This window comes from Cololabis saira, chromosome 11 (assembly GCF_033807715.1).
Source record: "Cololabis saira isolate AMF1-May2022 chromosome 11, fColSai1.1, whole genome shotgun sequence".
Taxonomy (NCBI): Eukaryota; Metazoa; Chordata; class Actinopteri; order Beloniformes; family Belonidae; genus Cololabis; species Cololabis saira.
Window position 1 is genome coordinate 42,401,877 of NC_084597.1, and position 61,372 is coordinate 42,463,248.

General features: G+C 43.7%; 1 protein-coding gene and 1 pseudogene across 1 annotated transcript; both read left to right on the forward strand.

Annotated features, from left to right (window-relative positions):
* The first annotated feature begins 14,964 nt into the window (after positions 1-14,964).
* LOC133454782 (uncharacterized) lies at positions 14,965-16,763 on the forward strand (annotated as a pseudogene).
* A 9,584-nt stretch (positions 16,764-26,347) lies between these two features.
* Positions 26,348-60,283, forward strand: mfhas1 (multifunctional ROCO family signaling regulator 1). Its single transcript, XM_061734558.1, has 3 exons — positions 26,348-29,694; positions 57,742-57,961; positions 59,246-60,283. The coding sequence occupies exons 1-2, from the start codon at positions 26,715-26,717 to the stop codon at positions 57,864-57,866; spliced, it is 3,105 nt and encodes a 1,034-aa protein (XP_061590542.1). The 5' UTR covers positions 26,348-26,714; the 3' UTR covers positions 57,867-57,961; positions 59,246-60,283.
* The last annotated feature ends 1,089 nt before the right edge of the window (positions 60,284-61,372 follow it).

Below are 61,372 nucleotides of genomic sequence, written 5' to 3' on the forward strand. Positions count from 1 at the left end.
GGTCATCACTCTGACATGTACACATTGCTGTGCATAACAGCCCCGATTTTCGGCATTTGGCTATAGGTGGCTGTAGGTGGTTGCAGGTTGCTATAGGTGGTTGCAGGTGGCTATAGGTGGCTGCAGGTGGCTATAGGTGGTTGCAGGTGACTATAGGTGGCTGCAGGTGGCTATAGGTGGTTGCAGGTGACTATAGGTGGCTATAGGTGGCTGCAGGTGGCTATAGGTGGTTGCAGGTGGCTATAGGTGACTATAGGTGGCTGCAGGTGGCTATAGGTGACTATAGGTGGCTGCAGGTGGCTATAGGTGGTTGCAGGTGACTATAGGTGGCTGCAGGTGGCTATAGGTGGTTGCAGGTGACTATAGGTGGCTGCAGGTGGCTATAGGTGGCTGCAGGTGGCTATAGGTGGTTGCAGGTGGCTATAGGTGACTATAGGTGGCTGCAGGTGGCTATAGGTGACTATAGGTGGCTGCAGGTGGCTATAGGTGGCTGCAGGTGGTTGCAGGTGGCTATAGGTGGCTGCAGGTGGCTATAGGTGGCTGCAGGTGCCAATAGGTACCAAAGCGTGTGAAACTATTACGATCCTCTTTGCTGTTAATTCACCTCAGGCAAAGGGTCCTCAGCGATGGGACTGACCATGCTATGTATTGATCTAAATATTCAACTTGGTACGTTTCATGGTGGTCTCTTTTTGAATATTTTTCCCTATTTACCTGGGTTTTTTATTTTTATTTTAGAGAATTTAGAGAACAAATGCTTAATTTGCAAAAAAAAAAAAAAAACATGAAATCCCAGACAACTTGCAATGGATTTTTTTCTTTGTTATCATATAATATGGTGTACATCATATGTCATATCAACAGGGAAAATTTCAGAGTAACTTTTATTTAATATTTATGTCGGCCTTAAAAAATGACATAAATAATGCTTAATTTCACCTTAAAAGTTGGTATTTTGCATATATATACATAAAAAAGGCACTGAGCCTCCACTATATCCTTGTTTGACCCTTGACTATCGATCTAGAAACTTAATTTCCTCATCTTGATTGCCTACTTACAAAAAAAAATAGTAGGAAATGGTCCAATAACTGTGCAAGATGGGCAATTTGGCGGCCATTTTAATATGCAAATTAGAAGGTCAAAATCTCAAAATTTCACTCGGGTACCGATTTTTTTGGACTCAGCACCCTTGAAATATGTAAGGTAGGCCGGTTCCCGACTTGTACCCATAAATGCTCCTTACTTCTTATAAAAGGCCTTTTTTCTGAAATCCGTCTAGACTTTAAGCAGAGACTGGTGGAGGGGACAAAAACGAATAGTGTGGTGGGAAAAATGAAAAGAGTGATGAATTATATATTTGAATATATATCAGTAGAAAAAGACTGTAATAACTGTAATAAACCTGATAGAAAACAAAACAATAAGTGCGAATTCGAGCAGAATTCAAGCAGACAAAAACATCTTTAAGGTTAGTGTTAATCTTTTTGTGTCAGCACATATAAATATCTGGGAACTGTCATCGACAACAAACTGAACTTTGAGGCAAACTGTCAACCTGTGCACAAAAAGGGACGCCAGCCTGTTTTGTCTGAGAAAACTGTCCAATTTTAACATTGCCAGGACCATGCTGATCTTGTTTCATCGTGCTTTTATAGAATCAGTTTTATCTTTCTGTCTTGCTTCATGGTTTGGAAATGTGTCCCTTAAAAACAAAAATTGTGAAACCAAATCGTGAAATGGTCGAGCAAGCTGATTGGTGATTCTCAGCTTCAGCCAGAATTCCTGTATTCTAAACAGTTACAGAGGAGAGCTAACTCCCATCCTCTTAATGGGGACCTATTATGAAAAACAAATTTTTTCTTGTTTTAACATATATAAAGTGGTCTCCCCTCACCCTGCCAACACAGAAAAGATGATACCCCATGAAAATCTGCAAGGTCTGCTCCCTGCCACCTTACAGAGTCCCCCAGTGTCATGTGGTTTCTGTGAGCCGTTTGGATTTGTGCATTTTCTTTACGTCACCAAAATACAAACCACGCCCTCGGTCTCCTCCGCTGCTGAAACCACGCCCACCACCAGCTCAGCCGGCCGCTCGAGCTTCAGCCATTGTTCAGCAGCGGAGGCTGTTTGAACGGCGAGGGAGAGTAGAAATGAGGTTTTGCATCGACATTTACCCTCATAAAAGGATCAGATCCAACAGCACGGACCCGGTAACTGCACACGAGTCAGCGGTAAGTTCCTTTTTTTAATGTAATTTATATTTGTATGATCTTTGCATGGGCTAAGTATTTAGCTGAGCTCCGGAGCACCGGCCCCGCATACGGAGCTGCCGGGGCTGCTCACGGACCGGACCGACGAGGAACTCCGGGTTCGGAACTCCGAACCCGGAGGCTCCGAGCCCGGAGATCCGAACCCGCCGGCTCTGGCGGGCCGGCTCCCCCGGGCTCGGGGCTCTATTAGTACCGTAATACATTTTTCTTCTGTGGTTTCAGATCTTTCAAGCACCTGGAGCTGTTCACATTCAGAAGACGCGCGGTCCTTCCTTGAGCCAGCAATAGTGCATACATTTTATTTATATATTTTAACAATAAAGTTGCCATTTGTGAAAATTCAGTGTTGTGATTTCTTTACAGTTAATATGATTCATTAGTCTTGTAACATAAGAAGTGAAATTATGAGGAATTGGAGAAAATAACGGTGGTGTAACTGTTTAGAATTAAATTCAATCCTCTGTGTGAATTAGTGTGAAGACGAGGTGACTAAAGGCTGATTTATGGTTCTGCGTTACACCAACGCAGAGCCTACGGCGTAGGGTACGTGTCGATTTAACGCAGAACCGTGGACACGCTTTGCTACGCAGCCGCTGCTCTTCTCCCCGGAGCGACGCTTTGTCTCCTCCCCTGCTACACGTCATTCAAGCAGCCAATCAGCGCAGAGCCTCATTATCATAGCCCCCCCCGCCCTTAGAATGGAGCACAGAAAAGGGGGTTAGAAGCAGTAAAACTATAGCCTCGGCCCACAGGCTGAATTTCTGATTTATGTAGAAAAAACAAGCTTTAGATTGTTTTTAAGACATTCAAGGCCTGTTTAAAATATACATTAAATGCCATAATATGTCCCCTTTAAAGGTGAGTTTCAGCTGCTCCATCAGGTCGGAGGTTCAGGGTACCTGCTTGTAAACCTAAACGTTACAAAAATAGCTTTGTACCAGCAGCCATCAGTGCCATTAATAAGTGAGGGAACTGCAACATAACTTTGTATTTATGTTTTGTATTGTTTCCTTTATCTTGTTTTTATGAAAAGGCACATTTTTTATCCTTTGGCTTGGTTTGAATATTTTAGTGTTTTTTATCTACTGATGTTTTAACTTATCTTGATTCTTATCTTGGGGCCGTCCTTTTTGTTCTTTGTTCTTTTAGCCAAAGCTGTCATCACTTTATCTTATCCTGTATTGTTGAGTGTATGGTTTTGGATTGTATGAGGAAGCACTCACTGTAAACTAAATTTACCCAAGGGTACAATAAATCTACCTACCTGCCTGCCTGTCCGTCCGCCCGCCGGCCCCGCCGCCCGCCCGCCCGTTCAATTGAGAAAGCGTGGGGACCCCTCAGAGGTAAATTCTGTCACATTTTCAAGATCCAGAGCTACATCATCCAGACGATGAGCGAAGTTAACCGTACCAGGGAACGAGACTCCCAAGGAATTTCACCCCCATGGAAATACGATGAGTGGCTAGAAAGGTCACGCTTAGAAACTTGAGCGCTGCAATAAAAATGTGGATAATTAGTGTAGAGCTAGATGACACATACCACACCATCTCAGAGGCAAACCCTGGTAAGCATGGCTGCCGACAACCCAAACGTGACGTTGTAAACAACCAAATCCATCTGAAGTGGGAAACCGAACCTTCGGATTATCAGTAAACCCCCCATTCCTCAACGGGGTCAACAACGCAGAGATATTCAACCATGACATGTAAATCTCCCTAGTCTCATGGAAACATGTCATTCTGTCCATATATGTGTGCACAAGTGGCATTTCTAACTAGATCACACACACTATGTCCCAACAGCTGATCCCTGGAGGAGGAGCATCGTAGGTAGAAACAGAGAGGAGCTCTGTTAATCTTGAGATTAATTGAAAACAATGGTGAAAAAACATTAGTATTTTTATACTGCTGTGGCCGGGTGGAGAGGTTGACGGGACGCGCACCTGTGTCCCATCCACCTGAGTGGCTGCCACGCCTCCACCCGGCCTGCCTTTATAAGGCAGAGCTGGACAGCAGCAAAGAGGTCGGAGGAGCTGTGTCCTGGGTGATGCTTGTGCACATGTGGGTGTTGTGAGAAATAAAAAAGGGTCTGCACAAAGCTCTGTGTCTCTCCGTCCTTCGGTCGGGCCCCCGTGGCACGCACCCTGCCACATCTGGCGCCCAACGTGGGGCTTTCGAGGGACGGACGGAGAGAGGCATGGAGCGGGCCCTGGACGCGCTCGCCCAGGCCATGGCGGGCATGACGGCCATGTTCCGCGATCAGGGCGAGCGGCAGCTGGCCGCAATGGAGGCGCTCGTGGCCGCGGGGAGACCCACCCCTGCGCCAGCAGCGCAGGAGGAGATGCCAGCGCCGCAGCTAAGCAGCCGGGAGGCAGGAGCTGCGGGCCGCCAGGCGACGGCTCCCGAGACGGCGGGACCGATGGAGCGACCCATCCCTGCACCCCGTCTGAGGTTCGCTGCGGCAGCGCTGGTGGCGCAGCTTAGGGGCCGCGAGGCAGAAGCTGCGAGCCGCCAGACGACGGCTCCGGGGATGGAGTCAGCGGCGGAGACGGAGGGGGAGGCGGAGTTGGCTGGGGAGGCGGCTGCGGAGGTGCAGCCGCCAGCGACGGCGGGTCCCGCGGAGACGGGGGCGGACCAGCAGCCCGCGCAGGGCTGCGTCGCGGAGGCGGAGTTGGCGGGGGAGGCGGGGGAGGCGGGGGAGGCGGGGGAGGCGGCTGCGGAGGCGCAGCCTCCCGCGACGGCGGGTCCCGCGGAGACGGGGTCGGACCTGCGGCCAGAGCAGAGTGTGGGGGAAGAGGCGGTCCTGGAGGCGGACCAGCAGCCGGCGCAGGGCTGCGTCACAAAGGAGTGCGTGGTCCGGGACGCACCAGCTCCAGAACGGGGCTGCGCCGTGAGGGAGCACCGTGTGGCCCGAGGCCACCATGGGCCCGGCCCCGAGAGCGTCTTCCACTGCGGGCGGGCCAACGCCGGGGGCGACCCCCCCAACCGTTGCGCTGGTCAGGCCGACGCCAGGGACGACCCCCCGACCAGGAAGCCCGGAGGGTTCCGGGCTTCCTCTCCCGCTCCGAGGGGGCGGGGGGGGGGGGGGGGGTAGGCTCGTTCCGGACGGACCCCGGCTCGAGATTGGCGTTGGGGGTGTGTGGCCGGGTGGAGAGGTTGACGGACGCGCACCTGTGTCCCATCCACCTGAGTGGCTGCCACGCCTCCACCCGGCCTGCCTTTATAAGGCAGAGCTGGACAGCAGCAAAGAGGTCGGAGGAGCTGTGTCCTGGGTGATGCTTGTGCACATGTGGGTGTTGTGAGAAATAAAAAAGGGTCTGCACGAAGCTCTGTGTCTCTCCGTCCTTCGGTCGGGCCCCCGTGGCACGCACCCTGCCACATCTGCGTAGTGACATTTTTAGCTCTAATTATAGAACCAGAGCATATTGAACACACTACACACCCTGATTGAACCAGTCACATCAGCAATTCTTTGATAAACATCAACGTCTTTTGCCCCCTGATATCCCTGAGTAGAAGCCATCAACACTCCCAGCGTTTCCACACCCGTAAGGGGCAAAGGAGTGAGGGGAGCCAAACCTTGAGAGAACTTTGGTAAAGCAGAACATACATAGCAACTATTTATCACGTCCAATTTATGAGTTGACATCACCATCGTCTGGTACCAACTATTGCTCTGGTAATCTGTGTTGCTGAGAGGAATCAAATTCCTGGGATGTCTGGACAAAATACTGGTGTCACACAACCCAGCAGCCTTAACATTAGCCTAAACACAGAAAATCATGAACACAATCAGTACTGGCATTATGGTTAACCCCCAAATGATACTCCTCAAACTGGGACCCAGACTTTTGGTCCCCTGAAGAGGCCATCTCTCCAACAGCTGGAGCCGGAGCAGGAGCAGGAGCAGGAGCAGGAGCAGGAGCAGGAGGGGCAGCGGCAGCGGGCGGTGTGTGTGTCTATATTCAGAGCAAAACAATGTTCAACACCTCCAAAGTCAGCATGAATCCTTAGGAAAGGTGGTAATCCCCTGTTGCAGCATTACTGAAGTAAGCTTTTAATTAGTTCCAAAAGTCCGGGTAGCGGACTCACATCAGGTAGTGACAAGGACAACTATTGTGCAAAAAAACAAAAACAACCCAAAAAAATAATAATCACACAAACACAAAGAAAAGAGCGCTGAAAGTTCACTACTGTTTCACGAACCAGAACCGGAAATGCGTTGCTACCAGGCAAACCAATCACAAAACCTGATCTCACAAATATCCGTGAAATGCCCACGACCTCTCACCACTATTTTCCGTGGCACCAACACGGAAATGGTATAATTCCGTGTGAGCACCACGGATATTGTACCTATGCGAAGTCAATTGGTACGAAGTCAATGTGAAATTATTATTTTTAGCAAAAACCACAAGCGTTTCCTACTTCTAACCATAAGTGATGCATTAACCTAACCAGACCTTAGCCAGAGCATTACACTTAAAAAAAGACTCATCACTGGAAAAAACAACAATTTTCACCTGTTTCAAGTACATTTTCACTTAAAATAAGTAGAAAAATCTGCCAGTGATTTTTTTGCTTGTAATAAGAAGATAAATCTTGTCCCACTGGCAGATTTTTCTACTTATTTCAAGTGAAAATTTACTTGAAACAGGTGAAAATTGTCAAATAAGTTATTTTTCTCGTGTTATTTTTCTGGTGATGACTCTAAATGTTGAAATAGCAGTAAAACCACATTCATTGATGAAATCACATAAGGGATGGAAAGGGGGGATAGCAGTTTTACAGGGGGGATGATTTGGACCGTTTTTATTTCAGGGGGGGATGATTTGGACCATTTTTAATTCAGGGGGGGATGATTTGGACCGTTTTTATTTCAGGGGGGATGATTTGGACCGTTTTTATTTCAGGGGGGGATGATTTGGACCGTTTTTATTTCAGGGGGGATGATTTGGACCGTTTTTATTTCAGGGGGGATGCCGTCCCCCCTCATCCCCCCTCAACTCCAGTACTGGTCACATGACTTCAGAGAAAAGGCTGTGCTGAATGGAAGTGAAAGGACAGAGAAAGTGCAGAGCTGTCTGTTATAAACAAACTCCAAGCTGCAGGTTGAGGTTCATGTGAAACTAAGATTGGTTTCCAGGTGATCGACTGTTTGAGGCTGCAAAAGCAAGTCCTTCTACTGCGACCTCCATGTTAAAATGTCCAACTTTATAGCAGAATTAAAAATATTTACAACCTGGTTCAATCGCGGAAAAACAGGCTTCAAAACTGGTATTCAGAAACCGACGGGTCACGTGACCTCATGCTTCGTCCATTGTTTTATAGAGTCTACAGTTATAATCGACTATTACATCCCAGACAAGTCGCAGCAGGCTCTGCCTCACAGCCAGGAGCTGTTAATCAGTAACCATTGATAAACCTTTGACAGCAGGTGTGCAGAATTCAATAAATGCAAATGTTTTTGACAGTTGACTGGTTTTTTACTGCAGACAGGATTTCCCCTCTGATATTTAACAGCTGTTGTTAGTACAAATGAACTAATGTGTTCCTCGTTATTTTAATCCCCTTTTATTAAATCCAATAATCAATATACAAAAGGAAAGACAATATAAACTGACATAAAAAAAACAACTGTTGCTGCCCGTCAATCTGGTAAAGATTACAAAAAAAAACTTTCCAAAAAGTGAGAACAACTACCAATCAGTCAATCAAGTTTTATTTATAATCCACTTTTCATACAATTTGTCCAACTCAACGGGATTTTACAATTAAAACAGAAGCAACAGAAATATTTAAAAATACATTTCACTTAAATAACTGAAAATCATTCAGGAGAATCCTTGATGAACCAAAATGATTTGTTTGGAAGAGTTTCCAGGAGAAAACCTCTTCTGTATAAAACATGGAAGACACACACACACACACACACACACACACACACACACACACACACACACACACACACACACACACACACACGCAGTGTGTTTCAGATCAGTCACGTGATTTCAGAGAACCCGCTCTGTCCGCATCAGTCGCTGATGAAACCGAAAGTTGAGTGAAAGTTCAGGTTGGTGGGTTATAAAAGAGCAGAGCAGAGAGAAGAGACGCTGACAGCACCCAGACAGCAGACAGGTAAGCATCACTTCTTTGTTCAGTTTCATTAGAATCAAAAAAACATATTTCTGCAGAGCAGATACTTTATTAGGATGTGAGTCATTCTATAATTAGGGGTACATGTCATGTCCATGGGCTGTATTTATCAATTTTACTAAATATTCACTTAAAGCAATGATCAACTTTATATCAGGGCACATTTCTCTTTCATTTAATACAAAAATGTCAACAGATTCCATCATTAATTTAAAAAACAAATGCTTATTCCATACTGGATTTTGTTGTTTTTGTGCTGTCCGATTTGCTAAATGTCAGGTTTTGCTCTTCAGATTAACACTAAAATAAATGTTTTTGTATTTAATTTCCATAATTATTTGTTCAAAATAATCATTAAAATATGAGAAAGGTGTTTTAAAAACTATTTGGTTCATGCATGTGCATTAAATCATCCACTTTGTGTGTGTCCGAGAAATCTCTGTCAACTGTGTTACCCATTGAAAAAACCCCTATAAATCAGCAATGGTTTGCTCCAAAGTCACATGTCCAAAATTATATGATGTCCCTTCCTTCAGGGAGGGAGATTTGAAGACAGTGTGGTAAATTTCTACTCCTCCTCTTCAATATTTCATCAATATTATTGTGTGCACATAGAGTGGGTTAATTGATCGTCAACTGTGTTATCAACATGTTCTTGTGAACTTGCTTTACATGTTATTTTTACAAAAATACAGAGAAACTGTATAAAAACATGAGTTGATCAAGGCCATGTAGTGACAGGTCCAAGGTCTGCAGTTAGCACAAAATGCACTAAAATGGCCGAAATGTCAACTGTGTTACCTGTCAACTGTGTTACCCACCACAGTTACCCACCACTGTAACACAGTTGACAGGGATTAACACGGTTGACAATGTTGGCAGTTTATTGTCATTTTTTATGCTTATATTGAGTGTTGTTGATAAAAAAACATTCATGAACTATTGTTATAACACAGACATTACATAGTAATTACATAGGAGTTGTCTAATTACATAGTAATTTTTGCCTGTCAACTGTGTTATGAATGGTTTTTGTGTCATATATCTTTTAAATATTGACTAAACTGTAACAAAAAAGATGGGGGGATATCTGTAGAGGGAGGTCTTACATAAGATTGGTGAATAACTCTAAATTCAGTGTAATATGCATTTATTTTGAAAAAAATATTAATCCCTCCTGATAACATCCCATAGAATGTCCATTATGAAGCTCAAAATTCATATTTTTAAATCAGTTAGACAGGCAACCTTAAAACCCCTGGTGAATAGACTCAAAACCTTTCAAACAAATGTATTATCAAATGTGTAGTACCTAGTTCTTGTTGTATATGACACAACATTTGTCCGTAACACGGTTGACAAAATAATGAGTCCAATGTTTATTTTCATTAAAATATTTAATATGTAATTAGAGTTTAAGCTTGGCAATTAATGAATTTAGCACATTTAGGGGGTATATTATGGAAACAACTAGATTATTTATCAAAAAAGAAAAGTGATTTTGTCACTTTTGGTTGATATGAAATGTACCCCTAATTATAGAATGACTCATGTACGTCCTTAAATGGAACATTCCCCCTTTTTTCTGGTCTCGGTGCGTGCATGTGAGCGCACTCTCTCCGGGAAAAAAAAGGTAAAGTAATCTATTTTTTCCACTCAGACAAAAAGTATGCAAGTACGTAAAAAAGTACAGATGATTCGTGTAAGCGGCATCCCTCCTCTCTGCAGCCGAGAGAGATGCCTGTCTGTCTGCCGCTGGTGCGCCACACCCAGGGGGACGGGAAGATGCTGAGGGAACATTTGTCCGCACCAAGGATGCGGCAGACATGAGAACATGTGTTGGTTTACGAGCAATAGGTGAAATCAGATACATTGTGGTCTGATTTGAGGAGAAACATCAGACTGAAGGACCGCACCCTTCACGTCACATTGGGATCAAATGGGAACGTGAAATGAATAAACATTTTTCTCCATCATCAGTCTCTGAGAGCTGTTCGTGTCTCTGCCTCCCCAAGACTATCAATTTAAAAGGACATGTTCATTTTAGTCAACAGTGGCTATTTTCAGAGATTTTATTGATTTTTTTTTTTTATTTGAGTTTTTCTTAATATTATATTAAAGGAGCTTGAGGCAGGATTTAAAAGAATTCATATACGTTTTAAGTTTTCTAGTAATAATGTCAGATGAAGCGTTCCAAACCCAAAAGAATGAGCCCTCTAGTGTATCTCTCCGTTGCCTTGAACAGGCTGTGTGCTGCAAAATGTGCTGCAATTCCGGGCCGGAATTTCCCGCGCTGGGCTGCGGATGTGACGTCACATGACGCTGCATGCACGTTCTCCCCGTTCTCCCGTGCCGGCTTCGCTGTTGGCTGCAGTACCCCCGACGGCCGTCGTGGTGAAGGGTGGCGCTAGAGAGTCTCATTTCTTAAAAGGAGCCTCATGCTCCTTTAAAAAAAAGTAAAAAAAAAAAAAATCAAACATTCAAACCAATTCACTCTAAATATACTCAGCTTTTATGGATAGAAAAACACAATGTTTCAGAAGTGCTGCTTGGTTTTATGTTTTGTAAGTATTTATTTATTGCTTCATTGCCACATTGTGATTAAATTAGGACCAAATATGTCAAGAAGATGACGAACACTCTTTCAGTGGCATCTGAAAAACAAATCCTAGTGTCCAACATTTTTAAAGATAAAAATCTGTGGATGTATTGAAACTTTGCTCCAACTACGTTTTTTTTTCTTTTAACATCCTGATCCATGTGATATGGAGGAATAAATAAAGAGACTGGTCTGTCACATGTGCAAGCTACACGTCTGTATTCATAGATAACATCAGAACATTCAATCTAATGAGACGAAGATGGCGTGTAATGTTTATCGTACACATGTTATCATGTATTTTTCTGTAAGGAAGCAATGGGTAAGATTGTAGGTTAAAAATATACCACAATAACTTAACAGAAAGATAGTAAGGAGAAATAAGAGCAGTCAGGTCACAAAAAATGATGACTGCTGGTATATCGACCGCATTTGCGTTCTAAATAAATGGCTCTGGTCGGTCCAGTCTCAATATACCAGATCCTGCCATGTGTGGCGGTAGCGAGCAACATAGCGGCCTCGGTACAACGTGAAGACGTGAAGAAGTTTCCCGGTTTTTGCATGGCTTATTTGCAGATAAAAACAGGACTAAAGCCCATGGTTTCCCCCCTTGGAGACAGCTCATGGACAGCAAAGAAAATAACTTGATCCAGAACTTGCAGGTTTTTTTTTACTCTAGAAATAAAAACAAAATAAAACACGTTTTTCTCTTTGTTACGCCTGAAAGTGAAGTTGCAGTAAACTATATTGTACATATTACAGGGTTTGTACTGTGATTGTCATCAATACGTAGCTGCTGTGACATGAACAACAAGAATCTGTTTTTTACAAATAAATGAGTGAATTACTAATATTTGCATCCTTTCATTTTGTAGACTAGATCTCCATCAGCTAACAGGACTAAGCATCACCATGGCAACGTGAGTAAACACTGCTGAACTGCCTGACATCTGTTTTTCACAACGCCAATGCAAATCTAATTTTCAGCGTATCTGCTCACAGTCCCGACTTCCTGACTGACCATTTAGATCAAATATGATCAGATCAGACCTGCGTGTCCCTGCTGGCTCTCTCTACTCCACATGGTTGCTACGGTGACCTGCAGACATGGAGCCTCTCAGCCAGCTAAAAACAAGATAAAACGTTTTATTGTTTTTTTGTTCCACTTCAGTCTGCATGGCTGCGTCCGAAATTCCACACTTCCACCCTAATGAGTAGCAAAAACAGTATGTGAGATTTTTTAGATCGTCCGAAACATTAGTACGTACTCAATAATATGTACTATCCATACTCAATCTGGAGAAATGTATTAGTGTGGATTGATGGATACTAGCTAAGCAGAAACTTCCCACAATGCAATGCAGCGGTGTTTGGTTGCTAAGTGATACGCATATGTCATAAGTATAATATTAAGTATAATTAAAGCTGCAAGCAGCGATGAACGGGCCCTCGCACCCTTGTGCACGTTCAGGCTGCAGTGGAAGCTTGTATGACTTGATGTAGATTCTTCAGGCCTGGACATTTAGTGGATGAAACCACCCACGACTCTCTATATCAAACCATTCAAAAGTTATGGCAGAAAGTAGGAATTATCAGATATCGACCAACCAGATGAAGGGACGGGGCTAATAAACAGCAATTGTGTTCAAGGACTCAAAACCGAGTCCGATGACACCACCCACGACTCTCTATGTCAAACCATTCAAAAGTTATGCCAGAAAGTAGGAACTATCAGATATGGACCAATCAGATGAAGGGGGGCGCGCTTTTTGGCGTCTAACATCGCCACGGTAACACTTTTGAAAGAGAAAAGTAATGCGCGTAGTCGCAGGATGGAGACGCATATTTTGATGTATAACACATCTGGGTGCACATTATGGTTCGGGCCGTATTAACTGTCGAAGGAATGGCATAAATTGCGCCAAAATTACGCGATTAATTAAAAATGTTCTAAATGACCAACATCCTGTTTGGTTTCGGCCATGGCGCCAAGAGACTTTTCTTTAAGTTCCGACATGATACAGGTGTGTACCGATTTTCGTGCATGTACGTCAAACCGTATTGTGGGGCTTGAGGCACAAAGTTTTCTAGGGGGCGCTGTTGAGCCATTTTGCCACGCCCATTAAATATCAAATTTTTCACCAGGCCTGGCTTGGTGCAAAATTTGGTGACTTTTTGGGCACATTTAGGGGGCAAAAAGGCCCTCCTTTTGTCAGAAGGAAAATAAAGAAAGAATTCCTACAGATACAATAGGGCCTTCGCACTGTAAGTGCTCGGGCCCTAATAATATTATTTATTATTAATATTATAATATTCGTATATAATAATATCATTTAATGTCATCTTGTTTGGGCCAGGATAAACGGGAAATAGCGGAGCGGAGCTGCTACTGCTGCTGTGACACGTCACTTCCTCCCAACGGCAGGAAGTGCCGTATGTCTCTGAGTTGTACGTCCGAATTAATGCACACTACTGATATTTACTCAAAAGTGTGCCGAACTTAAGTATACTTTTTAGTATACTTTTAGTCTGGCATTTCGGACGCACCACGTGTTTAGCTTCAGGCTTTTCCGGTCACAATGAATCAAAGAGATAAGGACAACTATAGTGCAAAAAACCAAAACAACCCCAAAAAAAAAAAAAAAAAATCACACACACACGAAGAAAAGAGCGCTGAAAGTTCACTACTGCTTCACAAACCGGAACCGGAAATGCGTTGCTACCAAGCAAACCAATCACAGCCCTCTCGGCCTGCGTTGGGTCTGCGTCACCTCAACGGGTAGTTTCATTTTTTGGGAGGTGCAGGTCAGGCTACGGCGTAGGCTACGGAGAGACTCCCACGTAGCTGCGTACCCTACAGCGTTGGCTCTGCGTTGATTTAACGCAGAACCATAATTCAGCCTTAATACACCTACCAGGCATGAAGGCTGCGGTGCTCACTTAGATGCCCCTCCCCCCCCCGTGTATTCATACACAGTGTGAAGATGTCTTTTTTCCCTCCTCTTTCCCAGTGTCATCCTCTCTCAGCTAATCAGTATACCCACTTCGTATGTTGTCATCGTTTTTTTTTTTTTTTTCTTGCGTTCTCTTGATGTACTGGCATGTAATTTCATTGTGTTGGGATGCTGGCTCAAACACAAATACATAAATAAATAGTTTCTTCCTTGTTGCCTTGAAAGGTATATATGACTGAAATAAACTTAAACTAACTAACTAAACTAAACTAAAACACAAATAAAAAATGCTATTTACACAGACCCAGAACATGACCCTTAGTAAATATTAAAGAAACAGTGACAAGTAAAATCTCCCCTTTAAGAGGGAAGAATCCTGGATCAGGACCTGCTACACCCTGACCTGCAGTGCCACCCCCCGACCACCTCAGTGTCTGCTGTCTACACCTGTTTATAAAGTGGTCATATGTACATATAACTCTTAGTTCTGAGGTTAACAGATAATTAATACTAATATATCATGTATTTTGTACAATTGACAATATATCTGTGTATCCCCTCTCTCTGTTCTTCATTCTCTCTTTCCTATTTAACTTTCCTTACTTTATCTAGCTGGTCTTCAGCCTATGGTCCCCCTTATGATCCAGGTTTATCAATACAGTTGAATGTTTTCCGTTAGCGGGGGTTCTGGGTAGTTTTTTGACGCCTGCCTCTTACCAGGAACAGTCCTGTTAAAGAGGCCTTCAGGAACATTCGTCGGGTGAAAAACATCCCTACTGTATGAGAGGTACTAAGATTGGCCTTGGGGAACATTAGCAGGAAGTAGGTTCAGCTCTCTGGAAATCCACTTGGAGTTTGATTTTTTTAATCTCAGTCTCCATCGCCAAAAGCAAACCAAAATGCAAGAAACATCTCTGTCCCTTCCATGTTTACTTGTTTCTTCTTCTTTTTCTTCATTTTCGTGGAGTTACTGCCATCATGTGGTGGCCCTGTAAGAGGTTCCCGTCTGCCCACGAACCCCTGCTAGTGGAAACTTACCTATTGTGATTTATTCATGTGAGCTGTTTTGTCTTGGTAATTTAATATTGTAATAAAAAGTTTATTTAGAAAAACACCACACAAATCCTAACGTTTCTGTCACCAGACTAAGAACATTTGTATTTCCTTGTTCAGGAACTCAAAGAGAGCTAAGATTTCATCTGGATATGAGGACATGATGTCACAGAGTGAACTGATCCGCTCAGGACCTCCAGCAATCTACCAGCTGAAACCAAAAACCCAACATATTGGAACCCTGAAGAGACTGACCGTTGGTGAAAGAAGCTCTATGAAGACAAACAAAACCATCTTACTAGTTGGAGAAACAGGAACAGGAAAATCTACCCTGATCAACGCTCTGGTCAACTACACCATGGGAGTGAAGTTTGAAGATGAAGTCTGGTTTCAGGTCGTTGAGGACGAGAAGAGAAGCCAAGTAGAGAGTCAGACATCAGATGTGATCGTGTACGAGATCTTTGGGTTCGAGGATAAAACTCTGCCCTTCTCTCTGACCATCGTCGATACTCCTGGGTATGGGGACACCAGAGGGATTGAGCACGATGCCGTCGTCAGTCAGAGATTGTTCGACTTGTTTCGATCCGAGGATGGAGTTCATGAAATGAACGCGGTTTGTCTGGTGTTGAAGGCAACGGTGAATCGAGTAAGCGACCGCATGACGTACATCTTCGATTCAGTGATGTCTCTGTTTGGAAAAGACCTGGAAAAAAACATCATAGCTCTCATGACGCACTCAGATGGGATGCCACCTAAAAATGCCCTTCAAGCTCTTGAAGCAGCAAACATTAAATGTGCCAAAAACGAGAAGAATCGCCCGGTTCACTTCCTGTTCAATAACTGTCAGGAGGAGCTAAGAGACGAGGACACTGAGGTGGCTTTAGAGAACGCATGGAGACAGACGGCGAAGGGAATGGAGCGGTTTTCGGAGTTCCTGAAGAACGTTAGACCTCAGAAGCTGAAAACAACAGTGGCGGTTCTGAAGTCCCAAATCCGACTGACAGCATCAATCCACAACCTGCAAGAAAGAATCAAGTCAACTGAGAAGATGAAGGACGAGATTGAGAAGACACAAATGCAGCTGAGGATGCACGAGACCGACCTGAAAAATGACAAGAACTTCACCATTGAGGTGGAGGAGCGGTACGTAGAACTGGAGAAATATGGTGGTGGATGGTCATGGTTTGAATTTGATGGAGTCACTCGCTGCACAAGTTGTAAAGAAAACTGTCATTACCCAGGATGCACTGTGGCTTGGAGTCCCTCACTTTGTGAGATCATGAGTAATGGCCGTTGCACCGTGTGAACAGGGAAATGTTCTGATGGCAAACACGTGAAAGACACCAAGAGGTACGTCACCAAGACCAGGAAGGTCAAGAAGACGGTGGAGGAGCTGAAGAAAGCATACGAAACAAACGTGAAGGACACATCTGGTCTTCTGAATGTGCTAGAAGTGAAGAAGAAGAAGCTGGAGATAGAGGGGAAGCAGTGGCTGGAGGAAGCGTTCAGGTTTGTGCTGAAGCTGCGAGATACTGCTTTGACCGTGAAAACCATGTCTACCCAGGCATATCTAGGTGTCCTCATCCAGAAGATGCGGGACCTCGGGGAAACAGACAAGGTCCGGACTCTGGAGGAGATGGCCGGTCGGGTGGACGAGGGAAGCAAATCGGTGCTGGAGAAGACTTTTGGTTAACCTTATAACCAAGAATCCACCAGATGTGATCCAAGCATCTTTAACGACTCTGGCGACTCTGTCTGGTGTGAAACAAGGAGTTAAATATCTTGAAACATCTTGTCATCTTATGGTTGCAGCAGACCAAGAAGGTTTATTAAAATCTTAACAGGTTTAAAGTGTTCAAGAAGGTTTTGTGAGAAGTAACATTAGCTCATCTTGTATAATCCAAACTGTGTTTATGTTTTTATATTTTGAATATATTGCAAATATATAATGTTGCCCAAAATGTTGAAATTATTTGTTTTTCAGAAACATTCCTCTTTGTATTCCTTAATTATAAATGATTTTTGTCACCCTCATGGGCAACAGTGTGGATGCATTAATGAGTATTGATCCTTGTAATGATTGATGACAGACTCCAAGTGGTCTGGAATAATACTACTCATCCCACCATCCCATTTAACACTTTAATTTGTTGTGTTCTTCATAACGTTGAGGTTTGGACCCGTGAGGGGAGCTCGTCCTCTCCTGGTCATGTGATCATATGTGTACAAACACCCTCTTTCTAATATTAGATGTTCTATAAGCATGTATCAGGTGTATTGATTCAGTACTGATAATAAAACATTTTATGTCTCACATCTGTGTTATCCCCTCCTTGAACCTCCACCTTACTGTGGTGGAGGGGTTTGTGTGCCCGAGTGATCCTAGGAGCTATGTTGTCGGGGGCACTTACGCCCCTGGTAGGGTCTCCCATGGCAAACAGGTCCTGGGTGACGGGCCAGACTAAGAGCGGTTCACAAAGCCTGTCATGAAGAGGAGACATCAGAGGACCGCTACGTCGCCCGGATCGGCGTTACCGGGGCCCCGCCCTGGAGCCAGGCCTGGGGTTGGGGCTCGCAGGCGAGCGCCTGGTGGCCGGGTCTTTGCCCGTGGGACCCGGCCGGGCTCAGCCCGAAACGGCGATGCGGGTCCGCCGTCCCGTAGGCCCACCACCCGCAGGAAGGACCATGGCAGGCCGGTGCCTTGTGATCTGGGTAGCAGTCGATGCGGGGTGCCTCAACGACCCAATCCCTGGACCAAAACCCTCACAGTGGGGACATGGAATGTCACCTCGCTGGGGGGGAAGGAGCCGGAGCTTGTGCGTGAGGTTAAGAGATACCGGCTAGAGATAGTCGGGCTCACCTCCACACATAGCTTGGGCTCTGGAACCCAGCTCCTTGAAGGGGGCTGGACCCTCCACTACTCTGGAGTTGCCCAGGGTGAGAGGCGGCGGGCTGGTGTGGGCTTGGTTATAGCCCCTAAGCTCAGTCGCCATGTGTTGGAGTTCACCCCGGTGAACGAGAGGGTCGCTTCCCTGCGCCTTCGGGTCGGGGAAAGGTCTCTCACTGTTGTTTGTGCCTACGGGCCGAACAGCAGTGCGGAGTACACTGCCTTCTTGGGGTCCCTGGGAGGAGTACTGGATAGTGCTCCAACTGGGGACTCCATTGTTCTACTGGGGGACTTCAACGCTCACGTGGGCAATGACAGTGATACCTGGAGAGGCGTGATTGGGAGGAACGGCCTCCCCGATCTGAACCCGAGCGGTGTTTTGTTGTTGGACTTCTGTGCTAGTCACAGTTTGTCCATAACAAACACCATGTTCAAGCATAAGGGTGTCCATCAGTGCACGTGGCACCGGGACACCCTAGGCCGGAGGTCAATGATCGACTTTGTTGTTGTTTCATCTGACCTTCGACCACATGTCTTGGACACTCGGGTGAAGAGAGGGGCTGAGCTGTCAACTGATCACCACCTGGTGGTGAGTTGGATGCGCTGGCGGAGGAGGAGGTTGGACAGACCGGGCAGACCCAAACGGATTGTGAGGGTCTGTTGGGAACGTCTGGCCGAGACCGCTGTCAGGGACATCTTCAACTCCCACCTCCGGGAGAACTCAGATCCTGGGGGAGGCGTGGGACATCGAGTCCGAGTGGACCATGTTCCCTGCCTCCATTGTCAACGCGGCGGCTCGAAGTTGTGGACGCAAGGTCTCCGGTACCTGTCGTGGCGGCAATCCTAGAACCCAGTGGTGGACAACGGAAGTACAGGATGCCGTCAGACTGAAGAAGGAGTCCTACCGGGCTATGTTGGCCGGTGGGACTCCTGACGCAGTAGATAGGTACCGGCAGGCCAAGCGAGCCGCGGCTCGGGTGGTCCTGGAGGCAAAAACCCGGGTCTGAGAGGAGTTCGGGGAGGCCATGGAGGAAGACTTTCGGTCGGCCTCGAAGAAATTCTGGAGGACCGTTCGGCGCCTCAGAAGGGGGAAGCAGTACTCTGCCGGCACCGTTTATGGTGCGGGTGGGGAGCTGTTGACCTCGACTGAGGACATTGTCGGACGGTGGAAGGAATACTTCGAGGATCTCCTCAACCCGACTGACATGCCTTCCACTGAGGAAGCAGAGAGTGGGGACTCTGGGGCGTGCTCATCCATCACCCAAGCCGAGGTCACTGAGCTGGTCTGTAAGCTCCTCAGTGGCACCGGGGGTGGATGAGAATCGCCCTGAATACCTCAAGTCTCTGGATGTCGTAGGGCTGTCTTGGTTGACACGCCTCTGCGACATTGCATGGAGGAAGGGGACAGTACCGCTGGGGTGGCAAACCGGGGTGGTGGTCCCTCTGTTTAAAAAGGGGGACCGGAGAGTGTGTTCCAACTACAGGGGGATCACACTTCTCAGCCTCCCGGGGAAAGTCTACTCCAGGGTACTGGAGAGGAGATTACGGCCGATAGTTGAATCCTCGGATTCAGGAGGAGCAATGCGGTTTTCGTCCCGGTCGTGGAACACTGGACCAGCTCTACACCCTCCGCAGGGTGCTCGAGGGTTCATGAGAATTTGCCCAACCAGTCTAGATGTGTTTTGTGGATCTGGAGAAGGCATTTGACCGTGTCCCTCGTGCCATTCTGGGGGGGGTCAGTGAGTATGGAGTCCGGGGCCCTCTGTTAAGGGCTGTCCGGTCTCTGTATGATCGAAGCAGGAGTCTGGTTCGCATTGCCGGCAGTAAGTCAGACTTGTTCCCGGTGCATGTCGGACTCCGGCAGGGCTGCCCTTTGTCACCGGTCCTGTTCATAATTTTTATGGACAGGATTTCTAGGCGCAGCCAGGGGCCGGAGGGGTTCCGGTTTGGGAACCTCAGGATTTTATCTCTGCTTTTTGCAGATGATGTTGTCCTGTTGGGTTCATCGGACCGGGACCTCCAGCATGTGCTGGGGCGGTTTGCGGCCGAGTGCGACGCAGCAGGGATGAGAATCAGCACCTCCAAGACCGAGGCCATGGTTCTCCATCGGGAAAGGGTGGCATGCCTTCTCCGGGTGAGTGGGGAAGTCCTGCCTCAGGTGGAGGAGTTCAAGTATCTCGGGTTCTTGTTCACGAGTGAGGGAACGATGGAGCGGGAGATTGACAGACGGATCGGTGCAGCCCCTTCCTGGGGTGAAGGAAGTCTGGGCATCTCTGCTTAGGCTGCTGCCCCCGCGACCCGGAAACGGATAAAGCGGCGGACGATGGATGGATGGATGGACATCTGTGTTATCACTTTCAGTAGTTAAGAGCAACCTGCAAGTCCCCGAAAGATGAACGCTGAAAAAACCCAGAAATTATTATTGTGACTGGGAAGAGCTTATTTTTGAGAGGACGGTTCAGTCCATCCATCAATACCATCCATCCATCCATCCATCCATCCATCCATCCATCCATCCATCCATCCATCCATCCATCCATCCATCCATCCATCCATCCATCCATCCATCCATCCATCAATACCATGCATCCTTCAATACCATCCATCCTTCAATACCATCCATCCATCCATCCATCAATACCATCCATCCATCAATACCAAGCATCCTTCAATACCATCCATCCTTCAATACCATCCATCCATCCATCCATCCATCCATCAATACCATGCATCCTTCAATACCATCCATCCTTCAATACCATCCATCCATCCATCCATCCATCAATACCATCCTTCCATCAATACCATCCATTCATCATCAGTATCATCCATTTATCTATCCAATCATCCATCCATACATCAATACATCTATCCATAATCAGTACTATCCATCCATCCATCAAAACCATCCACCCATAATCAGTATCATCCATCCATTATCAGTATCATCCATCGATCCATCAATATGGTTTGATTATCTTCTTCAGGTTATCTTCCATCGGCATCACCCACACTCCTCTGGACTGGTTCACATCATACGTCTCTGGCAGCACTCAGTTCATTCAACTCAAGTCTCTGAAATCCATCCCCTCCTCCGTCACTTCTGGTGTGCCCCAGGGCTCTGTCCTGGGGCCCCTACTCTTCATCATCTACCTCCTTCCACTCGGCAATATCCTCCGCAAATTCTGGTCTGTAGAGGACTTGCAGGTCTGGATCTGGACCCTAGTGGTCTGTAGAGGACCTGCAGGTCTGGATCTGGACCCTAGTGGTCTGTAGAGGACCTGCAGGTCTGGATCTGGACCCTAGTGGTCTGTAGAGGACCTGCAGGTCTGGATCTGGACCCTAGTGGTCTGTAGAGGACCTGCAGGTCTGGATCCAGACCCTAGTGGTCTGTAGAGGACCTGCAGGTCTGAATCTGGACCCTAGTGGTCTGTAGAGGAACTGCAGGTCTGGATCTGGACCCTAGTGGTCAGTAGTTTCCTCCTCCCTCCTCCTCATCTTTGTTCTCTTTTCTCAGCTGTTCATCATCCATCTTCTTTCCCTCTGGAGTTTCTTCTTTTCTAATTCTTTGAATCGTTTCTGAGTTAGTATTCTGACTTTAAACCCATGAATTCTGAGTACAAATGAGAGATGCCATGGGATCAGGCCAACTATAAAAGAAACAGTCAAAAAGGCACCACCTAGTGTTGTTAGAAGTGGCAAATGCCTAAAAAATTTAAGACTTTTATTTACTGGAGTCAAGATGAGCAGCAAAGGAGGCACTTCTCTCCAAGAAAATATCCAGGACAGACTAAAATTATGCATAAAATAACCCAGTCCCAATCCCCCCCTAGTCCTACTTTTCAGCACTACCCCTAAATTTTGCACGTTCCCAGGGTAGTGGTGTCCCAATTCCTCTTTTCACCTAGGACGAGTGGGGATATCGAGGGCTAGGGGGCATTAATCTAGCCCTACAGAGCGAGGGTTTTCCGATGCTGACTAGTTTGATCTAGGGCAAGAAAAAATTCCCAGAATGCTTTTCGTCGTCATTTGCGGACTGAATCAAAAAAAAAACATGGTGGGCATTTCTTATTTTTTAGTGAATAAAATCAATATTTTGAGTTAGTTTCTGCATAAAAATCAGTTTTGATTACATTTCTAGTGAGAAATATATATTTTACTTTTATAATATTCAGTCAGTGAATGTACATAATCACTAGTTTGCCCGTTATTGCAAAGTCTTTTTCAAACCTCGCCAGAATAAAGGCTGGATGGTTCCGCGTTACACCAACGCAGAGCCTACGGCGTAGGTTACGCGGCGACGCACACCGTACACCGTAGGCCGTACCCTACGCCGTAGGTTCTGCATTGATTTAACGCGGACCCATAAATCAGCTCCGGAGCCGGCAGGCAGAAATCCCGAAATTTTCTGAGCAAATTTCTTATTAGGCGTAGCTACAACTGTTAGATTTCATCTATTAAACCAACATTTATAACATACAGCATACATACAACATACAGAGTTCCTCTGGCCAAAGGCGCCTTCAGAAAATCTTTTATTCCCAATGCAATCAGTTTTCTTAACTCTTAAAAGTGACCAATCCACAGACTCTGATGAACTGTATCATTTCTACTTTTTATTTCTATTTTTATTCTTATTTATCTTTTTACTTATATGTTAATTGTACCTCTGTTGTTCTTATGTAATCATGTATGTATGTTGTTGTCCTAGAGCTGTCTGTTTTTTAGAGATGTTTGTTTTTGGTGAGCCAAAGACAATTTTCCACCTCTGGTGGACAATAAAGATGTATTCTATTCTATTCTATTCTATCTTCCTAAATGATTTATTTCAGCCAGCGGTAATTCTCCACAGAGCTGCCAGTTTCTCCCCGGGACGACGGCGCAGGTTGACCTGGGGATCACGTCTGTACTCCGGCTGCTGCTGCTGCTGCTGCTGCTCCGAGCCGGCGGCTCTTCTCATCCCCGAAAACATCAGATCAAATTTCTTAACAGGCGTTATTTGGATAAACTGAGCCCATGTTGGGGATCTTAATGGTTACTTTTACGCCTGTAAAAAAATATTAAAACTTAATAAAGTGTCATATTAACAGCGCTACAGCTGAAATTAAAACAGCTTTTGGCTCTCAGCTTCCTGATTTTAGGGGTGGTGCTGAAAGTAGGAGTAGTGGGAGTATTGGGACAGACCCCTGGGAAGATTTCAAGTGCCCTAGAATCTGCGGCTTAATTTTTAGGGGTAGTGGTAGTGAGGGAGGGCTAGTGGTAGAAAGTAGGGGTTGTATTGGGATTGGCCCCAAGACTGGTGCTTTTCATGAAGCCCCTTTCCCGTTGTTTGGGAAGAAAAGGTAAACACTTCTATGAGTCCTGTATCATGTCAACAATGCAACCTCGTGTTTTGGGTTGTTTCTCATCTGAGTTTGTCAGTTCACATACAAATTCAAATTCAAAAATACTTTATTAATCCGTGAAGGGAGATTAATTAAAATACAAGTATAAGTCTAGCCCCCAACACTGACACAAATAAAGAATGGGATCAAAACTTCCCTACAATCGAGAAGAAGGCGATTATCTTCAGATTTTTTCCAGTGTCAGGTCGGAATGGTGAAGTGATAACTGTATTTGAAACTTTTAATCTGTGCAGGGAGATCCCCAGGTCCTTGCAGAAATAATAGTCATTCCTCACAAACCTGATGGACCAGCTGAACATGAGAAAGTGTGATCAGTCCAAGGCACTAAAACAGCAAGAATCAATCAGGTTTTCCCCAGAAATTAATATCTAGCCTGCTTTGCATTTTGGTGATTATGGCTCACAGTTTATGAAAACTCAAAAAAAGAAAAATCTCAAAATATTTGAATATATTATGAAATCAATAAACAATTCAATCATCAAAATTATAACAAATAAAGGCTTAACATATCTTGCTTTGCCTGTAATGAGACTATGTAATTTACATGTTTTAGTTTCACCTTTTAAGTTGAATTATTGAAATAAATTAACTTTTACACCATATTCTAGTTGAATTATTGAAATAAATTAACTTTTACACCATATTCTTCACCTGTAGCTTTATTTTACATCTTGGGTGATGGACATACATAGCATAAGAGGTTATTTCAGTAGCGTTTTGTTTTTTCATATAAAATAAACACATTTCTATGCATTTTAGAAGTTTTGGGGATGTCCCTTTTTTTGGCGCCTGCAAATGAGAACTGAACTGGGTAAAAAGGCGTTCAGGTTTTCTGCCCCCTCAACTTGGAATGATGCGCAGAAGGACTTGAAATTGGTTGAGCTTGTATCCTTGAGTAAATTTAAATCCATTTTAAAAGACAAAGAAATTAGCTCTCTCGATTCTTGCAACTGCCCCGTTGTGTAAATTTTACCATTGTTTTTATTGTTTCCCCGGAATGTGTGACTGACTGTGTTTGTATGTATTGTTTTATTCTTTTTATGCTGCCATTTTGGCCAGGTCACTCTTGAAAAAGAGGTTTTAATCTCAATGAGTCTTTCACCTGGTTAAATAAAGGATATATATAGAAATGTTACAATAGTCAGCAACTGCTTGAACTGGTTTCTTTTGTCAGAAAAAGTCAAAAAAAGTCAAAAAAAAAAGTTTTACGGTCTGGCGCCCTTTTCCCACTCGTTTGGACGTACAGTAGCTACAGCTCGGTTCGAAAAAGCTCTCTACCACTACCAAAAGTTTTCTACCACTTTTAAACACACGAGCTATGTCCAAATTCTGGGAGATTTCTTTCTACTTTTTTCCCTTTTTATTGATGTCCCGATAGGCCTGCAGTCTCATCCCACAGCTCCTCACATGCTCACAGCCACGTCTCTGATCTACAAGCTGCAACTTTTATTTTCTCCCTCCAGCACCTTCTCTCCTATTGGACACCGCCGTGACAGGGCGCACAGTGAAATTTAAAAATGTTCAACTCGGCCAGGCAGGCGCGGCGCAAGTGGTACAAATTGTACCACTGGTAAATCTTTAGACCACAATTCCAGCTGTTTCCGGACGCACTTACACATCGCAGCCACCGGGTGGCAGCAGAGTCTGCTCACCAGATTCTGATAAAAACCAGTATGTAGGAATAAAATCAGTTTATTACTAATACCACATTGTAGCAGTAACACAACAACAGCGCTCTGCTCAAGTGACTCCTTTAAAAGGTTTTTGTAATAATATGTCCTTATAGAGGAAGTTTTCTGTTTTTTGTTTGTTTGTTTGTTTTTATCTTCTATTCCACCAGCATCATAACTTCACTTATATAGTATTGATTTTCCTCTTAGAATTCTGCTCCTCACCGGTGGAACAAACTTCCTGTAGACCTGAGGTCTGCTGCAAATGTAGATCCTTTAAATCAGGATAAAAACATTACTGTTTAATTAAATACTGACCTGCTGCACTCTACTGCCCTTACTGCCTAACAACTTGTGCTTTTTATTATTTTACCTCTTTTCTTATCATTTTATTTCATTTATTTGGTATTTAAGCGTACTCTTAAATTAAATTCTCTCTGAAAATCGCGATTGAGATGTGTACCTGCTGGACTCTACTGCCCTTAGTTTTCAGCAACTTGTGCTTTTTATTATTTTGCTTTCTTTTCTCATAATTTTATCTCATTTTATTTGTTATTTACTGTCTAATTATGTCTTGCCGCTTTTAATGTTGATGTAAAGCACTTTGAATTACTTTGTGTTGAATTGTGCTATATAAATAAACCTGCCTTGCCTATATATGTCCTTGTAGAGAAAGTTTTCTGTTTTTTTGTTTGTTTGTTTTTATCTTCTAGGTTGGAAGCAGCTTGTGGATGGATTGATAGACAAAAAGACAAATCTGAAAAGCATTTACAGCAGAAATAGGAAGAATACTTAGGCATTGGAACGATGGGGTGGATCTAGTAAGTCTATTGGAAAATGTAATCATTTTGATAAAACGTTTTTGCAGGATAAGATAAGATAAGATAAGATAAGAGGATAAGAAATCCTTTAATAATCCCACAGAGGGGACATTTCCAGATTACAGCAGCAAAGGGGATAGTGCAAAACACAAGAGGCATCAATATCACACAGTAATAATAAAAAAAACACTATAAACAGTATATACAATAAGAAGAAGAAGAAGAAGAAGAAGGAGAATAAAAATAGTAATACAAAATACTAGTATATAAAAAGAATAAAAAGAATAACAGATGGATATTTACAGATGTTATTTACATAAGTGCACGTTGCAGAGAATATAAGATATAGCTTAGTATTGATTTTCCTCTTAGAAGTGAAACTGTTTTTTGCCGTGAGGAGGATCACTTTCCTCCCTCCTCACCTCTCGTCTGCTCGGTGGGAGGAGAGGAGGGATTGGGAGGAGAGGAGGTGGGAGGAGAGGAGGGATTGGGAGGAGCCGCGGAGGTGGATCTCCCAGATCTGACGCAGTGCGCGCTGAGCTGCCGCCTCGCTTTCACTCTCCCCGGCGGCTCAGAAGGCGCTCGGAACCGCCCGGATCGGTCCGGACAGAGACCACGGGAGAAGGGCGGCTTGTGGAGGCGATGAGGCCGGCCGTGAGGAGCTCTGGGCGGGCGCTGCCCCGCAGCTCGGTCCCGGGGGCAGAACCACCGCGGCTGTGATCGCGCTCTCTCGGCTTTCATTGTGCGCCCGAGCCGCGCAGGAGACGAGGATGATTCCTCCGCGGCCGCAGGCTCGCCCTCCGTTCCCGTCCCAACACCCGAGCATTCCCCAAGCGTCTCCCGTGTCGTCTCTGACGGACGCTTTTCTGCTCTCTGAGGGAACTCTCAGGATCCATGAGGACTCTCAATGAAAACAAGGAGGAAGAGGAGGAGGAGGAGGGGGAGGCGGAGGAGGGGTCCGGCTGCAGCGCCATGGAGGACAAGGAAAACAATCTGAAAACAGCCAGGTTGTGGAGGGATGCCGCCCTGCGCTCCAGGAAGCTGCGGACCAACCTGCGCCAGCTCACCCTCTGCTCCAAGAACAACCAGATCATCCTGCCCGAGGACATATCCGAGGTGGAGGCTCTCAACCTGGGCAACAACGCCCTGCAGGAGCTGCCGGACGGGCTGCAGGCCAGCCTCAACCACCTGCGCGTCCTGGTCCTCCGCAGGAACAAGTTCAGCAACGTTCCCCGGGTGGTGTTCGAGCTGGGCCAGCTGGTGGAGCTGGACATGAGCCACAACTGTCTGAGGAGCCTGTCTGAAGGCGTGGGCCAGCTGAAAGCCCTGAAGAAGCTCTGCATCAGTCACAACAAAGTCCAGAACCTGCCGGCTCAGATTGGAGCGCTCCAGAGTCTGGAGGAACTGGACATCAGCTTCAATGACCTGCACGACTTCCCCTCGTCTCTGTCCAGCCTCTCCAAGCTGCGGACGCTGGATGCAGATCACAACAAGCTGAACCGTTTCCCCGCTGAGATCTTGGCTCTGGACGAGCTGGAGGAGCTGGATCTTTCCGGGAACAAGTTTGAGGTGTTGCCGCAGAACATTACGAGGCTGAACTCCACCAAGATCCTGTGGCTCAGCAGTCTGCACATGTCTGTTTTACCTGACACCATATGTTACCTGCACAACCTGGAGAGTCTGATGCTGGATGGGAACCACCTGACGGCCCTGCCACAGTCCTTCCGTCACCTGCAAAGACTCAAAATGATCAACTTGTCTTCTAACCAGTTTGAGGGCTTCCCAGAAGTTATTTTAACCATCACGGGATTAGAAGAGCTTTACCTGAGCAGGAACAAATTGACTCATGTTCCAGAGGAGATCGGTCAGCTGGGGAATCTGGTGAACCTCTGGTTGGACAACAACAACATCACACATCTGCCCGACAATATAGTGGAGCTGGAGAAGTTGGAGGAACTGGTTTTACAGGGTAATCAAATAGCCATTCTTCCAGATAACTTTGGGAAACTGTCCAAAGTGAATATCTGGAAGGTGAAAGACAACCCTCTGATCCAGCCCCCGTACGAGGTGTGCATGAAGGGCATCCCTTACATCGCTGTCTACCAGAAGGAGCTGGCGCAGTCACAGCTGGCCGTCAAGCCGCGGCTGAAACTGGTCCTGATGGGAATGAAGAATGCTGGGAAAACCCAGCTGAAGCAGAGTTTGGTGAGAACGAAGCAGGACGCCAGAGCGACCCAGGGAAGCAGAGGAATCGAAGTGACGGACTGGGTGGCAGACGCAGATCGCCATCTCACCTTTCTTGTGTATGACTTGTCAGGGACCCAAAACTATGACCTTATCAAACCCTTCTTTCTGTCCCCTGGCGCTCTCTATGTCCTCGTCATCAATCTGAAAACGTACTCGTCCAAGAATTTTTACGCTCATGTCGGGTATTTCCTCCACCTGCTCTGTGCCAAAGTCCCCCATGCGGTGGTGTGTCTGGTGGGCACTCACGCTGACCTGTGTGGGGAGCTGGAGCTGGAAGAGAAGACTCTGGACATCCACAGACAGATCGGCCTGCAAGAGAAGTGGGAACTCCAGCGTCTGAGGGGCCTGGCGCAACAGGTGGACCATGCTCTGGAGCAGGGCTACAGCGTCCGCACTTCCAGCCCTCATGTCCTCTTCTATGGCGTCTCCGACCGGAACCTGCGGCGCCGGAAGAACCAGCTGCAGTTCATGTTGAACCACCGTCTCCAGATCCTGTCCCCTGTCCTGAGTGTCAGCTGTACGGCTGCCCATGAGAATGTCCACAGGAAGGTCCACAGGCTGCGAGAGAAGCTCATGTCTGTCGCGGACCACAGGGAGATCTTCCCAAACCTCCACCGGGTCCTGCCGAAGTCCTGGCAGATGCTGGAGGAGTTGCACTTTAAGTCCAAAGACTTGTGGTTGTCCTGGTGGAGCGCGGCCCGTTTGGGCCTCCAGGCAGGACTGACGGAGGACCGGCTGCAGAGCGCCTTGTCCTACCTCCATGAGAGTGGCAAGCTACTCTACTTCGAGGACAGCCCCACCCTGAAGGAGTATGTTTTCCACAACCTTCCTCGATTCATTGCAATTCTCAATGTTTTCTTCCAGAGAGATGAGTCTTCGCTGCTGGACCGGCTGCTCTCTGAGGGGGAGAAGGGGGACAAGGGGAGGGTGAGTCTGGTCATAGAGGACGAGAAGGGGGAGAACCTCAGGGTGACCCACCTGCAGCACCACGTGGAGGGCTTCCTCCAGCATGGCCTTCTTCCCTCTAACGTCATCCGCCTGCTGCTCAGACCGCTCATCCAGACCCAGCAGGACCTCCATCTCATCATGGAGCTCCTGGAGAAGATGGGAATCTGCTACTGCATCAACAAACCCCGCAGCAAACCTCTGAATGGTGCCACGGTGTGGTACAAGTTCCCCAGCTACGTTAGCAGTGATGAGGCCAGGGTGGAGTCCTCGGCCGGCGGGAGCGCTCTTCCTGCCAGCCCCCTGTTCTCTCTGGAGCAGCTTCATGTCCAGTACAGCTTCCCCTTCCTGTTTCCTCCTGGACTGTTCGCCCGCTTCAGCGTGCAGATTAACAGCCACGTGGTCCAGCGGTCAGATGGCCGCCATCAGATCTTCGCCTACAGGGGAAAGGTGCCAGTGGTGATCACGCACCGGCCGTCCAGGGGAAAGTTGCAGCCGGAGACTTTGTCCATCGCCAGCCACGCCTCACTGCCCAACATGTGGACGGCCTGGCAGGCCATCACGCCGCTGGTGGAGGAGCTGAACACGCTGCTGCAGGAGTGGCCCGGCCTACTCTTCAACGTTCACATCCTCTGCTCCAAGTGCCTGAAGAGGGGGTCTTCCAGCCCACACGCCTTCCCAGGTGAGACGTCCTCAAAATCTGCAGCAGAGCCACGCCTCCCGTCATCTGTCACGTGACCCTCAGATCATCAGCAGGGCTATAGGAGCTGTCCAAAGCAAACTGAAAAGGCTGTTGCAGGCACAAATCCTGCATAATAAGAGTTGAATGTAATCTGAGAAAGTAAAAGTACTCAGAGGAAGGCCGTGTCATCAGTCCTTTTCATCGTGATATACACTCCAGCAGGTCCCTGCGACCCTGAAATGGGAAAAACAGGCATAGATAATGGATGGATGGATGTAACGTGTACTTATTATTAAGTTAATAACATGTATGCTCCATCTGTTATTTTTAAACTGCCTCTTATACTAAGGAAAGGAGAAGAGGAAATCAGTTGCCCTGATTTCTAAAAAATCTGCATCAAACATTAAAAAACTCATATTAGTCGACCTTCACGGTTGCGATGTTGGATTTAAGTGTTCTTCAGAAGTATCAATCAGTTGATTATAACTGATTTAGATCTGAGATGAGCAGAAATTGACGGATGGGTACTTAGGAAAGTGAAACTTGATAGCTTTGCAGCTGTGCACGAAACTCTTCTCTGTTCAATGGATACGCAGACCCTCTATGAGCCAGATGTTGCCAGGGTTTCACAATTTGGTTTTCATGTGGGACACAGTGAGTGTTGTGAGGTCCCGGTGTGGCCCGAAGACCCAGAGTAATTTAAGAAAAGTGCAGTTTGCTAGCACTTTCTCTAATTACTACATTTTGAGACAACCTCATTTTGAGTTATCTCCGCATCACACAATGTAGACAGCCAGCTCGTGTGATCCCCCTGAGTGTTTGTGGTCTCTTGGACCGGTACCTGCTGATTGATCTGAAGGACAGCCAGCTGAAGTTGTCAGGCAGGTCCGATGGATTTGTTCCCTTATTCAGTTATTCAGCCCCCAGTAATGAGATTCAGCCACACCCTGGTTCAGAGCGAGGCCCTGTCACAGATGCCACCGTTGCACTGGTGGTGGAGGAGGGGGTGGAGGTGGAACAAAGCGGCTGCTTCTCAGAGAGGTACCCCCCACACCCTCCCCACTGGGGCAGATATAATCCTTGGCACTGCTTTGACCTGCTTTTACCGCTGGTTTCTGGTTGCAGGCAGCAGATTATTGGCTCCGGTCAGCTGCTGTGGAGCGCTGTGGTGTCATGTGACGTTGGATACCGCAAGGCTCTCAGAACGCTGGTTTTATTGGATTTGAACTTGTTAGATCATCAGCAGCTCCTGTCAGACCTCACTCTTAGCTCAGAACAGATTTATGAGCTTAGGTTCACACTTCTCTCATGTCAGAGCCTCATTCCTGCTGTTCCTCGTTAACTTTGTGCCAACGTCTCCTCCTTCAGTATCGTCTCCATCCTCCCAGTCAGTACATGTACGTACAAAAGTATTCTGATATCACCTCATCAACGTCTAGCTTAAACCGACAGTATCATTTTCTCAGCACTTTGTGTTGAATAAGGTCAGTAGGAGAAGGTGATGACCAAATAAAGCTAAAATAATCATGTTTATTTTGCTGTGTTGAGTTCGTGACAAGTTGTGTCAAGTGGAGGATTTGAAGTGTGTTGGGCTTTTGTTTGTAAGTGAGGGAAGAAGATTAGGAGCAGGAGATCGATAGATCAGTGTGGTGTCTGTCTGCGTTCATACCCTCACCTACAGGATGGGGCCATGAAGGGATGGGTGGACAGATGAATAAATAAATGGATGATGGATGGATGGATGGATGGATGGAGCATTAAATGGATGGATGAATAAATGGATGCATGGTAAGTTGAATGGACAGATGGAGCCTTGGATGGATGGGTGGGACGGATAGATAAATAGATGGATGATGCCTCAGAATTAAAGGGACACTTTTTGTTGGGTTACTTTACTTTGTCGTGGGACAATGAAAAATTCTGATACTTTTAAAATTTGAGGACATAAAAGATAATCTGTCTCTTCCCGGGTCTGAAATGAGGAAAGTATAAACTCAGATAACATTCGCAGGCCAGGTCCTGCTGGCTGCTAAACAAACCCATATCACCACCACCCCACCACCGTGCTTGACAGTTGGAGTGTGGCGATTGTATAGCCTAGAAAGCTAAACAGACAGCTAACAAATTTAAATTGGCCTTTGGAAGTTTCTAGATGTGGGTCTGAACTTTCAGGGGAAGGTTGGTGTTTGTGTAGCCAGACGTCTGAAGTTTGCTCTCGTCTGTCTGAAGAACATTGTTCCAGAAGGTCCATCGATTGTTCCGGTGTGGCTTCACAAGACGCAGCCATGCTGTTGTTTTCTTCTGTCTCCTAACAAGCTGCATCCGTCTGAGTGTATATCGATTCAAGAGTGGTAGATGCCTCACATCCGAGCACTCTGTCAGTGGCTTTCTGAAATAATGGCGGATTTTCTCATAAGGTTAAACTTTCTGAAGCACTGTTAACTGTCAACATGAACTCTGCTAACTGGAGCCAGTTTGACTAATCAATAACACAACCTTAGACCTGATCAACCAGTGCTATACATTTTATCATGACAAAATTATTATTCCAGCTCAGTTAGACATAAACACATCTCAACTAGTTATAAGCTTTATATGAGGCCAGGTCCAGAGACTTAATGCGAGTTAGAATAAACTTTCCAAAAGTTTACACTCAGATAAAGAGTTGAGTCAGTTTTTAGTGTGTTGTGTGTTCTCTGGTGCATGTAGCCAACAAACAAACACGATAACGGCCTGCCCTTGGGTTTTTGTCTGGAGCAGTTTGACCGCGGTCACATGGGTGATTTTTAACAAACTGTTTTATCGCCGCCGTCGTCCTGATAAGAAGCAGAAACTTCTCCCGCCGGACTCATTCTGCTTGAACAGATCAGGAAGTGTTTCGAGTTTTTGTCACTGAGCCAGAAAAAAAAAAACCCTGAAAAAGCGCTGCTTATTATCACACATCGCGTTCGAACGGCCGCGGAGTCACTTCCTCCGGGTGGTTATTTCCAGAGAAAAGGGTGTTTACAGGGAAAAGTTCCGCTGCTGAGAGGAGAGCAGCTGCAGGTCACACATTCATGGCATTCACGCTGAAGTTCACTGCTGAATGAGAAATCAGTGAGTGACAGGTCAGTCAGAGAGGAGCATACGTTCACGGTTTTGTTCAAGTCAGGGAAGGAAGAAGAAAACAGAGTTTTTTTTCCTCTCAACGAGCTGCACTCTCGGCTGAGTGCAGGCGAGCTCTGCTGCGTTCTTCCCTCCTTTTATGGAAAAAGATCTGTGTTCTCAGAATCTTGATGCAGGTCTGAAACAAAGGCGAAACGCTTCATCCTCGGGCAGAGGGGGTTGCGACTCTGAGGGTCTCTGGTTTTGTCCAGCTTCAGCCAATGACCTTTGGACCGCATCTGGCTCAGATGTGGTGAGATGGGCCCGTCTTGGGTTGTGGCATGTACCGGTTGCTTTGGGCCGCTTGTGAATGGCACTGCTGGTTCAGGATGAGTGTACGCTCCTGAAATCAATCACATACCCACCAGACATGGACCAAATGTGAGTTTCATTTGCAGCGCTGGTCATCTGGTCACATTACCTTATCCTTAACTTGGCCCGGCTCATAACCTCTTGGCCAGATGTGGGTTACATAACGGTTACCAGTACTGCAAGTGAGCCGCAGGTGCCATGGGTATCCCAGATGTGGGCCAGATGTTGTAGATCAGCTTTGATATTGGCTACAGCAAATGTTTGGCTGGGCAGATGTGTCTAAAAGCTCCCGAGCTGGGCCAAACTTCCCGGATGGTACAAACTATTGAACATTGGCCAAAAACACTGTAGGTTTCTTCGCTCAAGTCCTTTCAGTTCAATTTACCTTTATTTGTATCGAAGACAAGTTCAAAAGCTGCTTGAACTCCTGTACACCAGACATGGATCACATCTGGATCTCATTTTGGTCTTTGGACCACATCTGGTGTATCTAACATATGTTCTGTTCCCCGTTTGGCTCGGCTCGTGACCTCACCATGAGCCAAGTCATTCGGGGTTAACCTCGCCCCAGCGTAGGAGAGGACGCACCAGGCGATGAGCGCTTTCAGATGAAGATGGAAAGACTGAATGAATGACTGAATATGCAGCGTTTTATGGGAGACACATTTGGACCTTTTTTTTTCAGGTCCCTGTTCTACCACAACGTTAGACCTCCATTCATGGTGGCTGGTTTTGTGAGATGTTGTAAGGGTCAGACGTGACCCAGAGGTCCAAAGAAAACCCGTATTTGATCCATTAAGGCAGATGCACTCAGTCTGACTCAACAACAGCAGTCAAGGCAAACTGGGATAGCAATGGTTGGTTGACCCAAATACGGTCAATCATATACCTCTTTTGTGCATGTTTGCAGGCCGGAGCTTCGGGAGCTGCAGTCCCCCCTCTGCTCATCCCACTCCTGCTTCCACCTGTCTGTGTGGATGTCTGCTATATGTTTGCTGACTTCCTGGCCTGCAGCTAGGAGCTTTTTATCTGCCATTATTTATGTTTATGTAATAATTGCTCGGGGTCATGTTCTGGCTCTCTGGAACGATCCTAGAGGCAACTTCTGTTGTAGTAGATGCTATATAAATATAATTGAATTGAATTGAATTGAATACGGCCCATATCTGGAAATGTCTCAGGTTCAGCCACACCGTGTCTAATCTGGATCAGTTTTGGTACCTGTGGCCATAGACATATATACGTAGACGCCTCATAGACTGACGCTGCCTATTGGAGCTGACGTCCAGCGCGGCCGCCATCTTGGATGGGTCTCCAACGCCCCCCAGTGCATTTATTTCTACAGAGGGAGGTTTTATCCCCGACTACAATCATCCATAACTCCCCGAATTTTTACCCGATTTTCACACGGTTTGGTTTGTTACAAACGGCAGAGATTTAGTTATGATACAGGACGCTGTCACACATTAAAAATACGTACTTTTATGCTGAAAGACTTGGTATTATGCTCTTTAACAAAGACATATGGTATGGCATATTGATAAATGTATACATTAATTAATTTTATATTTCAATAAACAAACAAGTTTGATTGTTCATTTGAATTTATTTGAAGGGGAGAGGGCTGTGTTGTTGTATTTATTTATTTATATTTATTTATTTATTTTTTCTTATTAATATTATTTATTTATTTTTATTTAATTATTGTTTGGAAAAGTTAAAAAAAGGGGAAAATATTGATATTTCTATTGTTATTGTAAAAAAAAATTTTTCTCTCTTATTGCCCTCAATAAATATATCTAAATAAAATGAATCCAGGTCATTCCAGGGTCTTATACTACCCTGTTAGGCTTGCAACTGGGGCTGGGGAGCTAATACCCTTGAAAACCCTGTTTTGCAGCTTCTTGCGTGTGCTGGTACTCTGTAACTCCCATCCAATATGGCGGCGACGCTGGATTACGTTCCAGCATGTCATGAGGCGTCTACGTAGATATGTCTATGCCTGTGGCTGTGACCAAAGCAAAAAGGGAACTCCTGTCATCACTCTCCATGAAAATCTAGACAGGAGCTCTTGTACGGTGATTTTAGTGGCTTTATTGGGCACCAGAACCTCCGGATCACTTTGGCAGCAGACTCGGTGGAGCATGCCTCTGCTTAAAAACAACCACATTTAAGAACAAAATAGTTATTTAGTTTGCGATTAATGATCTTGTTGATGTCTGGCCTGAAACGCTGCTCGTGAGCCGCTGCCGTTGGGGTTCAGGGACCTCTGGACGCCTTGACGTGGAGCAGGTATTTGTGCCTGCGGCAGATCAGTCGACGCTCAACGCCGTCCTTCAGCTTCACGGTTAGTTGGGTTGGTTCAAAATTAGAAACGACACAAAAATAGATGAAGCAGAGTTGATCCTGACCTCGCGGCTCAGACTGGCCGGTGCTCCAGGAGCTGTCTGAGAGAGATTAACGCCGGCACGAGCAGCGGTGCAGCTCAGTCGGGACTGTAGGTAATTTAAAGCACCTCAGCGCCAAATAGGAGACGCCAGGTGATAAACGGTCTCACATAAACATGGAAAGACTACAGATAGTTTCCTCAGGTCTTTATGTACAACAACTCCCTTTTCTGTCATGACTGTACAGATGTAGCCATGGCAGCTGGTTTCAGGAGGAGGACTCTAGACTCCACCCTGTCTGCTGTAAAGGGCGTGCCTGCTCAGAGATCTGTCCCGCAGATTTGTGCTACACCATTCTGAGGTCCCCCGTGACTCTGCAAAGGCTAAAGCGGGTATAGATAATGGATGGATGGATAGAACTCTGAGGTCCACGAATGCAGCACGATGTGAAGTTGTGGGTGGAGATGACGGCAGAGAGACTAATTAATCCTGCTAATGCAGGTCTGTGATGTCACCGTGCAGGTTTGGATACTCACTGAATAAACACACGCCTCAGTGCATCTTGGGATCTGGTTTTATATAATTTATATATAATTCTTTATTTTTAAAAAGGGATAGTGTACATTGATCAACGTTTCCTTGCAGGAAGTAAATGTACCCGAGTTAGCCAAAAGGCTAATTTTCATCGGCAGTCCCTTCGCCAGATGTTAATAGACTTTTTTTTTAAATTAAATAAAAAATGCACAATAGACATAAACACAAATACAGCATGCATGACATATCACAACAAAGACAGATACAGTGCAAAAATAGAATAGAATAAAACAAATGAATAAAAGTACAGTACAATCATCTTAAAACCAGCCAAATTGGCTAGCATACAGTTTTAAATTACATGTATTCACTTCCTGATACAGGAGCCACTAGCACTACTACTAGTAGTAGTACTAATAGTAGTAGTACTAGTAGTGCTCACATCTTTGTGAGTCAACAAGCCAGTCCTTTGCATTAACTTTAAAAGAGTGATATGATGGTTTCGGGAGCTTTTTCAGCTCCTTCGCAGCAGGACGACAGATTACGGGTCATTTGACCAGAATATTTCATGTTTTGTTGGACCAGAACAGACTGACGTTACAGTGACGCAAAGATGAGAAGAAGGAGAATATTCTCTTTGTTGAAAAACTGGAGACGGGAAAGTTTACAGACGGTCGGTCGACGCTTCTGCTGATCAGCTGACGCGTTATGCGGCGCGTCTGCAGCACGCTGGGTCAGGAGAAGCTTCAGCCTCTGGGTTTTCACTCTTGCTGTGCAACTCTTAATCCAGTTAAAGGATATGCTGGGATTATAGCTTCACATTCAGTGGATGAGCAGCGAGGCAGAGCTTATTTAACTCACACTGTGCTCGTCTTGCAGGCGCTGGCCTCCCCCAGCCTCCTCTGGGCGTCACGCTGTCGCTCAGACATACTTTTCTCACACATGTTCGTGATGAACCTGAGCCAAGGTGAGAGCTCGTGTTCCCGCCTCCGGCTTCGGTTTAACACTCTCCAGGAGCGCGGATCAGGCATTAAATCATTCCAGCGTTATTCAAGCAAACTGCCAAGAGCCTCCTGGGAACACATTTTACTTTGATATCTGCAACCTTTGTTTTTGGTGCAATTAGTGTCTCTAACTCCTGATAGTCGTGGACGTGAGGCTTTATCTGCTTTATCGGATCCATTCATTCTTGTATGACCAATTATTTTAAGTTAATTTCAATGCTTTCAGTCAGTAAAATGTTGTAAGATCAGAAGAAAAACATCCTGAAGTGCAAACGGTCGAGGAAAGGGAAAGTAAAAAGCTGCTGTTGTTTCAGTTGAGAGTTCCAGCTCCGCGGTCGTGTAAGAGTCACGATGTTTAGACTTGTAGATGGGTTTCGTTGTGCAGTTTTGACTCTGGTGGGTTCAGATCACAAGTTCTTTCCACCGGCAGAGATAAAATCTCATCAGTTCTTTTAAAGTCATTTCTGTCATTACGATGATGTTAAGGTTTTTTTTGTGAAACAGTTACCCGAAGGTCGGAGTCAGGAGTTTGGAAGGCGTCTTTCTCAGCGTTGACAGTGAAAAAAACAATAACTGTAGTTACACAGAAGTGATGAAATCAAAAAAGAGAAGAAAGAAGATGAGAAACCTTCCTGAACCGGACGGAATAAACACAACAGGGGTAAAAAGAAGTTGTCGCCACTGTCAGACATGTCGCTCGAGAACAAAGATGATCACTGTTCAAAGCCGGTGGAGCTCGGTTGGTTTCCATTAACGCACCGAGGTGGTGTTTTTGTTGCCTGGATAACATCATCATACAAAGCATCAGCAGGCGACACAAATGAACTCAGTGTAGATAAAACGGACAGAAACTCAGTTCAGCATCCAGGTGTAGAGACGTTCCTTCACTTTTGCTATGTACACACGTAGCCGGGTATTTTTAAAACCGAATATTTCCCCCCTCCGTTTATAAAATAATTTGTATCCACATTACATCGTTTTTTAAAAAAAAACCTTCCACACATAACAAAAAAGATCTGCGTTTTCGACCACATTCATAAGCATTCCAAACCTGTAGATCATCTGTTCTTCCGGCCTTCGGGCCTCCGCGGCGCAGCTTTCCCGGGAGCGGCGTCTCCTTCTCGGTAACGCGCCCGAGTCCCCCCGTGTCCCGCCACGGAGCTGCCGCGTTAAATGGACGCAGCCCTACCCCGTAGCATACGCCGTAGGGTACGGCGTACGGTGCGCGTCGCCGCGTACCCTACGGCGTAGGCTCTGCGTCGGTGTAACGCAGTAAACGGTGGTCAAGAGCAGAGACCATTTATTTAATAAATAGCTTGGAGAACAGATGGTGGATCATCTGTAGTTTTGTAGTAAACAAAGGTTGCACGTTTAGACGTCAGAATCAGAGCAGATTTGTTGTTGTTTTGGCGCATAATGTGACGTTCGAAAACGCAAAGCTCCGGTTGTCTCTGTCTACACGCATCTACATAAACAGAGTTTTCAAAAATCTTCACTTTGCCCGGAGTTTTTTTAAACATTCGTTTATTTGCGTTTTCATGTGGATGACAGGTCAAAACGTAGGAAAATATCTTCGGTTTAGCAGATACCCGGCTACGTGTGGACGGGGCCAAACAAGTCCCGGGTCCTTTCATCGAGTACATGCTAGAGACAGTCATAGGAACAAACGATCAATCGTTTTCAGTCCAGTGAAACTGTGATTACACAGAAGTGTAATCACAGTTTCTCCCGGCTTCTCTTAGTCTGGTTGGTTTGGCTGGCGTTGGCGCTCCAGCCTGATCTGGTCTCCGGCATGCTAGGGACAGTCGTAGGAACAAACGATCAGTCGTTTTCAGTCCAGTGAAGTTGTATCTTGGGGGGAGTTTGTGTGTTTTTAGACGTCTCGGGACAGATTTGTTGCCTCAGAGTTCAGAGTGTCGGCGGTTCCTGTGACATCTGAACAGATCAGTTTATTGTCTCTGGGCCATCCGTGAGAGCGGCTGGTGCTCTTACTTTAGGTTTGACCCTGTAGCTCCCTATAATGTAATAATTTCCTGAAAATGTAATAACGCCTGAAAATGTAATAAAATTTGCACTTAACTCAATCTAAAATGTAATCAAATTTGCACTTAATTTATTCGAAAATCTAATAAAATCTAATAATGTAATAACTTCACCAATAATGTAATAAAATATCCTGACGGATATTGTAATAACATTTTTACCGATAATGTAATATCTTATTACTTTATTGGGAATTTATTACATTTTTAGGTGGGTCTTTTTTTTTCAAAACTGATAAAGTAATACTTGACAGATAATGTAATATGTTCATTTTCAGCCCAGAGGTCTGTATTTTGTGTTTTAAGTATCTAAGAATGTTATATAAACTGTATTTGAAACACCAGAATGATTATTGGGTTAAATTGCAGACTTTGAGTACTATGTTATAAATGTTATTACAATATCCGTCACGATATTTTATTACATTATTGGTGAAGTTATTACATTATTGGGGTTTATTACATATTCGATTGAGTTACGTTAAGTGCAAATTTTATTACAATTTCAGGAAATGATTACATTCTAGGGTGCTACAGACCCTCCTGAAGGTTCATCAATGCCGTGATCTTTAGGACTTGGACGGCAGATTTAAAAGAACATGTTGATGCTTGTTTTTGGGGCTGGAATGTCATCCTGAGAAAGGAGCGCTTATGGGTTTTCTCAGCAGCCTGTTGAAACCTGTTTTAGTCTGGAGCTTCAGGATCAGATATGAGCCTGACGCTGATCCGGGGGAGAGGGGATCAGTCCTGTTCCTCAGTAAGATCCTCTGCGTCGGGTAGTTTCAGCTCTGCGTCGCTGCTTCCGATTGAGAGAAGCGCGTCGGTGAGTAATGTGGCTGCAGGAAGACAATCCTGTTACATCACACCACAGTAATCCCGCTGCGACGTCTCAGACATGTGACTCAGGCAGCGGGGAGGGGGATTTTCTCTGCAGGTAGATCCTGAACGCTGCTCCGTCAGCAGATGTGAGGGCAGAGATGTTGCCTTATCACGAGGCTGGATGAGGAAATCCAGACCGCACCCTGCTTTCCTCCACCTCTGTCTGATTTAGAAGCAGGCGGTTCTCGGGGCTCCTCCTCCTGACACTTGAATGGCAGCCGAGGCCACAGTGTTTGGCTGCTGTCTGCTCACCACAAGCAGCCGGTAATTAGTCAGCAGTAACCCAGGCATCCCTCGCACCGCTGCTATCCAAACACCCTCCACACTCGGAGCAGATCGGAAACATCAGCCTCTCGTTCATCGTTTCACACAAGTTCATCCAGATCAGGGGTCGGCAACCCAAAATGTTTTACAGCCATATTGGACCAAAAACACAAAAAACAAATATGTCTGGAGCTGCAAAATATTAAAAGTCTTGTATAAGCCTTAGAATGAAGGTAACACATGCTGCATGTTTCTATATTAGTTATAACTGGGGGAAGATTTTTTTTTTCATTATGCACTTCGAGAAAAAAGTCGAAATGTTAAGATTAATGTTGAAGTACAATCTTGAGACAAATGTCGAGAAAAAAGTCGAAATGTTGAGAAAAAAATCAAAATGTCGAGAAAAAAGTCGAAATGTTGAGAAAAAAGTCGAAATATTGAGAAAAAAGTCGAAATTTCGAGAAAAAAGTAGAAATTTTTAGAAAAAAGTAGAAATATCGAGATTAAAAAGGAAAGGAAAAAGGAAGAAAAAAGGGGAAAAAAATGGAAAAAAGGTCAAACATTTTTTAAAAAGCTCCAGGAGCCACTAGGGCGGCGCTAAAGAGCCACATGCGGCTCTGGAGCTGTGGGTTGCCGACCGCTGATCCAGATGCTTCAGATACAGAGAAATCAGCAGTTTCATCACGTAAGATGTGCTCATTCACATCTTCAGATTTGGAAGTAATTAGACGTGTGGTTTTCTTTTAAAGAGCTCAGTTTTGTGAAATTGACTCAGTTTTTCATGCCTCTATCCTACATTTCACCTGTCACATCAGGTTAAAACACTTTAAACTTTGTTTATTTAATTACATACACAGTAAAGCCCCTTTTCTCTTTTATTTGTCATACTATGCACAGAACAAAACTTAAATTTATTTCTGCAAATTTACAAGTTTCAGATTTGTAAAGGAAACTGTGGATCAAGAGGAAAAGGAGGACTCGTTTGCTTGAAATGAAACATTTCAGTTTAGTTGATATAGTTTGGCTCTCTGACTGTTTCTGAATAAAACGGCTTTTGTTCGGCGACGTTTTATGAAACAAAAATGACCTTGACCCACTATACCAGGTTAATTTACTCCATAAAAGTTTTAATATTTGATAAATCGCTGCAAAATCTGGCAAACCAATATAAAACCTGATGACATCTTAAGTGTTTCCTGGAGCACAAAGATCTAAATTACTTCAAACAATGAAGATTTGAACCGGTAATTTGAATTTGCACTCTTGTAATCAACGGTCTCCGATTAATAATGCTGTCACGTAATATAATATTGATGGACAATTATTTGGCAAACACAACACCATGGCTCTCCTGAATGCACCACGAGGACAGTTAAACCACCATCAATATCCCCACCGATAAGACCGATGACACTGCCAATGCTTTTCTGTCTTTCCTCATCTATGTGTTGATTGTTAATTAGGGCCCGAGCACTTACGGTGCGAAGGGCCTGATGGCGGCCCAAAGTAAGGGACAGCTAGAAGGAAGGGGAGAGGGAAAGGAGTTTAAAATTGAGAACTTAAAATAAAAAGGAAAAGAGGAAAATGTGAAAATGTGTGCACTGCCGGTCGGGAGTTTGGACGTACTTTCTCATTCAAGTCACTGGGGGGAGTGTGTCCGGGCTCTGGACCGGCAGGAAACATACCAAATTAGAAAGCAAATTAAAAGGGAAAAGGAAACGAAAAACAAAAAATAAACACATACAAATGAATGTATTTAACTCAGGTCTGGCTCTGCTGTCCGGACCGGTCCTGCCATTTTTCCTTATTTATTTATTCATTTATTTATATATTTTATTTATCCTATCTATTTATTTATATTTGTTTATTTTTTGGGCTGCTGTCTCTCTCCTAAAATAACCATCATTCTACAAAACCATCATACTCATACACACCACACACCCAAATATAGGACTGTCTCAGAAAATTAGAATATTGTGATAAAGTTCTTTATTTTCTGTAATACAATTTAAAAAAAAAAACTAAAATGTCATACATTCTGGATTCATTACAAATCAACTGAAATATTGCAAGCCTTTTATTATTTTAATATTGCTGATTATGGCTTACAGTTTAAGATTAAGATTCCCAGAATATTCTAATTTTTTGAGATAGGATGTTTGAGTTTTCTTAAACTGTAAACCATGATCAGCAATATTAAAATAATAAAAGGCTTGCAATATTTCAGTTGATTTGTAATGAATCCAGAATGTATGACATTTTGTTTTTTTAATTGCATTACAGAAAATCACAATATCTTAATTTTCTGACAGTCCTGTACACGCCCACATAGAAGAATATCTGACCAAAAACATTGATTTTGTTGTTTTGTACTGTTTTCTAGCGTCCCCTCTTGCTCTGTACCTGAATGCCTTTTTTGTTTTGGTTTTTCACACTTGTATTGTTACCCGTTTTGTATTATTTTGTGGTTTGATAAAATAATAATAATGCTGTCACGTGGGAGGCGTCGGAGATGCTGACAGTGGCCCGCTTGCAGATGTGCAGACTGTGTTCCTCCAGAAACAACAGGAATGTGCTCACAAGGACGGAGGATGAGGTGGAGTTCAGCAGCCGCAGGGTTGCTGCAGAGTGATTGATGGTGTTCACATTCCAGAGATTCCGAGTTGCACCGGAAGACAGCGGTGAAAAAGCTGTAGAAACATCAGCAGATACTCCAAACGTCAGCTCTCACTGAAATATTCCAACCTGGAAACATCATTTCATGGCTTGGATTTCCCTGTTTTGAGACTGTTTTTGGTGAAGAGGAGAGTCGATGTGAGACGTGAGACTTCTTAAATCTTTTTGTTTCTGCGACTGTGTTTCAGCGCAGAAACCTTCAGGTTTTATCTCATTTTAAATTAGAACAAAGAAACTTCTCCCGACTGTTGCAGCCCTCGTCACATCTGGGCCTCAGCGGTTCTTCAGAGATCTGGGAGTAACCAGGAGAGTAACCAACACATGACATTGAAAAAGCAGGCAAGACATCATCTGTGGTCTTAGAGAAGCAACTGTTGCCGCACATCAATGTGGGAAAGGTTATACAACCCTTTCCAAACTATTTAGAGTTCAGCGTCCTTCTGTAAAACAGATTATTGTCAAGGGGGGAACATCTGAGACAGCTTTCAATTTTCCTAGGAGTGGACATTCCAGTAAATTTACCCCAAGATCAGAGCGTGCAATGTTCAGAGAAACACTCCAGAGGTGCAGCCCAGACGCTACAGGCCTCTGTTAGCCACTTTAAATTTAAAGTTAATTACAGCTCTTATACGTGGCATGATTTCTACAGTCATATTGATGTGCAGCTACAGTTCCTCCCTCGTTACGTCTCACACTGATCTTCTAGATGTTGGGTACAACTTCAAGAATGGTAGATGATATTATATCATATCATATATTATATCATATATTATGATGATCTCCTGACGTCAAATAATCAACAATTAGTAAAAACAAGCAAATGGCTAAACCCTTTAGTGGTAGCTTTTACGTGCAACTCAAATACTTGAAAAAGGAGAAGGTGAGAAGGTAAACCCAGTCTTGGTAACGGAGACGAGGGACATCACTATAACTAATAGATGATTTCATGTTGTTTTTTTCCTGGATAGTCAGTACCCGAACTTTCCATCATAATATGATCAAAAAAAATTTTTTGTTACCAAGACATTTGAGAGCCCTGTTCAGGTGTGTTTCCATTAGCAGGTTCTGGGTGGTTTTTCTGAGGGCTGGATCATTGACGTGTGTGTCCGTTACCAGGAACTACTCTGGAAAAGGAACCTTTTGCAGGGCGGAAAACGTTTCTACAGTAAGAGATGTCTCAGGTACGCTTAGAGCAGGGGTCGGCAACCCGCAGCTCTTTAGCAACGCCCTAGTGGCTCCCTGGAGCTTTTTCAAAAATGTTTGACCTTTTTTTTCCTTTTTTTCAACTTTTTTTTTCTTTTTTTTTCCCTTTTTTCCTTCTCTTTTTCCTTTTTTCTCTTTTTTCCCTTTTTTTCTCTTTTTTCTTCCTTTTTCCATTTCCTTTTTAATCTCGACATTTCGACTTTTTTCTCAAAATTTTGACTTTTTTCTCAACATTTCGATTTTTTTCACAAAATTTTGACTTTTTTCTCGACATTTCGAAGTTTTTTCTCGAGGTGCATAATGAAAAAAAAATCATCCCCCAGTTATAACTAATATAGATACATGCATCATGTGTTGCCTTCATTCTAATTCTGATACAAGACTTTTCATTTTTTGCGGCTCCAGACATATTTGTTTTTTGTTTTTTTGGTCCAATATGGCTTTAAAACATTTTGGGTTGCCGACTACTGGCTTAGAGGAACTAGGTGATGGAGGTCTCTGCTGATTTATTGTTCTGCTAGCAGGACATATGTGAACACAACGTACTTGAACCATTTGGACGAGAAACATTATGCTCCGAGTAGATTTGATGAAAATGGAGATTACAAGAAAAACAAAGCATAGATGAATGAAGATGTCATACTGGGTTTTGTTGTACTTTAGATCTATTCTTCTTTTTTGTCTCAGTTTATGCTGTTGGTCATTTGTGAACAGCAGAGAAAAAAAAACCTGCATTAGCGCCATCACATGGTCAGTCATGATATCTGTTGGGTCAGTGGTTCTCGTATCCCTAACACAGCAGCAAATCCACATCTAAATGATGAACTATAAAAGAATCAAGGATTTGAAATGATCTGGTCCAAGTTCAGACCTGAATGTGGTTGAAATGCTGTGGTTGGAGCTTCAGATATGAGGGGAGGGGAGTAAAATTGCCCAATAATGATGTGAACGACTGGTAAAAGCGGCGGTGGACATACGCGCGGGAGAACCCTGACCTTTCACACACCACTTCTTACATTTTGTCTTGGTTTTTGTTCCATAGAAAATGACACATTGTAATATGTTGCACAAACTTGTATTTTCCTCATTTAATAACCAAACTCGACCTCCTGTGCTGCCCAGTGCATCATGGGAGTTACCCAAGCAGCCTAGGCTCATACAAACATAACTACAGGGATGGGTTACAGAGGGTAAAGGAGTTTAAATCCTCTTCTCGAAGCTAAAGAATCCTGAACGGGTTTGTGAATTGTGGACGGTAGCTTCAGAACAATGGAGCTCTGAATCTGCAGAAGAGCTTGACGGGTTGTGGGTCTCTTACCGCTCCATTACACAGTCTTATCCAGCCCAGCTCTATGATCCTCCTCTGAGCGGCTGCCGGCCCTGCAGAGCTGCTGCTGAAGCTGGAAACGGCCCTGCAGAGCTGCTGCTGAAGCTGGAAACGGCCCTGCAGAGCTGCTGCTGAAGCTGGAAACGTCCCTGCTGAGAGAAACATCCGGCTGGTTCTGTCGGAGTAGGAGCTTCTGCTGAGATCCACTCAGTTGGTCATAAACCACTGTAATTTAGCACGTTTAGGGCCATTTATGATGACTGAGCTAGCTAAAAAGTAGTTAAATCTGTGGAATAATCTGTGGACCGGCTGAAGGATCGCAGCTCCTCTGATCCAGTCCTAGAACTCTTACTCTCAGAGGTCTCGGTTATAGTTCAGGTGTTTTAAGTACTGAAATAAAAACGGTCCAAATCCTCCCCCCTGAAATAAAAACGGTCCAAATCATCCCCCCCTGAAATAAAAACGGTCCAAATCATCCCCCCCTGAAATAAAAACGGTCCAAATCATCCCCCCCTGAAATAAAAACGGTCCAAATCATCCCCCCTGAAATAAAAACGGTCCAAATCATCCCCCCCTGTAAAACTGCCATCCCTCCTTTCCATCCCTTATGTCATTTCATCAATGAATGTGGTTTTACTGCTATTTCAACATTTAGAGTCATCACCAGAAAAATAACTTATTTGACAATTTTCACCTGTTTCAAGTAAATTTTCACTTGAAATAAGTAGAAAAATCTGCCAGTGGGACAAGATTTATCTTCTCATTACAAGCAAAAAAATCTTGTTCCACTGGCAGATTTTTCTACTTATTTCAAGTGAAAATCTACTTGAAACAGGTGAAAATTGTTGTTTTTCCAGTGATGAGTCTTGTTTTAAGTGTAATGAGATTTTTTTTACTAAAATGAGACATTTTAACTAGAAATAAGACAAATATTCTTGTTAAGATTGTGAGTTTTTGCAGTGATCCATGTTACTTATCCTGTGAAGGACAGAGTCATATTGATAAGTTCAGAAAAGTGTTTTTTATTGTTGTGTTTTGATGTATTTGATGTAAGCCCAGTGGATATTTAAAGCTTACAGAAGGCTGCATTTAACTGCTGCTATGTCATTCCTGCAGTATTTCTGCAGGTGTTTTGGTCACTGCTATTATTTGTAATATATTATATTATTTGTAATCAGCACAAATTATCTGTCCCCATATGATAAAATCCACCACCCCCCTGATTATTTTTTACAACCTGAGTACTGCTGGTAAGGGCAGGTGTGTGAATGCATGTGCATGTGTGTGTACAGCGGTAATCCTCAGACCTCATTTTGAGTCAGAATCACCAGTGACCCGGGCTGACCAGCCACTCCCCTTATCCAAGGCCCCTCCCCTTCTGAGCCATCTATCAGCTACTGTCATTAAATTAACAATTTAAATTGATTTATACTTACCAACAACAACAGACCAGAAGCCTATAAGCCAGTTTTCTCATCATCCAGTTTTCTCATTATGATTTATACTATTATACTAGAAATGCTGTTCATACTTTCTGGATTCATGTGGTTTTGCTCCCTATCAAAAGTTAAGATCTGTTAACATCAAATACCAGAGCTGATTTCACTCAGAATATTCCTTTAATATGACTTATTGGCTTATCCTTCTTAAATATTAACTTGAGCAAAGCGCAGTCCTCAGGGAATAGACGTCTCTGGTTAGTGGTGGAGGTCAGAGTGGTGGTTAGCTTAATGTTTGAGTCCCAGGAACAGTAGCTAAGCGTGTGTGTGTGTGTGTGTGTGTGTGTGTGTGTGTGTGTGTGTGGACCTGAATGGCAACAGACTTGTTTCAGATGAAAGCTGGACATGTTTGAACCCCAAACATGACGCGTCAGGACGTCGGCGTCTGAGACGCACACAGGAGGATGTTTGTGTGTGAGTTCAGTGAACACTGGCAGGTTTAGATTTGTATCAGTTCCAGGTTTGTGACTGGATGATCTTTACACGAAACCTCAAAAACCCACCAAAGTCATTCAAATATATTCTGCATTTTAACATATCTGGGATACTTTAAAAAGGCTTATGTCATAGCACAACTAAGAAGGTAATGTGTTGTTTCAGTGCACATTTAGTTCCTGGCCAGCCAGCCTCCATATCTTTAGCTCCACCATGTTCCATTCACTGTATCTCTTAAAGGAGCATGAGGCTCCTTTTAAGAAATGAGACTCTCTAGCACCACCCTTCACCACGACGGCTGTCGGGGGTACTGCAGCCAACAGTGAAGCCGGTGTCGGTGCTTTTTTTTCCCATCTGCTTTTTTTTCCCGGCTCCCCGTACGTGATGACGTTCCGTCTTGTGATTGGCTTCCGTACGTGATGACGTTTCGTCTTGTGATTGGCTTTTGACCGTACGTGATGACGTTCCGTCTTGTGAAAACTGATGATTAATAAATGTAATAAAGCAAATCGATACTTTAAAATGTCTATTAAGATCAAAATATTTCACTGCTTACTGCTATGCAGCAAGCAAACGATTGTTTACCCTATACTGTATATAGTAGGCTATTATTGTTCTCAGCTCACTGATGAATCTCCAATTGTCTAATGAAAATAGTCCCTAATAAATCTTTTAACTTTAATATTTTTTTTAGCCTATGTCAGTAAGATCACTGATAATTCTGATAATTCCTTGTATAGGTTTCTTCTCCCTTTTACCTCCACTATGATCTGCTGCTTCTGACTAAAATACCATCGCGGGGAAAAAATGCACACTTCCGGGGAAAATATTGCAGCCCGATACAATCTGGTACCCACACCGGCACGGGAGAACGGGGAGAACGTGCATGCAGTGTCATGTGACGTCACATCCGCAGGACAGCGCGGGAAATTCGGCCCCACAATTGCAACGCATTTTGCAGCACACAGCCTGTTCAAGGCAAAGGAGAGATACACTAGAGGAAACATTCTTTTTGGTTTGGAACGCTTCATCTGACATTATTACTAGAAAACTTAAAACGTATACACATTTTTTTCATAAATTCTGCCTCAATCCTGCCTTGTGCTCCTTTAAATGAGGAGGACAAGCTGTAGGACAGATCTCTTATAAGGCACAGCCTGCAGGGGGGTGGAGTCTAGTGTTGAAAACCATCCACCATGAACGCGCTGTGAAGACGTGGTTGAACTGTTGATCTGTATCATCAGAGCTGGTAGAGTAGCCAAAAACTGTACTCAAGTAAAAGTACTGTTACTTCAGAATAATATGACTCAAGTAGAAGTAAAAAGTAATCATCCAAATAATGACTTGAGTAAAAGTAAAAAAGTACTTGGTGAAAAAACTACTCAAGTACTGAGTAACTGTTGAGAAACGTCTGATTTATTTTTTTAACACAACCATTCAAACATACAAAAGTACAAAATAATCTTCTTCAGGCAAATTAAATCAATAAAATAAATTAAAATTAATACAAAAAATAGCTTAAATTAAAATAATCTTAAAGTAAATTCAAGTACTTAAAATAATAACAGAATAAAAAAATTAAATTAAGCACAAGTAGCATGAAATTTCAACTCTTTGTACTTTTCTTTTTTAACCAGCAGAACTAGAACAAACATGAACTCATAGAAACTCTGTGTGTGTTTGAGTCTGTGTAAATGTGACAAAACATGCAAAAACAAACATTTTTCCCAAAGAATCACCCAGTGATGTCATGAGATTGACGCGTACGTGGATAAAAGGGATAAAAGAAAAGTAACAGCTCAACGTAGCCTAATGTAGCGGAGGAAGAGGAACAGTTTCTTCTTCACAAATCTACTCAAGTAAAAGTAAAAAGTATAGTGATTCAAAACTACTCCTAAAAGTACAACATTTCCCAAAACTTACTCAAGTAAATGTAATGGAGTAAATGTAACTCGTTACTACCAGCTCTGTGTATCACTGAAATATTTAGTCTTCTTTGAGGAGCTGCGGTGAAAGTGTTCCTTTATTCTGGAAGCAAACAGCAACATTTATAGTCTTTATGAGTGTTTAATGGCATGTTTTTACCTCTGAGGTAGTGCAGGGCATCACGCCATTTCCCTTCTCTGAGAGCCAGAGTGGAAAAAATCCCTTCTAATTAAATAACTAAGGGCCGAATCACATCGTTCCTGTCTGGATTCAGAGACGGAAAAAGTCTCTCTCCGAAGCCTCAGACGTGTCAAGTGCAGATGTTGGGCTTGTTATGATATAAACCTAGAAAGTCAGAGCCCTGAGAAGCGGAACACGGGGAGTCAGAGCGGCTGCGGGGGCAGCTCCGGGTCAGCCTGCAGGACGGTTCAGCTCCTCTGCAGCCCACTTCCACAAGGTTCTCCCTCACAATGGAGGAGGAAGTTCAGGGGGAAGTCTGAGCTGTCGGGGAACAGTTTGTGAAAGAAGCAGAGCCTGACTGCTGACCGGTTTTTCCAAACATCCCAGTGGGAGTTTCCTGGAGACAGGAAAACTTGTGCTGCTCTGGAGAAGTGGCTGTTTCCTTTTATGGCTGCAGCTGAAATGTAGTATGGTGGTGGGGGAGAGGAGGAACTGGGGGGAAGGTGGGGATGGGGGGGGTTAAATGATTTGTCTACCTGCTGACGGTGGTTCAAGAGGGGGGGGGCTGCACATTCCTGCTTCTTGAAATGAAGCGTGTTGCCCTGACAGCACTCAGTCAGAGGAGGAGGAGGAGGAGGAGGAGGAGGAGGAGGAGGAGGAGGAGCAGGAATTAGGCCTTGACCTAATTCCGGACGCCCAGCAGCTCCACGAGCCGGCAGCTGCCTGCTGCAATGAAACCAATGTTCTGTTCATGGAAAAAGTCGATGCAGCTATTCCTGAAAGCTGAAGTGATGCATTAACAAACTGACGTAACAGTTTGATCAGAAATCCGCCGCTGTGCAGTCACACGTCACAGATGCAGTCACTTTATGAATCATTAAAGTTGTTAAGGTGTGGTGCCCTTGTGTTTGCCTGACAGGCAGCATCTCAGTTATCTCCAGTACTCGAGTTGTAAAAAAAACATTCAGGGAGGATGGTGGATTTGATCATATGGGGACAGATAATTTGTGCTGATTACAAATAATATAATATATTACAAATAATAGCAGTGACCAAAACAGCTGCAGAAATACTGCAGGAATGACATAGCAGCAGTTAAATGCAGCCTTCTGTAAGCTTTAAATATCCACTGGGCTTACATCAAATACATCAAAACACAACAATAAAAAACACTTTTCTGAACTTATCAAGAACAAGAATATTTGTCTTATTTCTAGTTAAAATGTCTCATTTTAGTAAAGAAATCTCATTACACTTAAAACAAGACTCATCACTGGAAAAAACAACAATTTTCACCTGTTTCAAGTAGATTTTCACTTGAAATAAGTAGAAAAATCTGCCAGTGGAACAAGATTTTTTTGCTTGTAATAAGAAGATAAATCTAGTCCCACTGGCAGATTTTCCTACTTATTTTAAGTGAAAATGTACTTGAAACAGGTGAAAATTGTCAAATAAGTTATTTTTCTGGTGATATTTTTCTGGTGATGACTCTAAATGTTGAAAAGTAAAACCACATTCATTGATGAAATGACATAAGGGATGGAAAGGGGGGATGGCAGTTTTACAGGGGGGATGATTTGGACCGTTTTTATTTCATATTTATATGTTTGGAGCGAACAGATCCATCAAAGAGTCTAGCGGATGCGCGGGCGCGGTCGTGGTTAGTCAGCAGCACTCTCAGAAACTCCATCAGCTAAAGATAAGAGCTCATCGATTCCTTGTGTAAACGGTAATAACGGCTGACGTCAGCCTGCTCTTAGTGCACGCGCTCATGATCGTGATGCGACTGCACTCAAGGTCTCTGCAAGGTCTCCAATGTGTCTGGTTAAACTTAAATAAATGGTTTGAAGGAAACGGTTAGTTCAAATGCATGTCATGAGAGGGAAGGGAATACGAGGAGATGCGATTTGAAGATGATGTTAGAAAATAAAAGCATCCTGAAATAAGGAGCGAAAAAGAAATATAAAAAGGAGAAAAATACAAAAAAGAAATGAAAGCTTCTTCAATTAGATAAACAAGCACAATAATAAAAAAATAAAAGCCTAACAATTTGAATAAAAAAATAAAAAATAAGAGATTCAAATTAAGTATTTGAAAAATAAATCCTAAAAAGAAGTAAAATGATAAAATATCAACATCTTGGAAAAACAATAAATTCTCAAATAAAAGTCTTCAGGAGAAAATAAGAATAAAATCATCCAAAAAAAGGGACAAAAAATTTAGAAAATGTTGAATAAATAAATACGAAACTATGAAATTAGTCTCCAGAGAGAAAAGTTAGTTGGTAAAGACCTCCTTAATCTAAAAGGAAAAATACAATAAAACAATAAAAGCTTTGTGGAACAAACATGTAACTAGAAAAAAAGACCTGGTGAATAAATAGATACAAAAATAAAGACATTAAATTAATGGGTATTTTTATGAATGAATAAACCTTCAACTATTCAAATGAAAACATTTATACTGTAATGTAAATGTATTTATTTGTTTCATGGCAATAATTTTTTTTTCTCCAAATTTATTGAATTACTTGTTTATTTCATGCTTGATTATAATAATCTTCCATGAAATAATGAGCTGGTAATGTCCGTCAGATATATTAGATTTGTTTTAAATCAGCTTTAATAAGTCCTTGTTTGACCTCAGGTCCAAATCCTTCTTCTATTCTTGCTGGTTTGTGTGGGATTTAAATCCTGATCCAGACCTGGACCTGGATGAAACCTGGATCAGAATTTTCCCAAAAATCCCAGAGATTTTCTGGGAAATTGATGGCATGGACATGTGGCAGGTCACCAGCTGCCACGTCACGGCCTCAGCAGCCGTAGATCCCTCCGCCGGGGCCGTAGATCCCTCCGCCGGGGCCGTAGATCCCTCCGCCGGGGCCGTAGATCCCTCCGCCGGGGCCCTAGATCCCTCCGCCGGGGCCGTAGATCCCTCCGCCGGGGCCGTAGATCCCTCCGCCGGGGCCGTAGATCCCTCCGCCGGGGCCGTAGATCCCTCCGCCGGGGCCGTAGATCCCTCCGCCGGGGCCCTAGATCCCTCCGCCGGGGCCGTAGATCCCTCCGCCGGGGCCGTAGATCCCTCCGCTGGGGCCATAGATCCCTCCGCCGGGGCCGTAGATCCCTCCGCCGGGGCCCTGGTGGCGTCGTCCTGCAGACCGGTGGGAGCTGGATCCCCATCAGTCTTCACCATGTGAAGACTATTCTTCCTGGGGTCCACACACAAAGATATACAAAAGATTACAATAATCACAAATCAAAAAGGGTGAAAACATTCACCAGAATTCCTAAAATAATAAATTAAAACAAAAACAAAGAAAAGATTAAATAACCAACCAAAAACATCAAAATCTTAAGTAACAATATTTGCTACTATCACCAGATCTGTATCCACTTATGAACAAAAATAGTTTGCAACAACAAAACCACCAGCTTTTACAGGAACCGTCCCAACATCCATTCACCTGCAGCTTTTAACAATAGCTAATAGTTGCAGCTCTTTCAAATCAGCAGTTTCACTCCATATTACTATTAAATTTATAGTATACAATAACAGTCCACAGCGTATGATATAATATGCAATTTCTAATATACTTACAATTTAAAATACATTTACTATTTAATCTGTAATATACTTATAATTTAAAATATATTTAGTATTTAATTTATAATGTACTTATAATTTAAAATATATTTACTATTTAATCTGTAATATACTTATAATTTAAAATATATTTACTATTTAATTTATAATATACTTATACTACTATACTATATATACTCATAGCCTACAGTAATTTAAAATATATTTACTATTCCATTTATAATATACTTACAATTTGCAACATAATCACAATGTATACCTAGGACCGATAGTAACGTCCTTCTGAACCACAGCTGCTTCAGTCTCCTTTTAAAACCTGACACCTTGATTATTGCAGCTATACATGGGGGAGATGGTTCCAGTGTGACTGCTCTATACATTGCTGTTTTTTTCAATGCATTGGTTCTGGGCATACTAGTCCATGGACCAGAGCCCAAAACTTCACTGGTCTGTACCACTCAAGGTGACTAAACTTACCTATGATTTTTTTAAAGATCCATGTCTATAGATGATATTCTGGTATAATAACCTTCCTGAGTGGCAGCTGGATCAGAGTTATCAGTTCATGAAGTTACCAGCCCCTTCAGAAAATTACCTTTTAGATGCTGCTGCATATCCTGGTTTAGACTCATGTACAGGATATCTGTCAATGTTTCACTATATTGTCTTTGGTATCATTTTAAAGGGACCTTTTAAGCATTCATTCAAGCTAAGATGTGAATCTTTCTGACCAACATAGAGGTCACTGCAGCTCTCTAAACTATAAACAACACACATTTTTACACTATTTTCGCCCAAATGATATACTATCTTTTAGCCCTGTGTCCTCTAGGAACAACAGAGACACAAAATACAAAAACTGGAATACTCACAGGACCATAAAGATTCAGGAAATGTATAATAAACCCAATTTAGAATCATCAATGAACCTGAAGGGGCTGGTAACTTCATGATCTGATAACTCTGATCCAGCTGCCACTCAGGAAGGTTATTATACCAGAATATCATCTACAGACATGGATATTTTCAAAAATCATAAGTAAGTTTGATCACCTTGAGTGGTGCTGATCTCTGGTCTGGAACATGGAATATAGGCAGAGAAAAGTGATTAGCTAGGGCCAGTCTGGTATCATAGCTGTGTCTATTATTGGTTGGTAACATCTGCATAAGCAAGAAGCCGGGTTTGCGTAATATACAGATGTTTTTCAAAAACAGGATAAGGCTGCATGCTAGTCTGTCCTCCACCATCATCCAGGACAGCTCAGCTGTTGTGTTGGTTTGTAGAAGCAGGTCAGATGTTTGACAGGTAAACCTGATCCACCTGACAGACATGGAGATCCAGCTGTTCTCCAGCTGTTGGGAACGTCAGAGCTGTTGCCTCTGTGTGGCTGGAAGAAGCACTGCAGCAGCTTCCTGGCTTCCTCAGAGGAGAATCACAACTTCCTGTCGGCCTCTCGGCTCCTCCCACTGCAGACGTTAGTTCAGGTGATCCAGATGTTTCACTGCAGATGTTAGTTCAGGTGATCCAGATGTTTCACTGCAGATGTTAGTTCAGGTGATCCAGATGTTTCACTGCAGACGTTGGTTCAGGTGATCCAGATGTTTCACTGCAGATGTTGGTTCAGGTGATCCAGATGTTTCACTGCAGATGTTGGTTCAGGTGATCCAGATGTTTCACTGCAGACGTTGGTTCAGGTGATCCAGATGTTTCACTGCAGACGTTGGTTCAGGTGATCCAGATGTTTCACTGCAGATGTTGGTTCAGGTGATCCAGATGTTTCACTGCAGACGTTGGTTCAGGTTATTCCAGATGTTTCACTGCAGATGTTGGTTCAGGTGATCCAGATGTTTCACTGCAGATGTTGGTTCAGGAGATCCAGATGTTTCACTGCAGACGTTGGTTCAGGTGATCCAGATGTTTCACTGCAGATGTTGGTTCAGATGATTCCAGATGTTTCACTGCAGACGTTGGTTCAGGTGATCCAGATGTTTCACTGCAGATGTTGGTTCAGGTGATCCAGATGTTTCACTCCGTCCTCCATCGCAGCTGCTTCCAGCTGTCAGACTCTTCGGGTTGAGAATCCCCCGATCTATCCATCCTTTTCTATTGTTGTGCCACAAATGGAGTGTAGCACCCTAAAATGTAATACTTTCCTGAAAATGTAATAACGCCTAAAAATGTAATAAAATTTGCACTTACCGGAAACTCAATCGAAAATGCAATAAAAACCAATAATGTAATAACTTCACCAATAATGTAATAAAATATCCTGACGGATATTGTAATAACATTTATAACATAGAAATCAAAGTCTGCAATTTAACCCAATAGTCATTCTGGTGTTTCAAATCCAGTGTATATAACATTCTTAGATACTTAAAACACAAAATACAGAACTCTGGACTGAAAATGAACATATTACATTATCTGTCAAGTATTACTTTATCAGTTTTGAAAAAAAAAAAGACCCACCTTAAAATGTAATAAATTCCCAATAATGTAATAAGGTATTACATTATCAGTAAAAATGTTATTACAATATCAGTCAGGATATTTTATTACATTATTGGTGAAGTTATTACATTATTGGGTTTTATTACATTTTCAATTGAGTTAAGTGCAAATTTGATTACATTTTCAGGAAATTATTACATTATAAGGTGCTACTGGGAGTGCTGGTTCAGTTATTAAAGAGTTATTCATCATTGTATTTCGATAATTATTAATAATGAATAAAGTTTCACTGCAGATGTTGGTTCAGGTGATCCCAGATGTTTCACCTTAACATGAATCAATAAAATGATTGATTCATTTTATTTATCAAAATGAATCAATCAAAACGGGGCAACACCAATGCATATCAGGAAAATAAAAATGTGTGTGTGTGTGTGTGTGTGTGTGTGTGTGTGTGTGTGTGTGTGTGTGTGTGTGTGTGTGAGTGTGTGTGTGTGTGTGTGTGTGCCACTATAGCCCCTTTCACACAGCCAGTTCGAGGCGGGAACGTTGCGCCTTTAAGCCGCCTCGCTGTTCTGTGTGAAAGTCACGGAGGCGGAATGGGGGGGCCAAGTGGCCCCACCAATAAGCCGGCAGCGGAGGTAGTCACAGAGCCGTCACAGAGACGAAACGGGGTCTGTGTGAATGACACAGCCGGCATGCCGGCATGCCACTAGACGCTGACGCTGTCGTCACGCCTCTGATTGCGGAACGCCGGCATGCTGTGTGAATTTACAGACGGGAGCGGCGTTATGCCGGCGTTGTATGGTTCTGTGTGAACCAACAAAGGCGGCGTATTGGCAGGACTTCTTTACACCAATATTGCGGAATCTCTGTGTGAAATGGGCTTATGGCTGTTCATACACGTGAAAAGAAAGATGGATGGAGTGAAGAGGGGGGGTCTGCTCTTTATAGCCGTCTATGGCCAGTGAGAGGGCTATTCCTTTATTCCTTATCACCGAAGGGCCGTAAATGCTAATCCTGCCGGGGCTTTGAGTCATTAAGAAGGTTCCTTTGTTTAAACCATGCGGTTTGAAACAATGGCTGGTCTCAGTGAGGCCTCAGAGCTGGGCCTTAAAGTTGAAATGAAGGCTTCCCATGTTCACGTAGGACTATGGCCCAACACTATCCTCTCTTTAAAAGCCCTGTGGCTCCTATAATGTCATAATTTACTGAAAATTTAATAACGCCTGAAAATGTAATAACATTTGCACTTAACTGAATCGAAAATGTAATAAAACCCAATAATGTAATAACTTCACCAATAATGTAATAAAATATCATGACGGATCTTGTAATAACATTTTTACCGATAATGTAATACCTTATTACATTATTGAGAATTTATTACATGCTACTCAAAGTCTGCAATTTAACCCAATAGTCATTCTGGTGTTTGAAATCCAGTGTATATAACATTCTTAGATACTTAAAACACAAACTGTAGAACGTATATATACATGTACATTATCGGCAAAAATGTTATTACAATATCAGTCAGGATATTTTATTACATTATTGGTGAAGTTATTACATTATTGGATTTTATTACATTTTTGATTGAGTTAAGTGCAAATTCTATTACATTTTCAGGCGTTATTACATTTTCAGTAAATGATTACATTATAGGAAATTATGACATTATAGTAAATTATGACATTATAGGGTGCTACAGGCCCTCCTTGTGTGTTTAGTGCTGTCGAAGTGGCAGAAGTCCTCAGGTGGCTGATTCTGACGGTCCGGTTCAGGATTCCTGTCATCTTTTACTCGTGAGGAACCGAGAGACGAAGTTACTGGGGCGAGTTCAAAATAAAACCAGCTTCTGTTTCCAGGTGTCCTTGAACCGAAAAGAAAAAGATCTAATCTCCCTGCAGCAGACGGCAAATAACATGCGTCTGCTCTCACGCCAGATTACCACTGACCTCCTTCTGTACGCTCGCTCCTCAGCTCATACCAGTGGGTTGAATATAAACACTCAAAGATGAAAAAATCAACTTCCAAACATGAAAAGGGGTTTGTTCTTATTATAAATCTGTTCATTTATGAGCCAATGCAAGAGCCGAAGTTCACTTCATGTCTAGTAATAATAATAGTAATACATTAATGCATGAATGTGTGTGACCTGTTGTGTGTTGCAGGTGAGCTGCTGAGTCAGCCACGCCCCGACGGTCTGAGCGAGATCATCTGTCCGAAGAACGGCTCGGAGCGGGTGGACGTGACTCTGGTGTACCCCCCGACCCCCACCGCCACCAGCCCCAAGTGACCCCTGGCCCCGGCCCCTCCATCCACCACCTCCTGACCCGCTCACCTCCACATCCTCCCTGCTCCAGCTCCACCTCCGTCCTCCGGCATCAGCGCGTAAGTGTCTGCTGTCTACACGAGAAGTTTAAACCAATCCGTCTCTTCTCACGGCACTTCTACACACTGACGTCTTCAGTAGAACCAAGCTAGCCGCCAACAGTTCAGGTAAATGGGTCTCACGGCCAGTACTGGAGTTGAGGGGGGATGAGGGGGGATGAGGGGGGGCGGCATCCCCCCTGAAATAAAAACGGTCCAAATCATCCCCCCTGAAATAAAAACGGTCCAAATCATCCCCCCTGTAAAACTGCCATCTCTCCTTTCCATCCCTTATGTCATTTCATCAATCAACTTATTTGACAATTTTCACCTGTTTCAAGTACATTTTCACACTTCTGCCAGTGGGACAAGATTTATCTTCTTATTAGAACCAAAAAAATCTTGTTCCACTGGCAGATTTTTCTACTTATTTCAAGTGAAAATCTACTTGAAACAGGTGAAAAGTGTTGTTTTTTCCAGTGATGAGTCTTGTTTTAAGTGTAATGAGATTTTTTTTCACTAAAATGAGACATTTTAACTAGAAATAAGACAAATATTCTTGTTAAGATTGTGAGTTTTTGCAGTGATCCATGTTACTTATCCTGTGAAGGACAGAGTCATATTGATAAGTTCAGAAAAGTGTTTTTTATTGTTGTGTTTTGATGTATTTGATGTAAGCCCAGTGGATATTTAAAGCTTACAGAAGGCTGCATTTAACTGCTGCTATGTCATTCCTGCAGTATTTCTGCAGCTGTTTTGGTCACTGCTATTATTTGTAATATATTATATTATTTGTAATCAGCACAAATTATCTGTCCCCATATGATCAAATCCACCATCCCCCCTGATTTTTTTTACAACTCATATAGATAGACTCAATCTGCCAGTGGAACAAGATTTTTTTGCTTGTAATAAGAAGATAAATCTTGTTCCACTGGCAGATTTTTCTACTTATTTCAAGTGAAAATTTACTTGAAACAGGGGAAAATTGTCAAATAAGTTATTTTTCTGGTGTTATTTTTCTGGTGATGACTCTAAATGTTGAAATAGCAGTAAAACCACATTCATTGATGAAATGACATAAGGGATGGAAAGGAGGGATGGCAGTTTTACAGGGGGGATGATTTGGACTGTTTTTATTTCAGGGGGGATGCCATCCATCCCCCCTCATCCCCCCTCAACTCCAGTACTGCTTATAAGAACAGAAACATCTTAGTGAAAAGAGGGACTGGCTTCACAAATATCCCAGACCTAGAGTTCATGTGTTCATGTGTGGGTTCTGAGATGAATGTTCTTGTGTTGCAGATGTTCCATCACTCGGACTCTGAGCGGGTTCATCCTGCAGCCTCTCCGGCGGGGTTCTGGGCTGGCTCGCAGGCTGGTTTTGCTCCCGAAACCCAACCCACGGACCTGAGACTTGGGGACACTTGAGTTGTTTGTGGGTGAAATGTGACTCTGCGGTTTTTCACAATACAAGCACGCAGGGCTTTTCCTGACTGAAGATCCAGCAGTGATGCGGCAGGATCCGGGAACGTCTCCACCGTGGAGGGATGTGTGCACTCATGCTGCATGCTTCATCTGCACACACTCACTCTTTTTACAGGAGATGCTCTGTTGTGGTTCCTACTGACGGATTCTGTTTGGTCCACGTCAAATATCTTCAACCCAGCGTCAGAGGAAGTTGGGAGAGTATGAACCCCAAGATGGTTTATGGACTTTTTAAAAAAAAATCCTCATCTGCTTTATTTCATTTGTCAGCAAACGTCTATTTTTTGCAGATGTTGCTCCAAAATCCCACTACTCTTCTGCACGACGACGATTGTGTTTGTGTCCGCTGGTCCTCTAGATTACAAGTGGTCAGCTAATACTTGCTTCCTGGTCATTTCCCTGCAGATTCCTTGTTTTATTGATTTTCTGGACAGTAGAAGCAGAAGTATGCAAACCCCTCCCAGTCTTTTATTGAGAGGCATTTTTTAAACATTCAATTTAATCTCCTTTTGGCAATAATCTGCAGTGTACCTTCACGTTTTGGGATGTGTTGCAGGTCTGAAATGTTAAAACAGGTTTATTTTGTTGGGTAACACCAGTACTCGAGTTGTAAAAAACAATCAGGGGGGATGGTGGATTTTATCACATGGGGACAGATAATTTGTGCTGATTACAAATAATATAATATATTACAAATAATAGCAGTGACCAAAACAGCTGCAGAAATACTGCAGGAATGACATAGCAGCAGTTAAATGCAGCCTTCTGTAAGCTTTAAATATCCACTGGGCTTACATCAAATACATCAAAACACAACAATAAAAAACACTTTTCTGAACTTATCAATATGACTCTGTCCTTCACAGGATAAGTAACATGGATCACTGCAAAAACTCACAATCTTAACAAGAATATTTGTCTTATTTCTAGTTAAAATGTCTCATTTTAGTAAAAAAATCTCATTACACTTAAAACAAGACTCATCACTGGAAAAAACAACAATTTTCACCTGTTTCAAGTAGATTTTCACTTGAAATAAGTAGAAAAATCTGCCTGTGGAACAAGATTTTTTTGCTTGTAATAAGAAGATAAATCTTGTCACACTGGCAGATTTTTCTACTTATTTCAAGTGAAAATCTACTTGATACAGGTGAAAATTGTCAAATAAGTTATTTTTCTGGTGTTATTTTTCTGGTGATGACTCTAAATGTTGAAATGGCAGTAAAACCACATTCATTGATGAAATGACATAAGGGATGGAAAGGAGGGATGGCAGTTTTACAGGGGGGATGATTTGGACCGTTTTTATTTCAGGGGGGGATGATTTGGACCGTTTTTATTTCAGGGGGGGATGCCATCCCCCCTCATCCCCCCTCAACTCCAGTACTGGGTAACACAATAAACAAACTTGCAGTGCAACATGATTGAAACAGATCGTTTCTGCAAGCTCCTCGCAAGGCCCGAGGAAATCTGTAGCAACAGCACCACCAAGTGGCCACGTCCTGAAGTGGTTGTCATTTAAATTGTCACATTGAAGTTCACTTTTCTGTTGCTTTTTTAGATCCACTTGAAACCTTTACACGTTGGCCACGCCCGCTTACACCTGGGCGACACCAGTGAGACTTGTGTGTGAGCTTATTCACGCTTGCTGGGTTCTGAATGTGAGCAGTCGCAGGAGATGCTCCAGGACCGAGCAGGCATGGATACTTAGCTACGCTTCTAGCATTTATATCTGGGTCCCACATGGGTTAAATGTGGCTTTGTTCACAGTGGCCTTGTCTGTGTTGGTTTTTGTGTACTCTGAGTGGGATCTACCTGTTTTTTAGGTGGGTTTTGAGTCACAGTCCTTGTACAGGATGCACTCCATCCCCTGTTATGCTCATGCCTATTCAGCCCACTTGTATCCCTCATGACCAGTACTGGAGTTGTAAAGAACAATCAGGG

What these genes read in the sequence shown, in the direction of transcription:
- mfhas1 (XM_061734558.1), top strand. Translation starts at nt 26,715, where the DNA reads ATGAGGACTCTCAATGAAAACAAGGAGGAAGAGGAGGAGGAGGAGGGG. An exon ending in CAGCCCACACGCCTTCCCAG is followed by an intron (nt 29,695 to 57,741) that starts GTGAGACGTCCT and finishes TGTGTGTTGCAG; the next exon opens with GTGAGCTGCTGAGTCAGCCA.